The following is a 72,089-nucleotide window of genomic DNA, read 5'->3' on the forward strand; positions in this document are numbered from 1 at the left end:
CTGCACTTGCACCTAACACGCACTTTCAGCTCACCCCTTGAAATGGGTACTTGATAAACTAATCCAAACTGAAAACTGAGAGTTGCAGAACACTTCATAGGCCAAATGAAAGGTGTAAGAAACATTTCCCAAGCCTTACCCTTTGAAAATCAACAGGCTCCATTTTGCCCTCTCTCTAACTAGGCCACCTAAATGAGATTAGGTGCCTTTCTGAAAATGCGAATGTAACATTTTGAAATGCGCCTCAAAACTTGACCAAATTTAATGAGTCCCAACAGTCGGTCCCCCCAGACTTTTAGGAAATAGTTTCATTAAGTAAGTATCTTTTGTTGCAACCTCTATACATGTCGTAAAAAACTCTCTGATATAGTCTCTAGGATCACCCTTCCCTCGATATCTATCAAATTTAGGTGTTTCAAAATGTTGTGGGAAAGGCAGCATGTATAATGTGTGATCGAATGGATAAGGACATAAGTCCTGCATTGTGTAGTTGTTTTTATTGTTACCGGTCTGCATGGTCATCATTTGTTGTTGCAAATTCTGTAATTGCTGAGACTAAATATCTATTTGGGTCAAAGGTACACATTGTGTTTGTGTATGTCCCATAAAAGGATTCATGGTTGCATAACTAGGAGGTTGTTGGAAGGTACCATGATTATAATTTTGTGTTGTGCATTCCACTAGGTATCGTGAAATAAGTGATATGTGAACCCATGTTTGGTGGAGTTGTACTTGTTGTATTGGTAAGACCTAGATTTTCATTTTGGTGACTATATGTCGATCCTATAGAATAGGAAACCAGAGGTTGGGTTGCACTTGTTGCTTGTGTTTGAATAGGTGCTAAGTGTTAGGGGTCCCACAGATACTGAGAGGGGGGGGGGGGGGTGAATCAGTATCTAACCGGTAATTAGAATTTCTTAACTTAAAACATGCAGAACATAATATAACAGTGTACCGCTATGCAAGAAATAATGTAATAAATAGAATCAAGAAATCCACATGAAAAGCACACCATAACACAAGATTTTTATGAGGAAACCTAGTGTGGGAAAAACCTCGGTGGGATTTGTGACCCACAATATTCACTCACTGGCCAATAAGAGAATATTACTTACAATAGGGGCCTGCACATGCAGGAAGGCCAACTGCCTAGAGCTCACTGCTCAATGAAAAGTCTCACTGACTTACAATAAGGATTATACAAATCCAATATCTTGTACTGCTTTACAATAGTATCTTCAATGCCTGATTCAGTACCGGTTCCTGCTCTGTTCTTTACATATACCCCTTGACCTATATTTTGCACTTTAGGTCTGCCTAATATTTTCCTTAATGCTTCTACATTATTCATTACAAATGTCTACAATGATCTCTTTTATATATAAGAGTCATTTTACAATTTGCCAAGTCAGATTACAATAATAAACAAATATAATATAATAAAAATCCTATCGGCCTTTGTGCCGGTATACTTCCTTTCTTCTGTGCCGGTGCCGGTGTCCTGAGTGCCGGTGTAGAGTGTGATCTGCTAATGCCGGTATAATGCCTTTGCCAGTGTTATAAGATTGCAAGGTTGCCATCAATGACAAAATCTTCAATCACATACAATGTCTCATTGGAGTGTGCATATGCCAACAATCTCCCCCTTTGGCATTGATGGCAACACTCATGAGAAATTTCAAAAAGTATCCAAAAATGTGTAGTCCAAAAATGTTACCAAAAATGTGTGTGCTCCCCTTGAGCATATGATTCCTGTCTGTGATTTGAATTTTCTCATCCCACTACTCCCCCTTTGGCATCAATGACAAAGGTTGTCAAAATGTCAGTAGAGTTTGTGGTTTCAACCTTGTAGCTGGGTAGTTATAATTTGAAAAAGATCTCCCAAAATCAAGTTTATACTATCCATAAACTTCTTGCTATCCTTTATTGCTGTCTCTATTCTCTTCACTGTACCGGTGAGATGTTGCAAATGCTCTACCAGTGTTTTGCTTCCCTGTATTAATGCCTTAGAAATTTCCTTCCACAGAGATGCTAGATAGTCCAATCTTGGACTTAGTTTAGATCTCAAATGTTTTGCCTTATTTATTATTCTTTCTTTCTCTCTTTCCAATTTGAGTAGTTCTTCCTCAAAATTTGTTATCTTCTCTTCAAAAACTGATAGTGTATCAGGTGAGTTGACAAAACTATCTGCAAGTTTATTGATCTCATCCTGTACCTTTCTCATTTTCTTGTCAATATCTACAGTCAAAAAGTTTGTTTTACAGGTATCTTTGTACTCTTTCAACAAATTACATAATTCCGGTAGAAGTGTGTCAAAATCTCTGTTACACTTCTTTATTTGCTCATCAAAGAATTTATGTTTTTCAACTTCTACTTTATCCTTCACTGACTCTTCTTTTATTTTCTCAATGTTTTCTGAGATATATTTACACAATGTATCCAATTGTCCTAAAGAATCTTTATTGTCTATATCACAATTGGGAGCAATTACCTTCAAAATTGGTATGGAATCATCAATTGCCTTGTAAGCTTGTGAGCTGCAGTCGGTTATTTTCTTGATTGAATCTAATAATACCTTAATCACATTGGTTGACTTGTATCCTAATGATGATCCAACAATCTAAGTACCGGTGGAAGTAACCAAGATTGTATTGACCTCTGGTAGGTCAGTTTGTGTCTGCATTTCTTTAAGCACTGGTTTTCCTACTTCACTAGTTGCCGGTGGCACTGTTTCCTTATGTACCTATTCGGGTTGTTGTTGTTTTGGAGCCTTTATCTCTATTTGTTTCTCAGTATGTTTCATTGCCTCAGTCTTTGTCTCAGTCTCTACCTTTTTCTCTTCATCCTCTGTCGGTTTATCAGTTTCCCCTGCTTCCGGAGGCTCACTAGCCATATCTGACTTATCAGTTGTATCTTTGTCTACTACTATGTTGATCTTTTGAGTATCAACATCCATAGTATATAGGACTTCAGAATTAGGATTATTATCCTTTACATCCATACTCTCGGCTGCCGATGGATCTTCAATAGTTGTTGTTTTTACCGGTGGAGTATTTAAAGAAGGTGGGGGTAAGTTGTCTCTAACCTTGATACTTGGTGGTCCACCAACTTTTCCTTTGCCCTTGTCTCTATCTTTCTGATATACCTTTATAGGTTTGGGGTTCCTGTATTCTTGTTGTTTATCTTTCTCAACTAGGAATATATCCCATCCATCTTTTGTTTCCTCTATCACCTCATTAACTCTTCCTGCCATTAGTGAAATATACCGGTGTGCAGTAGAGAATACTGATCGGTTGGCCTTTGCAATCAGATCATCAATTTCTTGTGGAGAGTTTACCGGATATACAACAATTAGCTTCTCAATTTTTATTTTCTTATCCAATTCTATCACTTCTTGTCTTCTTGCCTCAAGTCTGTTGAATAATTCATCAGGAATTTCATTGACTACTTCCATCAAAAATTTCTTGTAGATATCCATATGTACTATAACACTATGTTCAACTTGTTCTTTCTCATCAGTTGTTAGAGTGTCATATATTTTCTCTATGTTCTTCAGTTTACCTTCCTCTATGGTTTCATTCAGTAGTATATCAAGAGGGGCCAAGTCTTTGTTTGTCCTTTTCTTCTTCTTGGATGTCAGTTTCTTCTTTGGTGTGGCCTTTCTTACTGGAGATCTCACTGCTTGTTACTTTTTCCTTGTCCTCCTAGGTGAAGGTGTGGTTGCCGATGAGGGATCTCTTTTTCTTACAACTCTTTTGAAATTTGTAGGCATGTCACTTCTTGAAGAAGTACCTACCAGTGATAGGTGAGTTTTAGGCTGTGGAGCTACTAACTCATCCTTTGTTATGCCGGTTTTCTTCAATACATCTTCTTTGATGGCTTTTGCTTGTCTGGACCCTTTCCTTACAACTGCCTCAACCTTTTTCACCCTTTTCTTTGATTGAATTTGACTTTCTATGGTTTTAGCACTACCAAATACTTCTTCCTTGGGTTCTCTGGGGGCTTCTAGAAGTGCTTTAGCATATGTTTCAACTATGTGATCATCTATTTCATAGCCCATCTCGGTTACCCAAACTATCCTTGGGATGATCGCTTCCATCCAGATTTCATCTTTCTTGATGACAAAGCATATATCATCTTGGTATTTTTCTACAATCTTCTGTGATAACCTTGTTTTCCTTGTTTTCACCCATGTTATTGAATAGTTCAGTCAATTGTTTGCCTACTGGTATGTCATATCCAAGTTCTTTGTAACCTATACCAGGAACCTATTTTGTTATGTGTAGCATTAGGCATACTAACAGATTTCCAAATCTGAAAGTTCCTTTCTTGTCCTTCTTGATCTTTCCAAGATTGTCAATTAATTTATACTTTAACCACTCACATATGTCAATTTTTTCATTATCTTTGACCATATCATAAGCACTCTGAATGCATAAGCTTGAAACTGAATTGAGTCTATTAGCATGAGTAGCTTTATACCCTGATATCATATTGATGAATCTCAAATTGATATCTTTTACATCATTAACTCTTAGAGACCTCTTGTCGAATGTTGCACCAGTTAGGTTTATAACTAGGTCATTGGAAACCTTCTTGGTTTTATCTGGTCTTTTAATGGTGGTTGGTAACCCTGTGACAGCTTTCACAGCTTCCTTAGTGATCTTATGGATTGCATCTAACAAGAAAAATTCTCCATGTACCCTGCTTAAAACTATCCTAATCACATCCTTGGGAAATTAAGGAATGCTAAGGATTTCTGTAAATCCTAGGGTCTCAATGACCTTGTGTTCATCCTTTATATTGCTGGTTTTATACATGGTTTTAATTTCCTCATCTCCTAACTCTTCAATGTTGTAGTGGATGTACATTCTAGGGTCTTCAGCATAAACAACTCCCTTAGGAATTTGAGAAAAAGCACCTAAGGTATCATACTTCTTTGCTATCTCAGGAACTAACTGAAATACGGGCCTAGGTCTTTTTATTAATTCAACAACAGTAGGGTTTTCTATATATTCAATTGCAGAGGTGGATGCCATGATTAAATACCTTTTACTGCCTTGGATGGATGATTGCTTGGAGTGTTCTTTCTTCTTGCTTGAAATGCCTTCGCTCGGAGTCTTCGTGCTCTTCAAAAATTTGAAATCTCAGTGAAATAAAATGGAGCCAAAACTTTAACTTTATAATGTCTTTTCGCCATCTACCACATTAATTGCATGCCGGTTAAGTATTCACTTAACATTGTTTGCCGGTAATAAGTAATTTCCAACTTCTTATCTCTAACCGAGGGAATAATAGCACATGTCATTAGATTGCCAAACCCTCAAGGAAACTTTCTTCAATTAGATGAAGAACTTTCTGCTAGTGGAGCACTGCTTTGTAATTTCGGTGAAGCATCACTCTATCCTGCCAGTGAAGCATTGGTTGGTTCTACTAGTGGAGGAGTATTCCCAATGTTTAAATCAGCTTTTCTAATCCATTGTTTTGAGAATTCTTGCTTAACTTCTTCAACTTTTTCTTTACCTTTCAAGCTAGAACTTTTGTTGTCTACCGATGTTCCTTTACTTCTACAAAATTTAGCAATATGCCCAATCTTATTACATGCATAACAAGTTACATTATTCTTCTGAATAGCTTTCCCATAACCTATGTCAGTTTGTGTTCTGCATTGATTAGATAAATATCCAAATCTTCCACAAACATAACATCTGACATTCATTTTGTAGTTTTCAGAGTTGTAACCAACTTTGTTGCATTTAGAACATTGACCGGTGGTTGTGTTGATATTCTGATAATTTCTAGATCTACATTCATTTGCTCTATGACCATACTTATTACAGTTAAAGGATTTTCCATTGAATTTATAAGCATTAGGTTGTCTTACCGGTTTGCTGTGATCCTGAGTATTTGCAGTACCAGAGCTTTCACAAACTTCAAAGCCAATTCCAGAAGTGTCAGCTTTAGGTTTTTGATTCTTCAGCAAGGTGCCAAGTTCCTCTGAGCTTTTCTTGAATTTTTCTTTGTGTTGATTTGCAATTTCCAATTCTCTTTCTAAGATTTCTTTTTGTCTCATTAGTTCATTTGAGTCATTCTGAGTATGCATCAGATCTGTCTTCAACATGTCATTTTCATAGCTAAGTCTTGTGTTCTCATTTTCTGCATCACTTAGTCTTTTGGTCAATTCTTCTTCATTCTTCTTCCTATCCTCAATCTCTTTGCAAAATCTCATAGTCATATCTTTCATCTCATTTTTTGTTGTCATGTTCTCTTGTTTCAATTTGCTTATCATATCATTAAGTGATTCCTTTTCATCATTCTCATTTTGCAATTTTTCACAAAGTTCTCTTCTCTTATTTCTTGCAACAGTAAAATTTTCTTGAAGTGCCTGAATGATATCCTGAGCTGCCCTTAAATCATCTTCTAGTTTGATATTTTTCAATTTCTCTGCATCATAGTCTATAAGAGCTCCTTCTAGTTGCTTCATCAGATTTTCCATCTTTACTAGTGTCAAAATCTTCCTCAAGCTATTAGGCTTTTGAAAATAGAGGACCAAGCTTTGATACCAATTGTTAGGGGTCCCACAGATACTGAGAGGGGGGGGGGTGAATCAGTATCTAACCAGTAATTAGAATTTCTTAACTTAAAACATGCAGAACATAATATAACAGTGTACCAGTATGCAAGAAATAATGCAATAAACAGAATCAAGAACATCCACATGAAAAGCACACCATAACACAAGATTTTAATGAGGAAACCCGATGTGGGAAAAACCTCGGTGGGATTTGTGACCCACAATATTCACTCACTGGCTAATAAGAGAATATTACTTACAATAGGGGCCTGCACATGCAGGAAGGCCAACTGCCTAGAGCTCACTTCTCAATGAGAAGTCTCACTGACTTACAACAAGGATTATAAAAATCCAATATCTTGTACTGCTTTACAATAGCATCTTCAATGCCTAATTCAGTACTGGTTCCTGCTCTGTTCTTTACATATACCCCTTGACCTATATTTCACACATTAGGTCTGCCTAATATTTTCCTTAATGCTTCTACATTATTCATTACAAATGTCTACAATGATCTCTTTTATATATAAGAGTCATTTTACAATTTGCCAAGTCGACTTACAATAATAAACAAAATATAATATAACAAAAATCCTATCGACCTTTGTGTCGGTATACTTCCTTTCTTCTGTGCCGGTGCTGGTGTCCTGAGTGCTGGTGTAGAGTGTGATCTGATGATGCCGGTATAATGCCTTTGCTGGTGTTATAAGATTGCAAGGTTGCCATCAATGAAAAAACCTTCAATCACATACAATGTCTCATTGGAGTGTGCATATGTCAACACTAAGACACTTGATATTATCGGTATGGTTTGTGTTGGTATACTAACATTGATCACCGAAGATGATGCACTTGTTTGAAAGTTTACATTTGTATTGACATTTGTTTGGATAGGTACGTTTTGAGGAAAACTGGAGGTCATTGCTTGCATTTGTGTTATGGGCGGTGTTTGACTGTTATCTTGACCTAAAGTTTTTCCTAGTGGTAAGATCTTTGTGACATCAAAATCTTTAGGTAGTTTTGCCCCATTTTGTAATAAAGGTGGGAGATATTTATCCCTATCACTATGTATAAGTGCATCTAAGATCATAAGGACATGTGGATCTTGTTGAGCTGATTCAATTTATTCATTTGTTAAATGCTCTTGTAATTCATTTAGGATAGACATTGCTTGAGAACTTGATTGTTGACTAGTTGATATGTCCATATTCTAAGTTGGATTTACAGACTGGTCGTTGTTTGGGTCCATTATACCTTTTGCCTTTTGTGACCTTGTCACAGACATTTAAGACTACTATATGAGGGTGCTTTAATGCAAGACGATGACTAATGCTAGACTATAGACATAGATATGAGGTATGGAAAACTAGACTAGACTCTCTATTGGGGATTTTGACGCGAGACCTGTTGAGCATTTCTGGATTTCTGTAATGCAATTTTTCCATTTCTTGTCTTAGATGTTCTGTCTCAATCTCTCTATCAATTCTATGGGCAATCCTAGACTTGATATTTATCTCATACTCGATTCCTATATACCGAGGTCCGTTTCTCCTTGAATCCCAGGCTAAGTTAGCTAGACCGTCAATGATTTCTCGTTGACCACCGTTTGGTACTAGAATAGGTTTCTCAAAGGGGAGAAAACCATCACCTATTAGACCCATTATGGCACATGCTATGACTCTATAAATGATATTGGACTAAGAAAGACATATATGAGATCTAGATGAAGACGTATATGGGGATGATAATGTGGACATAAAATGAGGACTATGCAATGGCTGTGGATGATAATGAGGACATAAATGAGGACTATGCAAGGACTTATGATGATAGTAAGGACGTAAGAAAGGACTTATGATGATAGTAAGGACATAAATGAGGCCATGCAAGGACTTCCTAGGGTCACAAGTGTATAAACCTTTGAGTTTTGACATTTCAAAAAAAAATGGACTTTGTTTTCAGTAATTCTATGTATAAGACCAGTTTCATGGTTTCTTCAAGTCTAAGAACAATTGTTTGGAGGTAAATATAGCTGACTGAACTGGTTTTTCAAAGAATCTCAAAAAATTCAGAGATACGTAGGATAGGGCTTGAAATAGCTGAAAGGAATGACTCAATATCGATCTGATACAATGATACATATAAAAGGACATAATACAATCTTAGGCTGGAAAGTGGGATCCATTCACTAAGGCCCCCACAACAAAATACCGAAACAAGATGGACAGATAGAGAGTCTAGCAGCACTGGCTCCACTCCACGATACACACTTGTCGGGCATGCTAGTCTCTCTTACCCCGAAGATCCGAAGATCTTATCACTGAGGGATTTATGTCTCATAATGTAAGGTACATGAGGGGTATCTATGGGGTATGATCTGCACTCCTAGAATTATTGGATGTGGGATTTAGGGCTACTAAATTGGTTCGTGGTATAAGGTTTCGAGGGGTCCCAATCCAACAACGGATTCTCAGAGAAAGCCACTTAAGACTTTAGTTGAGCTTATCAGTGTAGGGAAGGCCCCCATATACGTCAAATTCACTCAAACTCTAGCCGCTTGACCAACATATTTATATAGCGGCTCAAAAAACCCGCTCGAGAGTACGTTGGGAGAGATGATATCCCCAACGCATCCCAATTTGAAGTACCTCTATGGGGTGATGAAATCCCCAGTCAAACATAACCCTCACTACGTGGAATAAAATAAAATGGGATGTCGTTGTCACCTCCTTCCTTTCTCCCAAAACCCCGAAGGTAGGTGGAAAGTTAGTTAATGCAACAGTAGGTCCACCCCAAACACGATAAAAATTCTTTACCTTAAAAAAATCAAATGTGATTTAATCTAATGCAACCTGATTCACGTCCCTTTTTATAGCCCAAATTTAGGTGTTGAATATGCATGTGCATGTCCATTTTAAACACCAAATTGAAATATGAAGGCATGCATGTCAATTTTAACCATTGTTGATTTTAAGCCCAAATTGAAGTGTTATACATGCATGTCAATTTTAGCCAATGTTAATTTTAAGCACCAAAAGACAAAGCGTGAGATTATGCATGCATGTCCATTTTAACTATTGTTGATTTTAAGCACCAAAAGATGAAGTTTGAGATTATGAGTGCAATTGATCTAATACTAATTCTATCCTTTCTATAAATTCTCCACAAGCTGCAAACAAATGATTAGTAGTAAAATCAAATCGATAGAAGACAAAAATTAAAAAATTGACATAAACGAATGCGTGACAATACCTGCGCGAGTTGCGTCACACTTACAGACCCAATGCGTGAACATAACATAGCGAATGCGTAATTCTGATAGCTCGAATGCGTGACAATAATAGATCAATTGCATAATCCAAACATGATGATTGCATGACAGACAGGCAGATAACACAAAAAAAAAAATTAAGCTAAACCCAATTAGAAACCTACAAAACCAATTGTGAGGCCCTACCTAAATCTCTCACCATCCATTCAATATTAATCAAATCATATTTAACTTAATATGAGAGAACTTGTTGGCATTTTTGATGTTTATGATGTGATTGTCATTGATGGACACACACTTGCATTGAGATCTCCTTTATATGTATGAGCCTAAGCTCAACCGGAATATGTTACAACCGGTATGTTGTATTATAGTCGTTAGACTATTGGTGTTTTGCAGAATGTGTAAACTGGTCTGAAGCGGTATGTTGACCCCAAGCGGTATGAGGTATTAAAGCGGCATAACACATTTTTACCAGTCTTCATTTTGTCAAACCAACAATCGGCATTTTGGTTGAACCGACATTTTGTATGAACCGGTAATACTTTGCGATGAGTTACCAACCAACATTTTGTGATGAGTTACCATCCACCGATTATTTGATGGTACTGACACTTTAACGGTGCTTTTTGTGTCATGTTACCAAGTATGTCCAGGTTCATTGAACCTAGGAAATTGTAATGTAATCCTATTGGACTGACATGAAATCAGATTCCTTTATAAGGACATCATGTCTAGGGTTTTAGGTTGTTGATGTGGTTGTTGCGAAAGTTTATGTTGTTGCTAGTGTTTAAGGTGGTTGAGGATTTAGAGAGAGTATGAATGTGTAGAAGACTAAAGTAATGCTGGAATGCATTAGGAACGAGCTATCAAGGATCTAACCAAGCAATTTGTGCTATTAGCTAGATCGATCACTTGTTGATTACTCACATCTTTGACAAGTTTGTAGCCCTTAACCGGGTAGGCCCAAAAGCCTTTTGGAAATCCTCTAACAAGGTGGTTCACATCTATGGATCTAAAATCCTGTAGCAAGGTAATCTTTAATCGGACTTATCTCCTAACAGAGATTGAGATTCCTAACAGGATCTGTTCTAGTAAAGAACATTGTAAGACCTTAACCAGTCTGGTTCCTGTTCTGCAGATAGTTACTTGTGAGTTCCATCTCACCATGGTTTTTCCCATTTGGGTTTCCACATCAAAATCTCATGTGTTATGGTGTTTGTGCTTTTGTGGGTGAATGCATTATTTTCTATTTGGTTTGCATGTGTGCTAACTGGTCTATCTGCTAAATTGTTTTACTGGTTTACTGTTAGCCTTGTAAAGTGTTTAAGTGCAAAGATTTTTGGCATACTAATTCACCCCCCCTCTTAGTATTCATCAGAACTAAGTTGTTATATCTATCAAAGGTTGGTTGATCTTCCTAGTCTTGTATCTACTTTTCTACTTGGAGAACCCTTTGATAGCATTTGGCCTGTCTTCTTTGTTCCTTTGTCCTTCTAGCACTTGAAATCTTGAATTGTACCTTTCGTGCCATAAACTGTTATAATAAAATCATGAAAAATAATCTGTTTCCAGATTTACTCAATTTTAGACAAAATTAAATAGATCAAAGAATAGAAAGGATATGAGAATAGAAACAGTCAAATACCAATTTTCCCTATGAATGCGTGATCTAGAAAGGGTGATTGCATGACCCTGTCAGGTCGAATGTGTGACCCCGAAGGGTGGAATGCGTAACACTGTCTATGCGATTGTGTGATGACAAATTTTTTCTCGAAATCCATGCAAAACCTATAAAAACAAAAAAATCCATACTATCTACAAAAATTACATAGAAATAGAGGAGGTAAATAAGTTGTTGTTCACGTCGGGTTCACCAAAATGTGTGCATGTAAAATTCATCTTATAAAATATCAATTAGAATCAAAGGGAAATCACGAATCCCTATCTAATCAAAGAATTCTAACAAACGAACAATGAAATAACACAATCAAGCAAAATAGGAACTATAAATGAAATCAATTAAAGACTCCCTAATCCATGACTGTGTATAACTTCCATTGCTCTTCTCTTCTCTGTGGTATGATGGCTCTCAGATATTGTGCTGGTAACCTGCAAGTGACACAAAGATTCAAAGTTCGTGATTGTTGAAAATGGAGATTGGGTGTTCAATTTAAAGATTTTTGGAGAAGATTGATTGAAAGGTGGAACAAAATGATCAAGAGGTGGAACTCAAGTGAGCTCATATGCTGATTGATAGTTGAATTGCTGACCTGGTGGTGAAACAAAATAGATTGAATAGATTAATTGAGTCAACTGATTGAGAAAAAGATAACTGAAAGAAGAAAAAGAATGATTGGAGGAAATAAAGAATATGACAAAGAGAACTAGAAGATAAAAATAGAGACTAGAGAGATAAATGATTTAATTAATTAATTTAGCATGTGCTTGCATTTAGACTTAGATTTTGAATTTAATCTTTGTATGAGATTTTAATTCAAATATTGAATTTATTTAATTCAATTTAGTAATTGAATATATTTAGAACTTGACTTTGATTTTCAATTTGGCTTTTGAAATCATGCACATGTAACTAGAATTTGGAAGAAATTAGAAGAAATAAGAAATTAAATGAAATTAGAATTTGGGGATTTGGATTTGAAGAATTAATTAATTAATTAAATAATTTCAAGAAACTATTTAATTATGTAGAAATGGAATTTTAATTAAATAATAAAGATTATTTAAATTAAAGGATTAAAATCATAATTAATTAAATAATAAATATTTAATTAATATTTAGAAAAGGGTTAAATGATTAGATGATTAGAGATAGAAATTGAAAATAGAATTTATTCAAATAATAAAGATTATTTAAATTGGGGAATTAATTAGAATTAATTAAATAATAAATATTTAATTAACATTAGAAAATGGTTAAAATGATTAAATGATGATAGAATCGAAAATAGAATAATTAGTAAGATGATAAGGAAATAAGAAATTAGAAGAATGAGATTAATTAACTTAATTAAAGAATTAAAGAATTATTTAATCAATTAGAGGAATAATTAGATCAATGAGACATTTTTAGGTGTCTACAGATCCTCCTGCAAACACTGAAGTACAAGTTTCATTAGTTGAACAACTGGGTATTCAACTAATAGTGGATAATGAACTGGAAACAGAACAACTGGAGAAACCCCAATCTCCACCGATCATTGAAAATACTCAAAAGGAATCTACTGAGAAAGTTGTCACTCAGTTACCTAGAGAAATAATAGAGATGAACACAGAAAGAGCTATCATTAAGAGTGTACCCCCTAAACCGATGAAGCAGAAGCTACTTGAAGATGATGGTGATGATTCTTTAAGTATTTCAGGACCCATTGACATGAACACTTTGAGTGCATCAGAAATGATGAAGATTTCTAATGTTATGCAATCTCGAGCACACAAGAAGAGACTAAAAAAAAAAAGGATTGAAGAAGAGACAATCCAGAATGTAGTAGAAATTTTATATGATTTACTACCGAAAACAGCTATTGCACATCTTCCTACATACATCAACAAACTTGGTTAGTTAGTTGCAAGTGCATCTGATCAAATCAAGTCACTTGAAGATGTTGCTCAAATGTCTGCTCAGAAGAGCCACAAGAAGAAATATGGAGATAAACTGGAAAAGAACATTGAAAGTGGCAAAATGGCTCTATCTAATAATGGAAGTCTAATGAAGAAAGCTATTGAATCTGGAGGAAAGTATCTTTCCTCTACCTCCAATGTTACTTTCTTTTACTCTGACATTTTTAAGAGTCAAGTTGAAATCGAGCAAGAAATGGAAAGGTTATGCAAGGCATATGTCCCAGTCCAGGACTCCATTCATGCCTTTAACCGGTTTGTAGATGATTTGCATGACAGACTGAACATGAATGATAATGAGAAGGCTAAGATATTCTGATCTCTAAGAGAGCTCAAGAGTCAACTCACCTCACAGGTCGACATTCTTCAGAGAGCCTACTCCAATGCAGAAGCTATTCTTGCTACTCCTGAAACCTGCATGCTAGACTCAATGGAAGAATTTCATTCCCAGTTGGTATCTAAATCTGAGTATACTGCTAACATACTAGAATCATGGGAAAATGCTTTATCCCAGATGAATCAGAACTTCAATGATATTTTTATTAGATTAGCCAGTGCATGAACTTTAAAAAAAAAAAAGTTGTAATATATGTTGAACACTTTGATACAGATTTTTTATATATATGTATATATTTTACTTTATCATTTTGGCATTTTTGTCAAAGGGGGAGTAATAATATGTATGCGTGTTTTTGAATATTTTGTTTTTATACATGCATTAAGGGGGAGTATTGCATTAAAGGGGAATATGAACACATGTGTAAATATGTTGTGTATGCACACTTAGCGGTATTGTATTACTCTAAAATTTTCTAAGTGTTACCATCAATGCCAAAGGGGGAGATTGTTGGCATGATGATGATTATAATGTATTCATTACTTGTTGTCATTGATGAAACATTCTCACACACACATATGATTCCATTGACTACTAGTGTAACTTCATTGGTTTCACTGATAACCGGTATGTTTAAGATTCATCTCTAACTGATACTCTGTGTCAACCGGTATGTGCATAAGAGATAACCCATGGTTACATTAAGTCGGCATCAAAATGAAGATGAAGATGAAGATGAAGATGGAGATCAAGCAGAAGATTCCAGGACAACGGTTCACATGTTTTGTTCCAACCGGTATTGACTGTTCTAACTGGTATCTATTTTTGTGATGAGTTACCAGCACCGTTTTCTTGGCGGTCATTTTTGTGATGAGTTATGTTTACTTGTCTAGATACACTGCACCTAGGAAATTGTGTTTTGATTTCCTATGACCGACATAAGATTTGTATGTCTATTTAAAGACATCTTAGTGAATCATTTGAAACTGATAACTGATATAGAAGAGGAGATTATATGAATACTGATATGCATAAAGAGTGAAAGATTTTGTTGACGAGTGATAAGTGTTAAGATGAAGAGCAGTGTTGAATGTACTTAGAATGATCTGATCAAGTAAACATTGTGCTACTCAAAACAAATCAAACCATTCTTGTTGTTTTCTAATCATTACAACAGAATCAAATTCCCTAATTGGGTAAGATCTAACAAGCTTGATTGTGCAAATCCTCTAACAAGGTGATCCATTAGTTTGGATTCTCAAATCCTCTAGTGAGGTTACTCCTAACAGGGAAGTACTCTTAACAGGGTATAAGTTTCTAATCAAGCTTGGGATCTCTAACAATTTTTTCTCCTAGCAGAGCACTTTGTAAGACCTTAACCGGATAGTTATCTATTACTATAGATAGTTAACTTGTGAGTTCCATGTCACTGTGGTTTTTACCTATTTGGTTTTTCCACGTATAAACACTTGTGTTATGGTGGATATTCTACTTTATGTGGATGTTGTTATTTCATTTTGGATAGCATGTATTTTGTTTAAATGCTTGGTTAAGTTCATCTACTAGTTAGTGTTTGAAATTGTGTTTGTTTTGGTGTCACTGATTCACCCCCCCTCTCAGTGCTTTTCAAGTCCATCATTTAATGCATTCTATGAAGTGAATGGAATCAAAAGACAACTTTCAACACCCCAGACACCCCAACAGAATGGAGTTTTAGAAAGGAAGAACAAAACTATTCTGGATGCAGCAAGAACAATGTTAATGGAAGCAAATCTACTTGATGTGTACTGGAGAGAAGCAGTGAATACAACAGTTTATACTTTCAATAGAGTTCACATCAAAAGTGAAACCGGTAAGACCCCTTATGAACTATGGTTTGGTCATATTCCTACTCTTAAATACTTCAAAATATTTGGACACAAATGTTATATTAGAAGAGATGAGTATATTGGCAAGTTTGATCCTAGAAGTGATGAAAGAATATTTCTTGGTTATTCATCTAAAACCAAGACATATAGATGTTATAATAAAAGGTTACAAAAAATAATTGAGAGTACTAATGTGAAGATAGATGAACACTTTAGAGGAGATTCAAGGTCCGTTGAACCAATAGTTGAAATGATCATAGATCAACCGGTAAAGATTGTACCGATACAAAATGAAGACCTAGTCACACTAACATCATCTAAAAACTGAACAGTGACTGAAGAACAACAGCCTGTGAGTGTTAATTAGAACAAACCCAAGTATGTAAAATTGAATCATTCAGAGAATCAGATAATTGGAGATAAGAATCAAGGTGTTATGACTAGAGGAAGACTGGCAAATGAAGAGTTATGTTTAATTTATCTAGTGTAACCAACATCTATTATTGAAGCCTGTAAGGATGAACATTGGATAAAAGCAATGGAAGATGAATTAGAACAAATTGAAAAGAATAATACTTGGACATTGGTTCCTTGACCTAAAGACAAAAATGTAATTGGAACTAAATGGGTATTTAGGAATAAACTTAATGAATATGGAGAAGTTATTAGAAACAAAGAAAGATTAGTTTGTAAAGGTTATTCATAGAAAGAAGGAATTGATTATAATGAAACCTTTGCACCGGTAGCCAGAATTGAGGTAGTTAGACTATTTCTTGCATTTGTAGCTTATAAGAACTATAAAGTTATCAAATGGATGCTAAATGTGTATTTTTGAATGGAGATCTTGAGGAGGAAGTTTTTATTGAACAACCTGATGGATTTTCTTTGACAGATAATAAGGATATGGTTTTTAGGTCAAGGAAAGCTTTATATGGATTAAAGCAAGATCCCAAAGCTTGGTATGCTAGATTGGATAAATATCTTTTGAAGCTTGGTTACACAAAAGGAAATGCTGACAACAATTTATATTACAAAGTTAACAATGATGATATTTTGGTTATTGAAGTCTTTGTAGATGATATCATTTTTGGAGGTGAAGATGGATTATGTAAGGACTTTGCTAATCAGATGCAAAAAGAATTTGAAATGTCTATGATTGGAGAGATAAAATTCTTTCTAGGTTTGCAAATTTCACAAATAGATAAAGGTATATTCATATGTCAAACAAAGTACTTGAAGGAACTTTTGAAGAAATTTGGTATAGAAAATTCCAAACCAGTAAGTATTCCTATGACTACAACTGACAAATTGACATTGAAGGATGATTCAACTCCTATTAATCTGACAAGGTACAAATCTATGATTGGAGGTTTACTATATTTGACACAAACAAGACCTAATATAATGAATGCAGTATGTATTGTATCTAGATTTCAAAGAAATCCTAAAGAAAATCATGAATCAACAGTTAAAAGGATTTTTCGGTACCTACAAGGCACAACAAATCTTGGTTTATGGTATCCTAAAGATCAAAATTTTGATTTATGTGCACACACTAATACAAATTAGGTAGGTGACATAGATGACAGAAAGAGTACCACTGGCGGTGCATTCTTTCTTGGTAGCAGATTGATTTCATGGATAAGTAAGAAGCAGACTTGTACATCATTATCAACAGCAGAATCAAAATATGTTGCAGCAGCAACTAATTATACTCAGGTTATTATGGATTAAGAAAATATTGAAGGATATAAAGGTAAAATGCAAAGAATCAACAATCATTTATTGTGATAATTTAGCAGCAATTGATGTATCAAAGAATCTGGTATTTCACTCTAAGACAAAGCATGTTTCTATTAAGTATAATTTTTAGAAAGAGAATGTTGAAGCAAATGAAGTGAAATTGGCTTATGTGAATACTAAAGAGCAAATTGCAGATATCTTTACAAGGCCTTTGCCTAAGGAAACATTTGAATATCTCAAAGAGAAGCTTGGGGTAATTTCCCCATCGGCAAAGACTTAGATGTTGAAGATTGGCATCAAACCAACATAAACTAACAAAAAAATCTTTTTCCAACTTTGATGGATGAGAGCTACTTCTCAGGGGGGGTAGTTGGCTGAATGTTAAGTTTTGAATTCTTAACTTCTTTGGCATTTGATGTCAAAGGGGGAGAGATATCTATGGAAAAACATTATTCCTTTGGGGAGAGATTACTCATTGAGGGGGAGATTTTATATACTCTTCGGATATATGTATTTTGGTTTTGGTTTATGTTTCCATCACAAAACTTTGTATTGATCTATCTTTGGGAGATTGATTGGTTTACTGGTTTTGGCATTCTATTTTTGGTACTTAGATGTTTTTCCATCTAGTGTTGCCATCAATGCGAAAGGGGGAGATTGATGGTATTATGGATGAATTTGTCATGTGTTATATTGGTTTTGTCATTAATGTCAACACTTGTCTTCTTGAATGTCTACATTGTTGATTTATCTCTATGGTTATATTGGTATGTTGTTGAACCGGTAATATGGTTCACCGGTATGGTTAGTGGCTCATGCACAGTCACTGGTATGTGCTCACCAACAGGTTATATTATTCATTGACAGTGATGATAACTTGGAGATCATTTGGTCATGTCGAAGACATGGATTGGGAGTTTGGATTTGGTGTTTTGCTTATTGGTCTAACCGAGTTGACAGATTTTCCTCTACCGATAGATAAGTCTAGGTTATGGACCCGTACTCTAGATCAACATGACACGTTATGGAGATTTCTTATTGATTGGATATTGTGGTAAATGTATTGAGCCAACATGTTGTATCACATCAAGACTTATTTGTAATTGATTTAAATGCAATATCTTTAGTGAGCCGACCTATTCATTTGGTCCTAGGTTTTGTATAAATGATTGTAAGATCTTATTGAATATCATAGATATGGTTATGGTATGAGTGTATTCGAATATTGAAGAGCGAAAATAAGTAGACCCTTGGGTGAATCACGTAGACATTATTCGAAGGTTGAAGGAAGGTTATGAAGGTGTTTTGACACTCATGTTCAAAGCTTAACCGGTACTGAATCCAACATTAGAGATGCTATTTTGAGTAGTACATTATCATTGGATTTAACCATCCAATTGTGTAGTCACTGTGACTCCTATTTTGTGATTCAGTGGTGAGCTCTAGGCAGTTGGCCTTTCTGCATGTGCAAACCCCATTTGTATACACATACTATCTGTAGAAGTATCATCTGATTGTGGGTAAGGTTTCCAACTGTGGTTTTTCCCTTACCGGGTTTCCACTTCAAAATCTCTGTGTTATGTGTTGTGGATATTGTTTCTATTTTTGTTTCATGCTTTAAGTTATACCAGGATTGTTATATCTGTTAATTTGTTTTACTGATACTTAGGTTTGGTTTACCGACATTAAGTTTAATTTGGAATAACTTGCATTTGGATTACAATTTATTGACAACTGGTTCACAACTGATTCACCCCCCCCTCTCAGTTGTCCTTCCCAGGACCTAACAACATGAATGCCAACTCCAATGCTTGAATCTTGACCTTTGTTTCTCCTATGCTTGAAGGAAGACTAATTTCTTTCTCACTTGACTTGGATGCTTTATTGATTTATGTTAAACTAAATTTCATGTGTGTGTGTGTGTGTGTGTGGATTACTCAAATGAGAGGGGAAAGCCTCCTTTTATACTTGCCAGTCGAAAAGCACATTAATTTTCTAACATGGGCTGACATAGGGCTAGGTTTCCTTCTTATTTTTTGAAATAGCCAAGGAGACCAAAGCAAGGCCCTATTTAGGAGGACCAATGCATGGCACCCTATTCCTACTAGGGACCAAGGCATCATGCCTTGGTCCTACCCAAATTTGGGTCCATGATAAAGGATTTAAGGGGTGCTTAAAGTTAATATGAAGTCAAATTTGCATGATATGAGCCGAATTAAGTCCTCATAAGGCCTAGGGGTGCAAATTCTAAAGTGAGGACCGAAATATGGTCAAAATTATAAGGGACTACATTTTAGGACAGTACATTTAGCCCCCAATTTAGCGAGACTATGAGACTAAGCATACTCTCAGTAAAGTACAAAGGTACACTTTGAAAGGCTCTCATCAAAATGCTAAGGAGGAAAGACACACTAAGTCCCCAATGGACTTTAGGTATGTTACAACTTCTAGATCAAAATAAAAAGGGACATCATAAGAAAGAGAAACAAAACCATGACTGTAAATCCAATAAGGTTCACTTACCAAGAGTCATGAAAAGAAAAATACGATAATTACAAAGCAAAAGGCTAAGTTAGCTAAGGAAGTTGAGTATTAAGAAGTACAAAGAGAGAAACATTGAGTGGAGTGTATTCCCCCACATTAAAGCGATTTTGCATGCCTTATCAGTAGCAATTGCTTTAAGGTATTATACATTAATATAAAAGCGAAGCACATTATTGCAACAATATGGCCCCCAAGAAGGAAAAATCAAAGGATAATGATCACAAAACACATAAGGGTTCTACTTAACTCTTGGGTTAGTATGCTCTTATGATAAATAATGTATATCATGTATATATATGCATTGGATTTTCCTCATCCCCCAAAGAAAGTAGAACCATTGTGGAAGAAGGGTGCATGTGTCTTTTGAGTCAACATGGGAGATACCAAAAGAGATCTCAATGCTTTTCATTTTCCTCAAGTAGAAAACACTAGGGACAACAAATAGAAGAATTGAGAAATAAATAGAAGAAGGTTATGAGAGAGAGAGAGAGAGAGAGAGAGAGAGAGAGAGAGAGAGAGAGAGAGAGAGAGAGAGAGAGAGAGAGAGAGAGAGAGAGAGAGAATCTCCAACATGAATTAATCTAATCAAGAAAGTCATCTGCATCCCCATATCGTTGAATTTTGGGAAAGTGGACAATATAAGAGGAGCAACATTGAGCACAGTAGATGGAGCTATCACAAGTTCCAAACAAGGACCATGCTCTAATGATGGATCACTTTGTTTGTTACTAGGAGCTAGGATTAATGTTTGTGAAAATTGTTTAGATAAATTATTATCAACATCAATATACTCATATTCATCACTTGAATCAACATTCTTAGCATGAACAACATTTTCATCCATATCTTCATCAAGTTTATTAAAAATAGGATATTTAATTGGAATAGAACATGAACCATCATTTTTTTAAAGTATTTTATGTCTTGGAGATTTAGGTTGAACTTCCTCACTAAGGTCAAGTGAAGGTTGGATAAATGGGATCATGTCAAAATTTGGAGTCTTTGGAGATGATAGAGGTTGAGAAGCAAGTTCAGGAGCTCTAGCACAATATCTCCATCGATGTTCTCTCACACAATGGTTTCTTTTAGTTTTAGCTGAAGTTTGTGAAGGTTTGGGATCAACGGGCATAGGATACTTCTCTTCTTCTAAATAAGGATGCAAAGGAGAAGGTATTTTGGATTGAAAGATAGGGAATGTAAGGTGCTTTCCTTTGTAAGATGAAGGACACAGACCTATGGCATTTAAAGGAGAAGTAGAAGGAGTAGGAAGAAGACTGGGTCCATTGTGATGAGGAGGAATAGATCTATTATGAAGAAGAGGAATGGGATTAGGATCTCTAGGCTTTCTCAAGGATAGGATCATCTCATTCTTCCATCTTTGATAAGATTGAAAAAGAGTATCATTTTGAGGCTTAAGAGGTTAAACTTGCTTATACCAAAAGTAATCAAGATTAATATCCCCTTTTCTAATCTAGGTTACTACATGATATGGTTAATTCTTACAATTTGGTCATTAAGATAGTATTTCAAGCACTTATGAACAGTAGAAGGGGTTGCTTTCATGGAAGAGAGCCAAGGATGTCCCAAATTTACATGAAATTGTTCTGATGTAGAAATAATAAAAATATTAACATCAAAAGATTTAGTACCAACCTTAATGGGAAGGGAAATAGAGCCAGTAGAAGGACAAGAGAAACCATCAAAGATTTTAATTGTCACATCAGATTTATTATATGTCACTTGATGCAATTGTAAGGTATAAAGATATTCTTTAGTTATCACATTTACCATGCATGTGGGATCAATGAGCACACCTCATGAAAGCATGTTTTTTATCCTTGTAGTGGTGTGTAGTGGGCTATCAGGTGCTTCAATAGTCTCACTAGGATCAAATGTATTACATAGGTCCTTAGGAGGTTTATCGATAAGATTTAACACATTATTAGACTCAAGGCCAAGATCATTAGGAGAAAAGGCAAGATGCTCAGACTCAGTCACATTAGTGGAGTGAAAAGACAAAGGATTGGTAAATATTTGGAGATTTTGATTCAAAGGAGCTAAGGATTTGTTTCTTTTGTCATTCACACTAGCTACATATATAGTATTGTTATCAATAAGGTCTTGGATCTTTCTTTTCAGAGAATAACACTTTTCAGTGTCATGATCATGTTGACGATGATATTGGCAAAAGGATTTGGCATCATATTGAGGTGGCAAAGGTTTGGTTGTGGAAATTGATTTGATGGGAGGAAGTTTCAACACATTCTTGTTTAATAGTTTTGTCATAATTCTATGAAAAGATTCAGAAAGAGGAAGTAATTCTTTTCTAAAATACTTGGATAAAGGAGGCACACCCATTGTTGTGGCTGCTAGTTGTGTATTGTTGTTGTCATTGAACTTGATGTATCCTTTGTTTGGTTTAAACTTTACAAAAAAAAATTGAGCACTTTCATTCTTATTAATCGAAGCCATTGAAGGAGATGATTCAAATTGACTCACTTGAAGTTGATAATTATCAAGCACTTTGTACAACTGCATAAAGGAAGTAAACTCAAAAAAGAGAAGCTTATCCCTAATGTCTTTTTGTAAATTAGAAATGAAAATTATTTGAACATATTGATCAAGCATAGGATAAGAAATTTGAGAATACAAATGTTTATATCTACCAATAAAATCAGTTACTTTTTCTTTAACATCTTACTTACAATGCATTATATCAATCAAAGTAATTTTGGGACCAATATTATTGTGAAATTGTTGAATGAAAGTGTTAGCTAATTGTTGAAATCACATGGTAGAATAAGGAGGTAAAGAACAATACCATTGCAAAGATTTATCTCTAAATGTTCTAGTAAACAATTTACCCAGAAGTCTTTGATCATAGGAAAAATCACTACACAAAGTTTGAAATGTTTTCACATGAGTCATATGATCACCTTTTCTATTATAAAGCTCCAATTGAGGAGCTTCCGTATTTTTAGGGGGGAGAACATGAACAATGTCATTAGATAATAGGCTCACTACATCAAATGTGGACACATTATACTTTCATTGGTTTATGGAAGCTATTCTTCATTGTAAGGATGGCACAGTTTGAGTTAGGCTATTAATGGTTGCTTCGGTGGATGAGTTGAAATTGGATATGTTGGATTGAGTTTGAGGAGTAACATTGTTAAAAGTAGGAGTTTGAAAATAAGGAGATAGGATACTATGATAGGTAGGTATGGGAGATGATTGGGTAACAAATGGAAGACTCATGGAAGGAGGGATGAAGTAATTTTGATTATTAATGTTGCCCCCTTTACTAACATGTGTAGGAATAACATTTTATGTGGAAGTAGCCATGATGTTGGATGTGAAAGTAGGTACACTAGGCATAGACGTAGGCATGGGAATAGAATGATTAAATTCAATGGGAGGTTGAGTGTAACCAAGGGCTTCAACAAAACTTTTCAAAGGCATGATATTAGTGTCAACAATATGAGTAAGGCCACACAACAAATCAACACCAATTTTATCACTTTGAACCATTCATTTAATCCTTCAATCAATGGGATAGTCTCACTTTCCGAGTATTGTTGACTCTTCCATTGTTGAAGATATTCAAGTTCATTGTCAATCTTCTCTAATTGGTCAACAAAAACCCTAGTTAGTGATTCACCCTCATCATGAGAATTATATAAAGAATGGGGATAAATGACATCATTTGTTGCAATAGAAGAACCACCCACATTCTCATGAAACAAGTTATCCAAATTAGGCTCCATATCCTCAGTAACTAAACATTGGGAAGCCTTAATTCTACAACTTCTCATGAGAATATTATAGGTAGGACTAATAGTAGTAAAATTCATGCACAAAGGAGGGAAATTTGAATTTGAATTTGAAAATTATGATTAAGCAATACAAAATTTTGTGAAGATGATAACCAATTAATTAAACAATTTGATTTGTGAATTTGAAAGAGAAATGTATTCATAAAAAATAAATCTAAAAAATTAAATTAAAATTTATGCAACCCTAACGGTAAATTTTAGAATTATAAATTAGGGTTTCTGTAAATTCAACCACTAAATTTATGTAGTTCAATTTGAAAATGAGATCTAGGAGAGAAAAATTGAATTTCAAATTAAATGAATAATCAAATCTGAAATGATAAACCCAAGTTAGATAACCCACAAGCTCAATTTTAGAATTAAAAATTAGGGTTTTTGTGAACTCAATCATTAAATTTTTAAAATTCCATGAAAATTTAAACTTGCAAATGTAAATTTGAATTGTATAAACACTTAGATCTGAAAACAAAAATCAAAATTACAGTTGTAATGAGTCAGGTTCACCAAAATGTAATAGTGAAAAATTAGGGTTTCCACCATAGAAGGAAGAAACCACTAATTTATGACTTAGAGTATTACATTCAAAAGAGGGTTCCAATCCAATAGATCTAGTCACAAACAAGCAAAGATTAGGACTAAGAATTCTAATTGGATTGGAGGGGTGGTTGATGGATAAACCTTTTTTGTAAGTTGAATTGTTGAAATTAGGGTAAAGTGATGAAAATGAAGGTAAAATGTGATAACAGTAAGCTACAATCATCAGATTGAGCCACAAAACTAGATTTCAGCAATGTAAGTAGATTCAGACTTATTCCCAAACAGAGCTCCTAAAAATAAGGGACCATTATTCCCATGCCCAGGTCCTCTGAACTTTTTGTACTCTAATGGGAAATCGATTTTCTACTATAAATAATACTTATCCTGAAGATCACAGCTCCGTACCTATTCTGTGCACACATAAAGTGGGAGAAATAGGTTGGGAATAGGGATTTTGGAATTAACAATGAAATAGAAATGAAAGATAAGTGAATTGCAGTAATGGAAATGTTCTCCTTTTGAGGGAGATGCTAAATGATGACTAAAAACACAAATGATATACCTCCTTGTGAAGTTTTATTTGTCTCCACATGAAATTAGGGTTTTATGAAGTCTTCAACAATATGGAACATGAATGTCAACCCCAACACTTGAATCTTGACCTTTGCTGCTCTTATGCTTGAAACTAAATTTATTCCTTCCTCACTTGACTTGAATGATTGATTGATTTATGTTGAACTAAATTTTATGTGTGTGTGGATTACTCAAATGAGAGGGAAAAGCCTCCTTTTATACTTTCCAATCGAAAGGAAAATTAATTTTTAAACCTGGTCCAATACGGGGCTAGGTTTACCACTCATTTATTGAAATGATCAAGGGGCCCAAAACAAGGCCCTATTTGGGAGAACCAAGGTGTGGCGCCCTTGTCCTACTAGGGACCAAGGTACCATGCCCTGGTCCTACCCAAATTTGGGGCTAGGACAAAGGGTTTAAGTGGTGTATAAAGTTAATATAAAGTCAAATTTGCATGATATGAGCAGAATCTGGTCCTCATCAGGCCTAAGGGCATAAATGCTAAAGTGAGGACCCAAATGTTGTAAAAATAATAAGGGAGTACATTTTAGGACACTACACTTACGATCAATTGTTTTCCTTCCAATGAATCGATCCAAAAAAGGGCACTCATGCCATTCTGACTTCCCAAGTGACATGTTGTGATACAATGTGCCTGCATTATACTATGTAGTTTCAAATTGTCGATCCTCTTGGTAGGTTCATAGTTTTCAAAATTCTAGCTGGTTCATCAGAGTCTAGATGTTCCCTTATGAGGATTTGAACCCACTTCTGATTCCCTTTTGCATATATATTCCATGCTAGTTTATCTCCTATATCCATATTCATTATGGATAGTTGCCTTATGCCAACACCCCCTACCTTCTTCAAGGTACAAACCCCATCCCATGGTATGAGTGAGAACTTATTTTGGTATCATGTGCCACTCCAAAATAATATCCTCAAGATTTTATTAAGATATTCTTACATTATCTTCGTAATTTTTAGACAAGACATTGAATATACTAGTATTCTCAAAGAACAACCTTGACCATAATAACCTTCTCACAAATGTAAGCCACTTTCCCTTCCATGTTTCCATTTTTCTTGTGCAATTATTTATCAAACTATCCTGGTAGCATTCTTTATTTACCCCAACAAACAAAGATATCCCAAGGAATCTTCTTGGAAGGGAGGCAATACAGAAATGAAGGATTCTTGTGATTTCTCTCTTCAGTCTGAGGATTGTGTTTAGAAAAAAAGATTTATGTTTTTCTCCAGTTGATACTTTGTCCCAAATACTTGAAGTATTTATCTAGGAATGTGTTAGAATTGTCTAAGGAAAAATCATGCTCAAATATGAATGATCAAAAGTTAAACTAAGAAATCAATGCCAACACACACTAGTACATTTAGGCCTAATTTCCAACGGCTAATTGTCAGATTTGCAACGACACAACGTTGGACTTCCGACCAACTTTACCATTGAAAACTTGTCATTGGGCTTCTCAACGATGCCATTTGTGTCGATAGACTGATGATGTTATGAATTCGTCTGACGACGGCTATATTTGCACCCCTGGCCACAAATTTTGGTGGATTTTCATCGGATTTCTGATGGATGTTATGTTTTCTTCTCGATGACTGTCCAACATGGAAGTGACATCAGATATACAACATCCTTGTCGGATGTTTCATTAGTTGTTGTCAGAATTCTGATGGCGAGAGATGATGTGGGTCAAACGGCTTTACCATTAGTGAATGAAAGCATTGGATGAGTTCTACTTTTAAAAATTGCATAAACCATTTATTATTTATTTGATTTAGTGTTATTTGCAAAAAATGATTATCAATGATGTTTCCTTTCTCCAAGAATTTTCTAGGATCTTTCTATCAGATAATATGTAACATCGAATGACTAAATATTTTCTTTACAAATGCTTATTTAATTTAATTATTATCTGTGCGTGAATTAAAATTTATATCTGTACGGAAGCAGAACATACAAGCTGAAGAGTCATGTGCAAGCAAATTTCATAAAAGAAAGCAAGCAGGCATTATCTTGAATGACATGGAAACAAGCTCATCAACTGCCTAGAAGAGAGCAATTGGAGAAAAGCAGAGGAAACTGTTAAAGGGTGATAAATAGATAGAGAGTATGCAATACAAACAAACAATGTCTGGAGTGTGTGATGTGACGTCTCTAATTTATGTCCGGAGGGACTAACTAGTTTTGGAGTTCCTGCGAAACCTATTGGGCCACGCTTGGAGGAAATCAATGTGTTCATGCAAGGAGCACCTTTTTTCTATTATGAGAATGATCCTTCTACATCGAAGGATATTTGGAAGTCAATATCCAAAAATTTCTATAGTGTGGAACCAGAGTTGGTAGACTCGAAGTAATTTTTAGCTTTTAGAAGACCAAGACGTTATGTACACAATCTCCCAATAGAAGGGCTATTTGCGATTTCAAGCATTAACTCTCCCCCCATGACTTTTTAGGAAGCACTTCCTTAGAAAAATGACTATTGGCCTCCATGGGATCAAAGGAAAAAAATGAAGCATAGACTCTAGATGATGCGGTGGTGTTCTTCGTGAAGAACTATGTACTATAATTGAAAATTCATGAGGGAAACTGCAAGATAGTGAAGAGAAATACAATCTTGAAAAGTGGGAAGAATGGATCTTGGTTTGGGTGGGGCCAAGTCAGGTAGCTCCTCTAGAGGTTGACGAGATAGAAATCATATTAGGATTTGAAAAAGATCACACTCCCGGAACTTCAAGTGCGACTGATTGATTGCGGTGTTTGGGTAATGCATTCCAAATAGATACAGTTGCATACCACTTATCTATCTTGATTAAAGAGTTTTATCCTGATGACATTAAATTAAAGTTCTTTCTCTTCTATCTGGTATTGGTGGAGAAGAGGTTGCTTTGCATCGACCTGACTTGCCAATAGGTGGCAGGTCAAGTCGATAGGTGGTAGGTCAGGTCGATGCAAAACAACCTCTTCTCCACCAATACCAAATAGAAGATAAAGTACTTTAGTTTAATGCCATTAGGATAAAAGGCTTTAATCAAGACAGATAAATGGTATGCAACTGTATACATTTGGAATGCATTACCCAAACACTGCAATCGATCAGTCGCACACAAAGTTCCACGAGTGTTATCTTTTTCAAATCCTAATATGATTTCTATCTCGTCAACCTCTAGAGGAGCCACCTGACTTGGCCCCACCCAAACCAAGATCCATTCTTCCCACTTTTCAAGATTGTATTTCTCTTCACTATCTTGCAGTTTCCCTCATGAATTTTCAATTATAGTGCAGAGTTATTCATGAAGGACACCACCACATCGTCTAGAGTCTACGCTTCAATTTTTTTCTTTGATCCCATGGAGGCCAATAGTCCTTTGTCTGAGGAAGTGCTTCCTGAATAGTCATGGGGGGGAGAGGTAATGCTTTAAATTGCCCTTCTATTGGGAGATTGTGTACATAACCTCTTGGTCTTCTGAAAGCTGAAAATTACTTCGAGTCCGCCAACTCTGGTTCCACACTATAGAAATTTTTGGATATTGACTTCCAAATATCCTTTGGTGCAAAAGCATCATTCTCATAATACAAAAAAGGTGCTCCTTGCACGAACACATTGATTTCCTCCAAGCATGGCCCAATAGGTTTTGCAAGAACTCCAAAACCAATTAGTCCCTTCGGACATAAATTAGAGACATCACATCACACACTCCAGACATTGTTTGTTTGTATTGCATACTCTCTATCTATTTATCACCCTTTAACACTTTCCTCTTCTTTTCTCCAATTGCTCACTTCTAGGAAGCTGATGAGCTTGTTTCCATGTCATTCAAGATAATGCTTGCTTGCTTTCTTTTATGAAAGTTTCTTGCACATGACTCTTTAGTTTGTAGGTTCTGCTTCCATGCAGATATAAATTTTAATTCACGCTCAGATAATAATTAAATAAAATAAGCATTTGTAAAGAAAATATTTAGTCATTCGATGTTACATATTATTTGACGGAAAGATCCTAGACAATTCTTGGAGAAAGGAAACATCATTGATAATCATTTTTTGCAAATAATACTAAATCAAATAAATTAAAAATGTTTCATGTAATTTTAAAAAGTAGAACTCATTCAATGCTTTCATGCCCCGATGAGAAAGCCGTCTGACCCACACCATTATCCATAATAGAACAAATCAATATAATAGGCTATTATAAAGAATATATACAAAAATATGAAAGAACATTAAATTACCATTACAAACCCATAAACCATTAAATAGTGAAAATAGATATAAATTTGTAAATTTCTCCCTACAAACACCAAAACCATAACCAAAACAAAAAAAATTCTTACTCACAAAAACTAAGTAGCCGGTGAGTTGCAAGTCTACAACATCTCTTAGATGATCAAACCGTTTCTTAATTTTGTTCTTCTGATTAGTCAATGGATTTAGTTGCATGTACACATTTTTTATTTTAAGCCTTCTGTTTCCCTATATTTGAGACTTAATAAAATTCTTGTGAGTAGGAAATTGATTCAGGAGTTACGTGTGAAGAATTTGGCAAATTAAATGATGACAATCAAAATCAAATTTTATTTGTCTTGAAAGCCTTTTATCATGATGGCATTAAATTAAAGTTCTTTCTCTATTTTCTGGTGATCTTTGGAGCAGAGGTTGCTTTGCATCAACCTGGGATACATTTAACTTGTGTTGTATCTGTGGAAATATGTATCATAGGTCGATGTAATGCAACCTATGCTCCACCAATACCAGATAGAAGAAACAGTACTTTAATTTAATGCCGTTAGGATAAAATTATTTCAAGACATATATTAGGTATAAAAGGAAGCCTACCCTGTCATTTGAAGGGGTCTACTTACAATTCAAGTGATCTCTTAATTATAAAATCAATTCAATTCCAAGTGAACAAGCAATCAAGCATTGAAGGAGAATTCAAGTTGGTGCAGGTGCATTTGGAAGACCAAAGGACTCAATGAAGCCATTAAAGACTTTTGAACATCTTAGGAGTGAAGAGCCAATCAATTATGATGTCGTAAGGTCCATTATGGTGAATGTAAGGGTAGAGGAATTGCTTGCTAAGGAGCAGTAGTAGAAAATCCGCCTTAAGGAGGGACACATTTTATGATTGACAGTGTTTAGACATTTCAAATGAAAGGTGAATCCATCATCATTTGGATGGTATAGTGTTTGGAAGAGGGGTATATGAGAAACCCTACTTTTAAGGGTTTGTGAGAGGCTAAATAAGGGATTTTGCATCTAAGAAGGTTAAAACTTGTAAATAATTGCATTTCCTTAGTTTTGAATCATATACTTTCCAAAGCAATTTTGATAGTAGATTCTGTGTACCATCCTAATCCAAAAAGCATTCATTTTATCTACATCCGATAGTCATTGCTAAAATTAGTTTAAAGTGTATTCATTTAGGGACCTTTCATAAAATATTCTCAACTTACACATCATAAAAGGATATTAAAATATTCATTGTTTATAATGATAAGAATTTGGTTGTTCCATACACCTTCCTTTACTATTTTAAAACTATCATCAACCAAAATATTGTGCAACAGTCATATGGAGTGCATTTCATCTCTTTTATGCCTAAATATTTCATCATACCACTTTCTTTTCAAAGGCGACTGATCGATTGCCATGTTTGGGTAATGCATTCCAAATAGATACAGTTGCATACCATTTATCTGTCTTGATTAAAGACTTTTATCCTGATGGCATTAAATTAAAGTTCTTTCTCTGGAGCAGAGGTTGCTTTGCATCGACCTAGGATACATTTAACTTGTGTTGTATCTGCGGAAATATGTATCCTAGGACGATGCAATGCAACCTCTACTCCACCAATACTAGATAGAAGAGAAAGTACTTTAATTTAAAGCCATCGGGACAAAATGCTTTCAAGACATATATTAGGTATAAAAGGAAGCCTACCTTGTCATTTGAAGGGGTTTACCTACAATTCAAGTGATCTCTTAATTATAAAATCAATTCAATTCCAGGTGAACAAGCAATCAAGCATTCATCAAGAATTGAAGGAGAAATCAAGTTAATAAAGATATTTAATAGAGGAGATATTTAATAAAGATATCATCTTTTAAATTAAGAAATGGGCAGGAGATTTATAGGGTCCGTCCTATTCGAGCTAGCTACTATTTCAACACATTCTAACACATGTATCTATTTCTATGCAATAATTAGTAGTAGCTACATAGACTAGCATGGTACATAACTTCTTTTCTAATAGTGCTCTTCATATGCAATTCTTTCAAGATTATTTAGTTGTATCTACCTTCTTAGGTTATGCAAATGGAGATTAGATTAGGTTATGTATCTCTACTTTCTTGCTCTGTAATTCTTTTTGTGTTTAATAAATTTTTATCCCCTTGGTGAAAAAAATGAGGTTGATGATAAATATCTATGTTGTCTATTAGTTGATTCCCATGACAATAAGTGGTTAACGCTGATACAAAGTAACACTAACAAGAAACTTTGATGACAATCTAATACACATCACTATTGAACTTATCCCTATCTCATATAACCCCATGTTGGCTAGGCCTTATAATAATTAGAAGATCCTAAAAATTAAGTAGCCGGTGAGTTTCAAGTCTACAACTTCTCTCAGATGATCAAACTGTTTCTTAATTTTGTTGTTCTGATTAGTGAATGGATTTAGTTGCATGTACAAGTTTTCTATTTGAAGCCTTCTATTTCCCTATATTTGAGACTTAATAAAATTCATGTGAGTAAGAAATTGATTCAGGAGTTACACATGAAGAATTTGGCAAAGTAAATGATGACAATCAAAATCAAATTTTATTTGTCTTGAAAGCCTTTTATCACGATGGCATTAAATTAAAGTTCTTTCTCTATTTTCTGGTGATCTTTGGAGCAGAGGTTGCTTTGCATCGACCTAGGATACATTTAACTTGTGTTGTATCTATGGAAATATGTATCATAGGTCGATGCAATGCAACCTATGCTCCACCAATACCAGATAGAAGAAAAAGTACTTTAATTTAATGCCATCAGGATAAAATTATTTCAAAACATATATTAGTTATAAAAGGAAGCCTACCCTATCATTTGAAGGGGTCTACCTAAAATTCAAGTGATCTCTTAATTATAAAATCAATTCAATTACAAGTGAACAAGCAATCAAGCATTGAAGGAGAATTCAAGTTGGTGCAGGTGCATTTGGAAGACCAAAGGACTCAATGAAGCCATTAAAGACTTTTGAAGGTCTTAGGAGTGAAGAGCCAATCAATTATGATGTCTTAAGGTCCATTATGGCAAATGTATGAGTAGAGGAATTGCTTGCTAAGGAGCAGCAGTAGAAAATCCGCCTTAAGGACAGGCACATTTTATGGTTGACAGTGTTTAGACATTTCAAATGAAAGGTGAATCCATCATCATTTGGGTGGTATATTGTTTGAAAGAGGGGTATATGAGAAACCCTACTTTTAAGGGTTTGTGAGAGGCTAAATAAGCGATTTTGCATCTAAGAATGTTAAAACTTGAAAATAATTGCATTTCCTTAGTTTTGAATCATATACTTTCCAAAGCAATTTTGATAGTAGATACTGTGTACCATCCTAATCCAAAAAGCATTCATTTTATCTACATCTGACAATCATTGCTAAAATTAGTTTAAAGTGTATTCATTTAGGGACCTTTCATAAAATATTCTCAACTTACACATCATAAAATGATATTAAAATATTCATTGTTTATAATGATAAGAATTTGGTTGTTCCATACACCTTCCTTTACTATTCTAAAACTATCATCAACCAAAATATTGTGCAGCAGTCGTATGGAGTGCATTTCATCTGTTTTATGCCTAAATATTTCATCATACCAGTTTCTTTTCAAAGGCAACTGATTGATTGCCATGTTTGGGTAATGCATTCCAAATAGATACAGTTGCATACCATTTATCTATCTTGATTAATGACTTTTATCCTGATGGCATTAAATTAAACTTCTTTCTCTGGAGCAGAGGTTGCTTTGCATCGACCTGGGATACCTTTAACTTGTGTCGTATCTATTGAAATATGTATCCTAGGATGATGCAATGCAACCTCTGCTCCACTAATACTAGATAGAAGAGAAAGTACTTTAATTTAAAGCCATCAGGACAAAATGCTTTCAAGACATATATTAGGTATAAAAGGAAGCCTACCTTGTCATTTGAAGGGGTTTACCTACAATTCAATTGATCACTTAATTATAAAATCAATTCAATTCCAAGTGAACAAGCAATCAAGCATTCATCAAGAATTGAAGGAGAAATCAAGTTAATAAAGATATCATTTTTTAAATTAAGAAATGGGCAGGAGATTTATAGGGTCCGTCCTATTCGAGCTAGCTACTATTTCAACACATTCTAACACATGTATCTATTTCTATGCAATAATTAGTAGTAGCTACATAGACTAGCATGGTACATAAGTTCTTTTCTAATAGTGCCCTTCATATGAACCTCTTTCAAGATTATTTAGTTGTATCTACCTTCTTAGGCTATGCAAATGGAGATTAGATTAGGTTATGTATCTACTTTCTTGCTCTGTAATTCTTTTTGTGTTTAATAAATTTTTATCCCTTTGGTGAAAAAAAATGAGGTTGATGATAAATATCTATGTTGTCTATTAGTTGATTCCCATGACAATAAGTGGTTAATGCTGATACAAAGTAACACTAACAGGAAACTTTGATGACAATCTAATACACATCACTATTGAACTTATCCCTATCTCATATAACCCTATGTTGGCTAGGCCTTATAATAATAAGAAGATCCTAAAAACTAAGTAGCTGGTGAGTTGCAAGTCTACAACTTCTCTCAGATGATCAAACCGTTTCTTAATTTTGTTCTTCTGATTAGTCAATGGATTTAGTTGCATGTACAAGTTTTCTATTTGAAGCCTTCCGTTTCCCTAGATTTGAGACTTAATAAAATTCTTGTGAGTAGGAAATTGATTCAGGAGTTACGTGTGAAGAATTTGGCAAAGTAAATGATGACAATCAAAATCAAATTTTATTTGTCTTGAAAACCTTTTATCATGATGGCATTAAATTAAAGTTCTTTCTCTATTTTCTAGTGATCTTTGGAGCAGAGGTTGCTTTGCATCAACCTGGGATACATTTAACTTGTGTTGTATCTGTGGAAATATGTATCATAGGTCGATGCAATGCAACCTATGCTCCACCAATACCAGATAGAAGAAAAAGTACTTTAATTTAATGCCATCAGGATAAAATTATTTCAAGACACATATTAGGTATAAAAGGAAGCCTACCCTGTCATTTGAAGGGGTCTACCTACAATTCAAGTGATCTCTTAATTATAAAATCAATTCAATTCCAAGTGAACAAGCAATCAAGCATTGAAGGAGAATTCAAGTTGGTGCAGGTGCATTTGGAAGACCAAAGGACTCAATGAAGCCATTAAAGACTTTTGAAGGCCTTAGGAGTGAAAGCCAATCAATTATGATGTCGTAAGGTCCATTATGGAAAATGTAAGAGTAGAGGAATTGCTTGCTAAGGAGCAGCAGTAGAAAATCTACCTTAAGGAGGGGCACATTTTATGATTGACAGTGTTTAGACATTTCAAATGAAAGGTGAATCCATCATCATTTGGATGGTATAGTATTTGGAAGAGGGGTATATGAGTAACCCTACTTTTAAGGGTTTGTGAGAGGCTAAATAAGGGATTTTGCATCTAAGAAGGTTAAAACTTGTAAATAATTGCATTTCCTTAGTTTTGAATCATATACTTTCCAAAGCAATTTAGATAGTAGATTCTATGTACCATCCTAATCCAAAAAGAATTCATTTTATCTACATCCAACAGTCATTGCTAAAATTAGTTTAAAGTGTATTCATTTAGGGACCTTTCATAAAATATTCTCAACTTACACATCATAAAAGGATATTAAAATATTCATTGTTTATAATGATAAGAATTTGGTTGTTCCATACACCTTCCTTTACTATTTTAAAACTATCATCGACCAAAATATTGTGCAGCAGTCATATGGAGTGTGTTTCATCTATTTTATCCCTAATTATTTCATCATACCACTTTCTTTTCAAAGGTGACTGATCGATTGCCATGTTTGGGTAATGCATTCCGAATAGATACAGTTTCATACCATTTATCTGTCTTGATTAAAGACTTTTTATCCTGATGGCATTAAATTAAAGTTCTTTCTCTGGAGGAGAGGTTGCTTTGCATCGACCTGGGATACATTTAACTTGTGTTGTATCTGCGGAAATATGTATCCTAGGATGATGCAATGCAACCTCTGCTCCACCAATACTAGATAGAAGAGAAAGTAATTTAATTTAAAGCCATCAGGACAAAATGCTTTCAAGACATATATTATGTATAAAAGGGAGCCTACCTTGTCATTTGAAGGGGTTTACCTACAATTCAAGTGATCTCTTAATTATAAAATCAATTCAATTCCAAGTGAACAAGCAATCAAGCATTCATCAAGAATTGAAGGAGAAATCAAGTTAATAAAGATATTGAATAGAGGAGATATTTAATAAAGATATCATCTTTTAAACTAAGAAATGGGTAGGAGATTTATAGGGTCCATCCTATTCGAGCTAGCTACTATTTCAACACATTCTAACACATGTATCTATTTCTATGCAATAATTAGTAGTAGCTACATAGACTAGCATGGTACATAAGTTCTTTTCTATTAGTGCCCTTCATATGCAATTCTTTCAAGATTATTTAGTTGTATCTACCTTCTTAGGTTATGCAAATGGAGATTAGATTAGGTTATGTATCTACTTTCTTGCTCTATAATTCTTTTTGTGTTTAATAAATTTTTATCCCTTTGGTGAAAAAAAATGAGGTTGATGATAAATATCTATGTTGTCTATTAGTTGATTCCCATGACAATAAGTGGTTAATGCTTATACAAAGTAACACTAATAGGAAACTTTGATGACAATCTAATACACATCACTATTGAACTTATCCCTGTCTCATATAACCCTATGTTGGCTAGGCCTTATAATAATTAGAAGATCCTAATTACTATTGTCCTAAACCTTGCATTGACCATCACAATTTCATAGTGAGTTGAGTTAATTAGTCCATTAGTGAGATTGGGAAAGAGTTTGGTATTGAGTTAGGTGTTTGTTGAAGGTTTAAGGAGGTACACTATCATCATAATTAATGTTAGAGAGTGTTGTGTGAAGAAGAATGGCCACGAAAGGAGTGACTATCCTAAGTGTTTGAGACTATCACAAAAAGTGAGTGTTGCAGCAGTGAATCTTCCTTTGACCTTTGTTTGTTTGGGAGGGTAAAGACCCATGGTGGTATATCTTTAGTGTTTGGGAGGGTAAAGACCCACATATCAAATATCTACTTTGACATCCTAGGATGGTGTCCACCTACTCTAAAACCTTGTGGGCACTCTCTATCTGATACTAACATATACAAAACATGTGCCTCTCATATAACCCTATGTTGGCTAGGGCTCACCATAATTAGAAGATCCTAATTAGTAAAAACACTAGATTCTCCCCTAAAAGGTTGTTGAGTCATAGAAGGCCTAGCTTGATAGCCCTATATTCTCTCATACCTAAAATATCCTTGTGTCAATGATGGTCAAATGTGACTACCCTATGGCCCCTACTATGCTCTAGACCTTTGTCCCTAATATTGATACCATTGGGTTTTTCTTTTTAAATAATATATATAGTAAGTCTAAATTATCCTTTGAAGGATGGGGAGGCCTATGGACACTTTAGTCCCTTCATCAAGGTTACAAACTTCTCCCATGCCTCTTGTGTCCTCCCATGTACCTCCTTTTCCATAAGAGACTTTGCCATAGTAACCCTAAAGTCATTTGGATTGGCCACATGTAGGAAAATTGAAATTTTGGGCTTTCCACCCCTAATGAAATAATTGACAAGTAACTTGCCTTGAATGTGATCTACAAACTACAAGAACTCCAAAAACTAACTCTCATGTTGAGCCACTATGAAACCTTATTATGTAAATTGTGAAACTTATCTATGCATCTCTGTCAAAAATATTTTGAAATAGAACACACTTTGAAGCACTCCAAAATGGTATCTGGAGAGGGTTTCCAATGTGAGTTGGTGCATTTTATCCTCCTAGTACAACAAGGTGGAATCAAGTCCTCTCAAAAATTGCATTGAAAATTATGCCTTTAGGTTGCTCACATATAGATGCAACCCAAAGCATAAGTCCAAGCTAAGTAACCAAGACAACCCCATTTGTGGATCTTAAAAATGTAGAGGATTGGAGATGAAGCAACTCTCGAATATGATCCTTTGGTTCATGATATGTGCTTGCTATAGTCTATACCTCTTGTATTTATGCATGATGAGGCTAGGTAATGTGTATTGATCAATATTCTATCTCCTCTATGTGTATTTCCTAAATTCAATGCAAACTCCTAATAAGCTCCCAAGATGCAAGTATATGCTCCTCTACTACAAGTGGATCCTCATGGATTGTAAGATTTGAGGGCCATACTCAGGCTACTCATCTTGGTGAAAAATCTCAAAGTGATATGACCCTTCCTTCCATTTTCTACACCCTATTTTCTAACCCACACCTCATAACCTTTACCTCACTTCCTATCATTATTACCTTCCATCTACCTTTCATATCCCCTATCTTAACCTCCTCCACTTTCCTACATCCTATCCTAAACCTTAACCTCATACACACTTACTTTTACTTCACCTACCTAACCCCATTCCATCCTTCACATCCTTTTATCTCCCCCATTCACTTTCCTACCTTCGAAACCCCTAACATATCCTAACTTACTCTTTCACCATTACATCCTTCATCACTTACCTCCGTATCTTATCCTAACCCACACCTCATAACCCTATACCTCTTAGATTCCATTTTATACCACCTTCCTAATGGTACACTTATGCTCCCTTCCAAAACACTGACAAAAAATAGCACTCGATCACTACACAGTGCTCTCATGGTTTTGCAGCAAGGATTTTCTGTCACAACCATATCTACCAGCATCCATAATTAGGATATATTTTACATAATGGCACTCGATCACATAGATTTAGGTCATCCCTCTCCTTAATTAGGATATATTTTAAATATGGAAAGTAGTGTTAATATATTTCAGGCTAACTATATTGTTCATTATTTAAAATGTAGTGTTTAATTAATACATGATTGTAGGATTGTTCAATGGTTTAGGTCTTGTAAGAAATTCTTCTTTTAAATCAATCATATCATATTATAGAAACCTCTCACCATATCTACTATTGATAATTAATATGATAAATCTATAATAAACTTTGAATCTAAATATTTGAATATGTATAACAATGAATTTGTTGATTATACCCTACCTTTTTCCTGCAGCGATTAAACCCACATGGAACCTATGTCCGCCTCCCTCCTTCATGTTCAATGGGGGATGGCCCCTACTTGCATGTTCCCTATTGTGATCCCCATTGTGATCCCCTAATATACCCCGAGACAACAAACAAAGATACCTTGGGAGGGCCTTTAGGTAAGCACTCGTTCGCTCGACTGAGAAGGAACGCTTACGCGAATAGTTGTGGTTGAAGCCAACAAAGATGGATGGAGATTCGATAGTGAGTGTCCAAGAATTCAGTTTGTTTCTAGTGTGGCTCTACTTGCTTCTTTAGGTCAATAATTCCCATTCGTTGGAAAAGCACAAAACCAAATCGTACTCCCTCCACTTCCTGCCTGAGCTGCAGAACCGGTTGGTTTCACACCAATGATCTTCCCCGCCATGATTAAACCCATAGGTTCACTACAAAGGTGGGATTTTGTAATGGCAGAGGCGAGATGAAGAGGTGGGATTTTGTAATGGCAGAGGTCGACGGGACGAAGAGGCGGGATTTATGAAATGACTTGGTCTTTCTTTTTTTTTTAAAAGTAATGCACGCGGTCATCAAAATTTTGACGAATGCGGGCACTTTTTCTAAAAAAACCCAAATGTCATTGCCAATTCCTTCTCCGTCGAAACCAAATGTTGCATTATCATTAGAATTTTGATGAAATCGGGCATTTTAAAAAAAAAAAATCAAATTTGATCACAATATACCTTCTCCGTTGGAAACCTCCGTTAGAATTTTAGGCCAAATGTATTAGTGACAATTAGCTTAAACACCTCAAGATTGAGATGTTAGAAAGATGAAAGAAGCATAATTGACAAAAACATAATAAAATGAAAACTTCATTTGACTCCTTGATGTGATTATTTCATTGTTGGATGTATGCTCATGACATAGCTTGTGCTTGATATTGCTCCATGATGTGCGATTTGAGGATGAGATTCAAGATGTGTGGATGAGATGATGAGATTGTGGATGGAATTTTGCATGATAATGGTACGGTAGTGAGAAAGTAGATGAAGAGAGGTGAAATTCTGTGCATTATAATGATGTGATTGTATGAAGGTGGATGATTTTCTTGAAAAATATGGGAGGTTAAATAGGAAAGGGAGGAAGAGGGGATTGGGAAAATGTAACTCTTGTCCTCAAGGAGGACAAGTGGTAATCCTAAGAATGCCATGTGGAATAAGATTCAACACTTGTCCTCAAAGTGCTCAACAAGGGAAGACATGTGTCCCTTAGAGGGACAAATGTCAAGAAGGGTTCTAACATGTGTCGTAAAGGACAAATGTCCATTTTGGGAAGATAGGCTCAAATTTCCTAATATTAAGGAAATTAGGGAATTATGTGTGCACACACATGTGAGGGGAGGTTAGGATTGGATAGGATAAGGTTGGTTGAGGGGATAGGGTTGGTTAGAAACCAAAGGTTAGATTAGAGGTTAGGTTAGAAGGGTAGCTTAGGTTAGGATACATGTGACCAATATGGAATATTTGAATTAGTTAAATTCAAATAAGGGGATGGAGAAGGGGAATTAATTAATTTTATTAATAAATTCAAGGATTAGAAGAAAAGAGGTGGGTTAATTAATTAATCAATTTGGCTATGGGGCATGGATTCATTTATTTAATTTAGCCAAAAGGAATGCTTGATTTTAATTAAATAATAGGATTTATTCAATTAATACATACGGCTTAGGAGATTTGATGTGATCCGACAACATGAGTTTGGTATACTCTGATATGAATCCAACAAGCTCTAGCACAATATTTTGAGAACATGTTTTGTATTTTGTATGTCTATATCTGAGATTTCAAATGATAATGTTTTTTTGTGGCATAGTTATGGGTTTGGTAATAGGATACCCTGCTTAGCAGCGTAGTGTTGTGTGAAGGTCTTGATCTGATCTTCTTTGAAATCATCGGTTGCATGATAGTTTTAGTGTTTTAATCTACTCTGTGGATCGAGGAGAAGTTCTTTTCTATTTTGGATGACTTCTCTGGTATGGTAAGAACAATTGAGCAGTAGCGTGTAAAGGGCTTTTGGTCTAATCCTTCCTCTAGTTGAGATGAATCGAAAAAGACTCAATTTTGGTATAAAGTTATAATGTATAGTAAACGTGAAAGTGATAATGTATAGTGAATGTGAAACTGATTATGTATAGTGAATGTGAAAGTGATAATGTATAGTGAATGTGAAACTGATTATGTATAGTGAATGTGAAAGTGCTTATGCACCTTAGTGGAGCTATATCTCATGCATATGATAGATGAAATCTTAACAATTCAATTTTTTGTAATATTGGCTATAAGCCACCCTCTAGCAGTGATTCGTTATATTTATGGGTAGTGAGCCCCCTCAATAGTGAGCCACCCTATATTTTGTAACCAGCTACATAATATTGAGAGGTAAATTTCTTCACGGTTTTTCTCATATTGGGTTTTCTATGCATAAATCTCAGTGTTATGTGTTGTATTGTGTTTTTCTTATTTTCAATTTCAATTTTGCAATTAAGTTATGTCATGTGGATGGTTGATTAAAAATTTAAAATATTCAAGGGAATATTGATTCACCCCTCCCATCTCAGTATTTTGGATGTTCAACATTTGGTATCAGAGCAAGGTCCTTTAGAAGAGTCTAATAACTCGAAGGAGATCCAAAAAGTTGAACATATCAAGCCTAGATATACCATTGATCGAGAAAGATACTTCGATGCAAATGGAGAACTTATAACTTCTCTTGAAGACCTTGAGAATGTAGAAAGTGATAATAGAGATCTAAAAGAAAATGTTCAGTTGGCAAATGAATGCATCAAAAAATTAAGAGAAAGACATCAGGAAGTCAGTGAAGAGTTGAAGCAAGAAAATAGACCTATTGCAGATCTAAAGACCAAGAGTGAAGAAGATGAAAGAACCAAGGAGCTTTTAAACAGCATGGTTAAATGCAAATCAAAAGAATGCAAGAAGCTTGAACAAAAAGTCACATCTGTAAATTAAATCTAGAAAAATCAAAGAAACAAGAGGACAAACTTAAGATGAGTTCAAACAAACTTGATAAGATGTTAGTTGTGCAAAGGTCTCCGAAAAACAAAAATACCTTAGGATTTTAAACTAGTGAAAGCTCACAATGGAAGATAGAAATTAAAGAAGGACCACCTTGCTCCAACAAAATAAGCAGAACCCGGTAAGTCTACTAAGGATGACAAAGGTAAGTCACCAGTCAAGCAACAGGTAAGTAAAAGAAACTCTTCTTTTAATGGTTATTGTTTTAATTGTACTAAACTAGGCAATAAAGCATTTGAATGTAGAAATATAATGAATCACAATGTTAAATCATTCTCTAGTAGATGTTATACTTGTAACAATTATGGTCATAAAGCTAGTCAATCAAAAAATCATACTATAATAGATCGAAATAGAAATAGTAACTGTTGGTTCCTTATAATGCGCTAGTAATAAAGACTCATTTCCTTGACCAAAGGGGTTAAATTATCTATTATCATTGGACTATTAACTCATTAATAATGAATTCATTGAATTGTCTACCTAGGAACGTATACTTGAAATAGGTTTACACTATATATGCACCAAGAGACTCATGAGGAATACTAAATCAAACTTAAAGTAGCTAAATAAGGAATTAGTGGAAAGCATTAGATTCTAACATTGATTCTACTAACATCAATTTAGCCTACTTAACATGAAGCTTGTAACCTCATGCAGGAAATAAACTAACCAGCTGGTAACTATAATTGTTTTTCCTTTCGCTGCAGGAATAGTCACAAAATGGAGTTTCTCTAGTTGCAGGACAATCAACAAAAAAGATTATAAACAATAAATATAAGCTCGATAGTAAACTTACTTAACAAAACATGGAAGTGAATGAACATGGATGCTCCCCAAGTGGGTCCCCTTGGTTGGGCCTCCAAAACCTTAACTAGATATAAATATTATGTCAACATCACATACACATTAAAATTTTGAATAACAAAGATGGAAAAACTGAAATCTCTTGTTATTTATAACTATGAAACAAGGTACACTTGTTGCTCAAGTAAAAACTAAACTACGTTAGATACTCCATCCTTAACTGATGGATTTATAGAAAATCTAACAACTAATTAACTACACAATCGATCCACTCCCAATAAACTAGGAGGACAACTTTTATTAGAAATAAAAGCATAGAAGGGTGAATCTGATGGTATGATGAAAGAATAAGGATCTGGTCAACTACTAAGAGGGGGGTGTGAATCATTAGATAGAAAACTGATAATAAGTTTCACCAGTATCAAAATCAACCTCTCAAAGTAAAATCTAAACTGACAAGTTCAACCACTGAACTACAAATGCAATATCTTTGTCAAGTTTAACCGGTTGACTGTTATAGCAGATTAATAGTAAACAACTTGAAACTCACAAACATCCAAATACTTTAACAACATAATTAAAACCTCATTTCATATTGTTGCCAGTTATCATAACATATCAAAGTGGATTTAAGAAGCTAAGCAATTCAACCATAGTAAACATAACCACAAAAAAATTCACCACTTGAGACAATATTTTTGATGTGGAAACCCAAATGGGAAAAAACATGGTGGGGATGAATACACACAAGTATTCTCAACTCTTTTGAAGTTTTCCCTATTAGGAGCCAAGTCTATTAGAGCTTTACAAAAAGTCTTGTTAAGAACAGATCCTGTTATGGACCACCCGGTTAAGGGATCGACTATAATGCCCTATTACAAGCAATACCCTATGAGGAGTAACCTCGGTAGAGGATTTGAAATCCAAACTAACGGACCACCTGGTTAGAGGAATTGAATAACACTAAGCTTGTTAGAGCTTACCCGGTTAGGGTATTTTAACTGTTGTAATTGTTAGAAAACAACGAGGGTTTGTTGATCTATTTGAATAGCACTACACTTGCTTGTTCAGATCCTTTTCATGCTCCTATCTTCCTTTACACAAACTGCAGATAAATCATCTGGTTCGAAAACCACACTCAACTAGAAATTTTTCAACTTTGAAACAAAACAACTCATTGACCTTATAAACAAATCACTAGGTCGGTAACACAAAAAAAACCTAATTCTCTCATAGAGATTACAAACAAGTTAGTTCAAGAATGACCGTTGGATTAAATAAAAATCTTTGCAGATCATTCAAGATAGCCTTGACTGCTCCTTGATCACCGCTTCATTGAACTGAGTAACTCATCACGTGGTTTGAATTACATGCAATATACTTACTCATTCCCAAAACAAAAACCATTATCTCAACCCGCCAAAAACTATTTAAAACTCTTCTCATATAACATGCATACATGTCTAATCATCATCGCTCATCATCAGATCATAAACCAATATAAAAAACTTCATCAGTTAGGGTTTATCAACTCAACAGGTAGGGTTTACCGGTTCAACTCTCTTCTTCTTAGCAATACCAGTTCACTCCACAAACTCACCGACCGGTTACAGCCCCCTTCACTAGCTCTTCCTACCAATTAAAAAACAACATCATAACAATATCATTACCGGTTAATTGAAATCAATGACAACATAACATTTCATTAATGCAATCTTCATGCAAATTCCAACAGTCTCCCCCTTTGGCATTGATGGAAATACAAATATCAATACCATTGATTTCTATGCTATGACTGTGAATAGGAATCCTAGTTTACATTTTACCATGTACTCTCCTTATCTTCAGCTGGTAGCTGGCTATAGACCTTCTCTCTGTCAATCATACAATTCTTCTCACCATAATCATATAGTTCTTCTCCCCCTTTGACAATAATGCCAAAGTGAAAGTAAAACATGCAATGTCAAACTTTACTGTTTAGCATCAACAACCTGTAACTTGATGCTTCCCCTGTGGAATAACTCCACTCTACACCAATCCTACTATAAAATTCTTCAAGTAGCTCCAGGACTGATGTATTCTACACCATGCTTAATTGACCTCATGGATGGGTACAACCCCTAGCTGACTTCTAAGATACTCAAAATTATTCTTAGGCAGAGGTTTACTAAAGATATCTGCAAGATACTCCTTGGTAGAAACATGCTCCAATATCACATCTTTACTCTGCACTTTTTCCCTTAAGAAATGATACTTCAATTCAATATGCTTGGTTCATGCATGCAAAATAGGGTACTTGGAAATATTTATGGCATTGTTATTGTCATATAAGATCTTTACAGGTTCCTGCAAACTTCATCTTGAAACCTTCCACAATGTGCCTCATCCAGATACCCTGGGTACAATTCATATAAGCTACAACATACTTAGCTTCAGCAATAGACAGTGATATACAACTCTACTTCTTGCTACTCCATGAAACAAGTCTTCCTCCAAGAAAGAATGCTCCATCGGTTGTGCTTTTCCTATCATCAAAATTATCTTCATATGGATACCATAATTCATAGTCTATAATGCCTTTCAAAAATTTGAATATCCTCTTGGTTTCTATCAAATGTGTTTCCTTAGGATTCTTCTTAAAAATAGCAACTAGACCAACTGCATGAGTTGTATCTAGTCTGTTGTGAACAACATAGTGCAATATCCCAATCATTGACCTATACTCCTTTTCATCAACAAATGTGGCTTCATCTTCCTTAGACAATTTACATCCTATAACTATTGGTGTCCCAACTGGTTTACAGTCACTCATACCAAATGTCTTTAATACCTCTTTCACATATTATGAAAATACCACTCTTCATTTTCTGAATTTGCAAGCCTATGAAATTTTTTATCTCTCCCACTAGAGACATTTCAAAATCACTTTTTATTTCATTTGCAAAGTCATTGCTCATGTCATCGTTACCTCCAAATATAATATCATCCACAAACACTTCACTAACCAGTATCTTATCTCCTTCATATTTGAGATATATGTTGATATCTTCATCAGGTGTGAATGAAGACTTTCATACCATGCTCTTGGTGCTTGCTTTAATCCATATAGTGCCTTGTGCAATATGCATACCATGTCTTTTTCATAAGTCAAAGCATAAGCATTTGTTTGCTCAATGTATACTTCTTCTTCCAGTATTCCATTAAAAAATGATGACTTCACATCCATCTGATATACTTTGAATCCCTTATGTGCTGCAAATGCAAGTAAAGTCCCAACACCTTCCATTCTAGCAAATGGTGCAAAAGTCTCACCATAATCTTCTCCTTCTTCCTATGCATAACCTTTCCAAACCAATCTAGCTTTGTTTCAGACTACTATACCATCTTCATTCAGTTTGTTCCTGAATACCCACTTAGTACCTATCACATTTTTATTCACTGGTCTGGGTACTAGGGTCCATGTATTGTTCTTCTCAATTTTATCAAGCTCCTCCTCCATAGCTTTAATCCAACGATAATCTCCAAATTCTTCCTTAGCAGTTCTAGGATCAATAGTGGAGATCATGCAAGAATTCTCTCTAATTCTTCTTTTGGTTAACACTTCAGGATCCTCATCTACAATAATATGGTCAGGATTGTGATTGAGTCTCACATACCTCAGAATAAAATGGTCATTATCTTCTCGTTCTTCTTCTACATTATCATCATCTTCTCTGTCTCTACCTATTTTGGTTGAACTGGTACAACAACATTCTCTTTACCAATTTCAAGCCTCACCAGTTCTGGTTCCAAAATCAAAATGGAAGGATCTTCATCCTTTTTCTCCTCACTAGTTTCCCCTGAGACTTTAGGATACTCATCCACTTGAACATCAGCACTCTCAATGATTCTAAATGTCTAGTTGTTATAACATTTGTAGGCCTTACTCTTGGTAAAGTAACCAAGAAATATACCTTCATCACTTTTAGCCTCAAATTTACTAACATAGTCACCTCCCTTAATAAAACATTTGCTGCCAAATATCTTCAAATAGCTGACATTAGGTGAACTACTATACCAATATTCATAAGGAGTCTTATCCTTACCTCTTTTTACCAAAATTCGGTTCATAGTGTAGACAATTGTGCTGACAGATTCTCTCCATAAAGTTTTTACTACACCTCCTTGTATCAACATCATTCTAGCAGCTTCAACAACTGATCGGTTGTTCCTCTTTACAATACCATTCTGTTGTGGTGTCCTCAATGCAAAAAGTTGTCATTTGATACCATTTTCTTCACAATATCTAGTGAATTCCTCAGAATTAAATTCGTCGCCTTGATCAGTCCTCAATCACTTTATCTTCTTACCACTCTCCTTTTCAGCTTAGGCCCTGAATTCCTTGAATTTACTAAATGCTTTTGTTTTATCCTTCAATAATGTGACGCACATCATTCTTGAGCAATCATTAATGAAGATCATAAAATATTTATCACCTTGAATACTTTTAGTCCTTATTGGTCCACAGAGGTTTGTATGAACCAAATCTAATAGATGTTAACATGAAAAATATTTTCTTTTAAAAGTTGAGAATGCCATCTTTCCCAACTAATATTCCTTACATGGAGCATTAACTAGTTTGTCCAACTGAGGAAAACCTCTCACTGTCTTGGACTTACTCACTTTAACAATGTTATCAAAATTTATATGACAAAATCTCCTATGCCAACGCCAACTATCATCTACTTTAGCAATTAAACAGTTGTTGACTTTAGGATTCAGGTGAAATAGGTTACCTTTAGTCTTCTTGCTGATTGCAATCAGTTCACCTTTTCTCCCATAGATTTTGCACATACCAATCTTATACTCCAATGGATATCCTCTGCCATTGAGTTGAGCATCACTCAAAATATTGTTCTTTAGTCCTTCAACCCAGTAAGCATCATTTGTACCGCTCTCTCCATTAAGAGAAATAATTCCCTTACCTTTTACCATGCAGGGTGAGTCATTACCAGATCTCACTACTCTTCCATCAAATTCCTTCAAGGAAAGAAATTTGCTTTGGTCACCGATCTTGTTATGTGAACAACCACTATCAATGACCCAATCATCAGAATTATCCATGTGAGAAACTAATGCCTTAAGATCAGATGTCTCCTCCTTAATGGCTACAAAGACAATGTCTTCATTAGCATCACCCTCAAATTCCTCATCAGTGATACCATCGTCAACTGCAATAAGACAATCTCTTTTGCATTTTCCTTTGTACTTCTTGAACTTCTCTCGTTTGTGCTCATTATCACCATTAGGACAGTTAGCTACAATGTGTCCAATCTTGTTGCATGCAAAACATTTCAAAGGTAGTATACCTCTGTATTTATCGATACCTCTAGGCAACCACTTGGCCAAGAATGCTTCAAGCTCAACCAAACTATCTTCATCATCAACTTCTCTGCTTGATCTATATTCATAACCATGACTAAAATATCTACTTTTACTCATAGATGGGTTAGAAACTAAAGCTCTAAATGCAGATTCAGATTTTTGAACACTGCAATCATAACCATTTAATTCAAAAACAGTAAGCTTACTAATGAAGGAGTCAAGGGTTACCTTAGTTTTGTCAATTGACTTCAGCTCTTGAATGGTTGCAACTCGGATAGCATAGACCGATAGAAGGGTTCTCAACACCTTAATAACCACGGTGGCATCTTCCACTTTACCACCAACACTCTTGATCTGACCAACTATCTCTTTTATCCTTTGACCATACTATTGGATATTATCACCTTCAACCATCTGCATGTCATCAAACTTTCCTCTTAGACTGTCTTCTTTGGCAATCTTCACATGTTCATCACCGTTATAAATCTCTTCAATTTTCTTCCATACCTCATATGCAGTCTCCAGACCATGAACATCTACATACTCTGCATCAAAGAAAGAATTGATAATAGCCACCAGTTCTTGATTGTTTTCTTGTTGCTCTTTCTTCTTGTTATCACTATTTAGAATTTTGGGTGATTTTTCTTTTCGATCCTTTTATTTTTCGGCTTTCATGGTTTCTTTCTGCTCCTGAGGGTTATTTGTCCATGGGTTTAGGGTTTTTCTTTTCAAAATTTTGTGTTATGAGGTTTCTCCTTCTATTTCCTTGTTGCTTTTTCCACTTAAGTGGAAGGGTTAGTCTGTCATGCGAAGAGGGGCCCTTTTTAGGTTTTATCCTAGGCGGGTTATCATTTTTCTTAATTTTCTACCTTTTCCTAAGTCTTTTATGTTCCTTGTCAGGTCTCTTAATTACCGTGCATGTTCCTATTGATCTTGTGGACACAACTATACCACAAAGAGAAGTTGCGTGAAGATTACCCTTCATGAAACAATGACTAAGTGAGTGGGACCCTAATTTCCTTAAATTCTTTCTACAGATGCTAAAGTGCGGGTAAGTTTGAAAGAGATCTATGGCGGTCATTGAGTCACAAGGTTAATATGTGTGAAGATTACTCTTGGCGGAGTAGCAACTAATGGTGGAACCTACTTTTTGAGAATATTTCAACGGGTGTTAAAGCGACGACAAGTTTGATGATCACCAAGGGTTGTCACTACCCTGCAATATGAAGGTGTTTGAAGTTTACCCTTCACGGAGTAGCGACCAATGAGATGGCGATCCATGTGGCAATGAGCTGGAAGGTCTCAATGAGGTGGTAAAACATATGGCATAACATGTGGAAGTGCTTGCGAGACAGTTCTGCCAAAAAGAAAAATGATCCAATCACCCAAAACACATGTGGCTGTCAGAAGGTGGAAACAGGTATACTTATGAGAAAATGAATGGATGATAGGTGGATACACCTGGCAGGAACTCACGGGCTAAGTAATCGAAGGTAAAGGGCCCACTTTTATAGTTAAAGGAGATAAAAGTCGGATGAGTTTCATGGAGATCTACGGCCATCGCTTACCCACCAGTTGAAGTTGTGTAAAATTTAAGGTCCGCGACCCAGCGACAAACCATTTGCAGTCACTGTGAGATAAAGGTTAAGGGCAAGTGGTTACGGCGAATGATAAAGATCGAGCGGCTAAGAGAAGATCCAATGATTGTCACTGCACCATGAGACAGAGATGTGCAATGTTTAAAGTCAGCACTTTAGCGACAAACCACCAGTGGCCAGCCCGGAAAATAGTTAGCAGATGATGGTTAGTGCTCGGCGGTTAAGGTAAATTTTTCTGAGGAAGGTAGAAGTCAGGCAATTTTGAAAGAGATCTATGGCGGTCGCTGAGTCACAAGGTGAAGTTGTGCGATGTTTAAGGTCCATGACCTAGCGACAAGCTGTTACTGGCAGGCCCAGGTGACAGTTAAGACCGAGTGTCAAGGGGTAAATAGTTATGATGAGATAAAGGTCAATCTAGTTCCACAGGATCTAAGGGTTGTCACTATCTCGTGACATGAAGGTGCATGAAGTTTAAGGTTTGTGGGTCAGTGACAAAGGAAAAGCAATTTTTAAAGGGATTGGTTATCTGTTAGTGCCAAAATTTGAATTTATGAAAATTGATTGCTGAAGCGTGCCTCTTAATTAGCCCTAGTCAAGTCCTTAGTTACTACAATAAATCTCTCATAAGGCCAATTTTTTCTATCTACATTCAAAATTCTCGATAAAGAACCAGAGCGCAAGGCGAATTTTCTAAAATCACGGGTAAGTTTCTTGAAATCTTGTTCTGTAATTGTTGACTGCGTGGTGTGCTAGGTTTCTAATTTTCTGAAGGGGCTAAAGGGTTAATTAACTAAAGAAAGTAAAATTTATTAAAATGGCTCTAGGGAGAGAATTCAGAGGGAAGGTCGATTATCAGGAAAGAGCCATCTACGATGACTTCCTAGAGAAATTGACTCTATCAACCAATAGTGCAGCAAATATTAAAGAGCTTGTGACCAAATCTCCCTGCATAAGGGTTAGTGATGGTTTGTTCGACAAGGGAAACTTGTTAAGGGATGCGCAGATAGGGTTGATAGGATTAGGACTCTTCAGGGTTTCTTTTGGTCAAAGTCATTCTCCTACACCGAACAACAGTTTGTGGGAGCTAGATGTAGGAAAACTAATAGTGCCTGGGGTTTTTATGGATGTGGACCTCTTGACCTAGATTGCAGCCAATTATGACCTTATGGCCAAAGTTATTAGAAATGTGAATGGAGGAGTTTTGATTGAAATAAATGATGATGAGTTTAGAAAGGTTTTCAAGCTCAGTGAAATCTCCAATTATTTAGAGCCTATCAATTTTGAGACATTAGCTAAGGTTTATGAGACACAGAGGGATCATCTCAGAAGTGGTCTATTGAAGGAGTTCTTTACAAAGATAGGAGGTTTAATAGTGGTAGGCCCAAGCACCATGGATCCTTTCTCCCTAATTTTTTTTACTTTGAGGGCTAAGGGAATTACTGGTCTCTATACCAGATTTTTGGAGAAGATGCAGAAACAACCATGCCCACACATTACATGCTTATGATGGCACAAATCCTTAACCCATCCTTTGCCATAACATTTGACTTTTCTCCCTACCTTATTGATGCTATTCATGAAGGTTTGATAGGAATAAAAAATGCTAAAGTAGTGAGGCCTTTTGGATGGTATTCTCTCCTTATGCACATGCTCTTGTTCAAGGGTGCAGACTACTTTGCCAATGAGATGGACTTATTAAAAGAGAAGGATGGAGAAGAAATTTCAATATAATTATGGAGAACTATCCTATCTTGGGATAGAGAGGATACTAGCTACCTAAAATTTGATAGATGTTTTGCATCCAGGATTAGGATCCTGATGTAATCTGAAAACCCTAGAATTCCCAAAGCTCTTCTTGAGTTCCTCAAGACATCAAAATTGTGCATAACTGGGGTGATATTTACTTATACCCTGTTTCTACTATTTTTTAGACTTTATGGGTTTAGAGGAGCTCCATACCTGCTCCCTTAATAGGTCCCCTTGAAGATTGGAATTGCAGAGGTGTTAAGACAGATAGGAGGTCTGCAGGAAGCGGAATTGATAAACAAAGCTAGGGGAACTATTTTCCCAACTGTAACCCTGGCTCACCAATTTGTAATTACCAAGGGAGGATGGGTACATTTTGACAAGTTCCTTCAACCATATAGGCTGTTTACTGTGGTAGTAAGATTTGCTGACCCAGAAGGGTTTTTCAATGACATGTTCAGAAAAAGAGTCAGATGTGCAGGGAGGTGTCACCAATTCCACTTTCCTAAAGATTTGATCAGAAATTGATTTAACTTAAATGAATAGGAACTAAGGAAAGAAAAGTGGATTGCATACAAGAAGGCCATTGACTTCATCCACCAGTTTGATAGTAGTTATGATCCTTTGGCCAATTTTACCCCTTTTGAGGAGAAGTTCAAATTTTTGATACTCCATTTTGAGGATCTAATGCAGGTTTTGAAGGAGAAGAGGGAAATTATTTTCAAAAGTGACCCTGAGAAGGTTAAACTTGTTTTATCTAGGCCTACATTTTCAAAGGTAGTGCCCTCGGGAGATTATGTAATGCACAAGAGATCAACATATAATGTGTTAATGCTAGCAAGAGATGAGCCCTCCTCATCAAAAGGAAAAAGGCCTTTAATAGCTGTGGTAGAAATCCAAGATTTTCCCAAGAGGCAAAGAGTAGGAAAAGAGATACAAATAGGTGAAACTTTATACTCTCCATCCCAATCCCCAATTCATGTGGGAGATGAACATGTAGCAGCAAAGCAATTGTTGCAATTAGGAAGTCTTAGGGAAATTGCTCTCACTTATGAGGAGTTGCAAGAAGGAATGCCTGAAGAACCGACAAGTACCTAAATGGACTGAACTGTAGGGGAATTTATAGGTAAAGAACTGGACCCTATCATCAAATAGGCCAGTGAGGTGTTTTTGGCTGATAGCAATTTTTTCAAAACATGATCTTTCATATAGTTTGTTTGGAGAACAAACATGGAACACTTCAATAAAAGATGTGAGAAGATAAATATGGAGTATCCAGATAAGAACACATCTACGGTTGAAAAAGAGATCAACAAAGAAATGATAACTGAATTTGAAGCCATTACCCCTAAGCAGGGGAGAGAAATGATAGCAAAGGCTGGAGGGTTAATTCTCCCCGAGTGGGATATAGCTGACGCATTAATCCTTGATGTTGTTAGAAAGGAGACAAAGCCCTTAGAAGGGGTCACCTTCAACAAAGATCATGCTACATTGGTCATGTGGTCACTAAGAAGGGAAGAAAGTAGGAAAAGAAAAGGCCTCTTAGAGTCCAGCTACTCAGGGGGAATGATTGTAAAAAGAGTGAAGGACACAGGGCTAGTGGAAGTAGCCAGTACAACTTTGGAGTCAGCAAAGTTCAACATGGCAATAGCTGAGAGAGAAGAAAAAGAGAAGGCTGACATCCATGTGAAGATGGAAATGATTTTAAAGGCATACAATGAGGCTAAAGTGGAATTAGCCCACAAGGATAACATAATTGCAAAGTTAAAAGGCCAGATTGAAGGGCAGCAGCAGAAAGGTGAGTCATCCACTTTGATGATTGCCTCTACTCCAGCAACATCTCCACCCACTATCCCAATCATTGAATTTCCCCCTTCCCCTGGGATATCTGGTTCTCAGTCATCTGAGACTCTTCAGGATGAGATAGAAAAGTTGAAACAAGCTCAGGCTATTTTTGCAAGCAAGTATGAAGAGAAGGTTAGAGGCACCATTTTGAAATTTGTTGACACAGTGGGAGCTTCCATAGTATATATATACATGTAGAGAATTTTGAGCATGTTGAATGCTGTAAATGAGGATAAGGATGCCTTAGAGACAATTTTGAATAAATGGAAGGCTAAGGAGTCAGACTTAGAGCTCATGTGCATGTCCCAGGAGGGAACTGATGCAGATGCCATAGTTAAGTCTGTGTATGAGTTAGTAAAAAGAATATTTGGGTTAGTAGAAGCAAGAGCCAATTTGGAGAGGAAAGCAAATTTATATAGGAAGGAGTACACAGACCAAAAGTTTGAACTTTTCCCAAGAGGTTTTGTTAGTGTAAATAAATTAAAAGATAAAGAGGTCTGGCTTGGCGAATTGGGCCATAAGTTATCCCAAAGAATAAATGATGTTATCAATTCAGATGACACCTCTTTGTTTATTCAGACAATTGAAGAAATTGAGAAAATGAAGTCTCTTTATGGTTTTTTGGAAACAGAGATTAAGCAGCTGAGGAACACATGGAAAAGGGCTAAAAAAATGAGAAAGAAAATTATTAACTTTCCATGGCCTAATGACAACACCATTAAAGAATGGAAAGACAACTATATGGTACAAGAAGCGGGGGCTCAAGAATAATTAATTGATGCTGCAGTGTTGTAACAACCCTTAGGAAGTTAGGAATGAAAATGATTGTAACCTCTTTTAAGAGGGAATCACCTTGAGTTATGTACTATTTTGAAAATGAATATTAATATACAGATCAAAGCATTTTGAGCCTAGATTATTGTTGTCTTCTTATGTGCATTCATTGATTTACTGGTTTCTTTTAAATAATCTAGGGTTATTTGATTGAATAGGGATTGCAAGGCAAATCTTACAGATATGTTTTAGGTTTACCTCTCAAGGAGGGGAATTAAATATACGTGAAATCTTTATGTTAGTAAATCAATAGTTTTTGCTTGAATTTGATAACTGGGTCTAGCATAAAGGAAAACTTATATATATGTCAGCCATATACTAGGTTGATGAAGCCCAACTGATGAGATGTATGTGAATGTCCTGATTTCGAATTCTTGTCTAGTTTGGGTGACTCTGTAGCACAGATAAGGCACTGATATTATTTGTGGAGTTTTTCTACCTTTATTGGGGTCAAGATTGAAAATGAACACAGGTTTTCTTTTATGTTTCAGTATTATTGAGGTGATAAGGTTTACAAATTTCTAACACTGGTTTACTGTGGACATTATATTATAATTGTGAAAGTATTCACAAGAGGTATACCCACCTAAGCTTAAGATAAGCTTAAAGTGTAGAAGGTTTTGTATAAACCTTGCTATATGTTATTTTGGATTTCTATTTTCTTATTGTTCTCTCCATATGCAATAGAGGCTATAATTTTCTTACATAGGAGACATGGAAATCAGAATTTGAGAACAACACTTATGATGATTAGTCATAATCCCACTAGGTGCAACATATTGAGTACCAATATGTTCTGAATATTGACTTCCTAGACTCTTGATATAAATTTTCATTCTATCACTCCATATTCTGTAGTTCTCTCTATTAAAATTCAGACCTTCCTTCTTCATCATGTTATAGAAGATCTTTACCTCAAGTTGTTAGGCTTAGACCTTAGAGGACCTGAGAAGCTCTAATACCAATTGATGGTATGATGAAAGAATAAGGATCTGGTCAACTAATAAGAGGGGGGGTGAATCAGTACATAGAAAAATGATAATAAGTTTCACCAATATCAAAATCAGCCTCTCAAAGTAAAATCTAAACTGACGAGTTAAACCACTGAACTACAAATGCAATATCACTGTCAAGTTTAACCGGTTGACTGTTATAGCAGATAAATAGTAAACAAATTGAAACTCACAAACATCCAAATACTTTACCAACATAAGTAAAACCTCATTTCATATTGTTGTCAGTTATCATAACATATCAAAGTAGATTTAAGCAATTAAGCACTTCAACCATAGTAAACATAACCACAAAAACATTCACCACCTGAGACAATATTTTTGATGTGGAAACCCAAATGGGTAAAAACACGGTGGGGATGAATAAACACAAGTATTCTCAACTCTTCTGAAGTTTGCCCTGTTAGGAGCCAAGCCTGTTAAAGCTTTACCAAAAGTCTTGTTAAGAACATATCTTGTTTGGGACCACCTGGTTAAGGGATTGACTATAATGCCCTATTAGAAGCAATACCCTGTGAGGAGTAACCTCGGTAGAGGATTTGAAATACAAACTAATGGACCACCCAGTTAGAGGATTTTAATAACACTAAGCTTGTTAGAGCTTACCCAGTTAGGGGATTTTAACTGTTGTAATTGTTAGAAGACAACAGGGGTTTGCTAATCTGTTTGAATATCACTACACTTGCTTGTTCAAATCCTTTTCATGATCCTATCTACCTTTACACAAACTACAGATACATCATCTGGTCCAGCAACCACACTCAACTAGAAATTTGCCAACTTTGAAACAAAACAACTCATTAACCTTATAAACAAATCACTAGGTCGGTAACACAACAAAAACCTAATTCTCACATAGAGATTACAAACAAGTCAGTTCAAGTATGACTATTGGATTACATAACAATCTCTGCACATCATGCAAGATAGTCTTGACCACTCCTTAATCATCGCTTCATCGAACTCGCCAAAAAACTATTTGAAACTCTTCTCATACAACATTCATATGTGTCATAATCATTACCGCTCATCATGAGATCATAAACCAATATAACAAACTTCATCAGTTAGGGTTTATCAACTCAATAGGTAGGGTTTACCGGTTCAACTCTTTATTCTTAGCAATATCGGTTCACTCCACAAATGCACCAACTGGTTACAGTCCCCTTCACTAGCTCTTCCTACCGGTTACAAAACAACATTATAAGAATATCATTACCAGTTGATTGACATCAATGACAACATAACATTTCATTAATGCAATCTTCATGCAATGCCAACAAAATCATTCTAAGACTTAGTATAATGTACAAATATAGGCCATGGCATCCTCTAGATCTCCTCAATAGACCAGATAATGTTATGAAACAATAACTGCATCAACTGCAACTGGGAGCTATATCATAGTCATCAATTTCTAGCTTGACTAGTCTACCAGTCCTATTTGAGTAGGATTGTAACTCTCTGAAACAGTAATCGATGTCTCTGTGTTGACTTTGTCTCTCCTCCAGTTGCATACATAGAATTTAATATGTACAACCCATATTTGAATATAATTACTTCGAACCAACATTTTAATCAAGCATTTCCATATCATTAAAAGAGATCTGTCATATCATTTATAAGGTTGTTTAATAGATGGAAAAGTTCATAGTTTTAAACACAAAAGGGCTTATATCCATCATAACCAGAATGTGTAGGTCACAAAATGATAAATCTAACATAACATAAGTCCATATAAAGTAACCAAAAAGGCTAGTCATCATTTCCCCCCAACCTAACTAATGCTTGTCCTCAAGCATTTGCATGTTCATCAAATACTTCATTTCTAAAATCAGTCACTTTTGTCTCCCCTGTAGCCAGAACATGTGGATCCTAATAGAAACCCTAACTTCCTTCTATTTATTTCCAACATGCATCCTCAAATTCTTTTTCATATGCTTGGAGGATCTTCCAATTGAGAACAAGACATAGTAAAAGTGGAGGGTGAAATGTGAGACGAATCCACCTTTCCTACAATGATCTTCCCAACTGGATGTACTCGATTGCCCTTTTTAACATTGCATGGTAGTTTTGTAGAGAGTATAGTTCTCACTGCTTTAACTCATTTGGCAACCCATTCCATCACTGTGAAACGTATCTAAACACCAGGCATGCTAATTTCTTAGCCACTGCTTCATACTCTTTGTACACATGTTCCCTTTTTTTCAAAACAAGGTCTCAGTTCTTGTTGTCACTTAAGATTTGATTCTATTGGTACAATACATTGTCTTAGAAGGATGTCTCGGCTCTTAATTCCAATGGAAAAGTTAATTCCCAATCCTTTTATTGCCTAAATTGTTTCCCCCAACTATTCTAATTATGGATGTAAGACATGAATGATTTAAGCTGAACATCACCGATGTATAAAAGAGGGTTCCAATGAGTGTGAATTGGAACTGCATAATTATGCAGATATAACTCACAAAGTAAGTTTTTTGAAATCAAAATGTGATGTCTCATATGCACATAGAAACTCTCTTGGGATTAGAAGAGAAGAACATAAACTAGAAAACTATCTTGATAACTAATAAGAAATATATAATTCTTGTAAGTATAGAGAATATACTCTAGAAGGAGGTCGACATTGCACAATTTGGGGAGCTAAATCCATGACCTCACCCATACTGGTTTTCAATTTCAGAATTTCCTTACCTCTCTTATTAGTTTCCTTATGTAACCTTTCCTTTTCTTGTTTCCATGTTTCTTGATCCTCTTGAATAGTTCAATACATTCGATACAACAATTATGGCCACATGAATGTTGGAGGAATTGGTAAGTGTATCTTTATTTTTTCTTGACTTGCAAAAGCCATCTACTATGTAGTGTCTGTAAGCTTATTCAAACCAATCATTCCTTCAGTTCCTACTTGACTACCATCTTGCAATGGTACATTCAGATTAATAGTTAGGATTATCCTCCCTTCTCCTTCCATGCCTACATTCTCTGTTGAAAAATCATGAGGTGGGGATGAAGGAGTTTGAACTCTAAAAGGTGATTTGTTGTACATAATCCTTACTAGTTTTTCTATAGAGTCATTATCCAACTCGGTGTCACTTTCTATAATCAACTATTGAGGAACTACCTTGCCTTTTCCTTTGGATTTGCCCTAATTTCAGTTACTATGCCTCAAAGGAAAATCAGAGGGTTCAGAGAACATTATTTTTGATTTGGTTCCAGGAGGAACTATAGATGAGGGTTTTTCTTTCTTCCCTTTAGGTGTCGGGGGATTATCTTCTTCAACACCAAACACCATTTGCATAGGAATTTCTTTCAGTTCCTTGGGTTCATCCTTCAATGGTATTTATTCTTCACATGCTTCTTCTTCTTTTTAGAAGTAGGGGTTAAGAATACTAGGGTTTCTGCATCCATTCTATTATCAGGGTTTGAAGAGCAGGATTCTGCAATAGGCTTCCTTGAATTTTTCTTTCTAGATGAAGAAGGTTGAGACACAGACCCTACATTTTGAACTTGTTCTCCTTTAAGAAAATTATCCCAAGATAGCGTAGGGTTTATTTCCTCAACACTTCTTTCTAATAATAACTTGATCAAACAATGGTGAGACATAGAATTCTCCCTACCTTTTTGTGTCTCTAAAGACATCTTCTTTAGCATGTGGTACAGAACACTCGAGACGTTCATGTGCCTTCCATGGCAAAAATGAGAAAGAAGTTTGAAATGCATAGCATGTAGAATGTTGGCATTCTACACTCTTATAAGAATAGTTGGTGTTGTCATTGATGGAAACCATCTGACAACCTTCTGGCATTCATCTAGTCAGCCATTGGTAGTTACCAACACCGGCATGGACATCTACATACACTGACAGACACTTCACCGATAGCAGCTACAATGCATATTGGCACCCCAGCCAACAGGGAATAAACTTTTGTTTATTGTATTTAAATGTAATTATCTTTTGTAAAGCCGATATGGCATATTGTAAAAGACTCATATATATGTATGAGATCTTATAGATCATTAAGTATGTATGTATGTATGTATGTATGTATGGAAGTATGAAAATTGTGTATAAGATGATATAATTGACAGTGAAGGTTTTGGTAATAGAATGAACTTAAACGGTACTAAACCTGGCATAGTTGATGCTATTTTGAAGCAGTACATTGTATTGGATTTCATAATCCATTTTTGTAGTCAGTGTGACTCGTATTGAGCAGTGTGCTCTAGGAAATTGGTCTTCCTGCATGTGCAGGCCCCTCATTGTAAGTAATATTTACTCATTGGCCAGTTAGTGAATATTGCGGGTAAAAAATCCCATCGAGATTTTTCCCACATCGAGTTTTCTTGTTAAACATCTTGTGTTATGGCGTGTTTTCTATGTTGTCTTTATTGTTCCTATTTACTGCATTAATTCTTATTTACCGGTACACTGTTTTGGGATGCAAAGTTCTTAATAAGTTTAAACATTCTGCTAACCGGTTAGATATTGATTCACCCCCCCTCTTAGTATCTTTGGGACTATCATTAATCCTAACAATTGATATCAGAGCCTGGTCCTCTATTTTCAAAGGCCTAACAGCTTGAGGAAGATTATAACACTGATACAGATGGAGAACTTAAGAAAACAATTGGAAGGAGCTCTTGTAGATTATGATGCAGAGAAGTTGAAGAATGTCAAACTTGAAGATGATCTGAGGACTGCACAAGAATTCATTCAAGGAATTCAGTAGAATCTTACTATAGCTCAAAATAAAATAAAAGAACTTCATGAGAAGATGCAGAATGATAATGATGAAAAGGAAACTCTTAATGAACTTGTGAACAAGTTGAGAGAAGAAAACAATACTATGAAGAATTAAATGCAAGATATGACTATGAGGTTTTGTAAAGACATTGAAGACAGAAAGAAGAATGAAGACGACTTGACTAGGAGACTCAATGATGTTGGAAATGAAAATATAAGACTCAATCACAAAAATGATATGTTGAAGACATATCTGATTCACATGCAACATGATAAAATTGAACTCATGAGACAAAAGGGAATTCTGGAAAATGAGTTGGCTACTACAAATCAACACAAAGAGAAATTCAAGAAAAGTTCAGAGGAACTTGATGATATGCTAAAAAGTCAGAAACCAAATGGAGATACTAATGGACTTGGATTTGAAGTTGGAGAAAGTTTTGGTACTGCAAACAATCATGATCACAGTAAACACATAAGACAACCTAATGCTTACTAGTTTAATGGAAAATGTTTCAAATACAACAAATATGGTCATAAAGCAAATCAATGTATATTTAGAAACAATCAAAATATTAATGCACCCACCAGTCAAAGTTCCAAATGCAACAAAGTTGGTCAAAATTCAAAAAACTGCAGAATAAATGTGAAATGTTATGTTTGTGGAAGATATGGACACTTATCTAATCAATGTAGAACACAAACCGACATAGGATATGGAAAAGCTATTTAGAGGAATAATGTGACTTATTATGCTTGTAACAAAATTGGACATATTGCAAAATTATGTAGAAGTAAGACTTCATCGACAAATAATAAAGGATCCAGTTTGAAAGGCAAAGAAAAGGTAGATGAGGTAAATCAAGAATTTTCAAAACAATGGATTAGGAAGATAGATCAAAATGTTGATGAGACTATTTCTTCACCGGTAGAACAAAGTAACCCTCCACCGATAGGAGATTCTTCATCCAATTGAAAAGTAACCCTTTGGGGGTATTGTAGCAAATTCAATATCATGCAGATTACCCTCGGTTGATGGTGAGAAGATAGATCTCTTCTTTACCAAAAGATGTGTTAAGTTTTCACTTAACCGACGAGCATTTAATGCGATTTTTGAGAGAAATTTCATTATAAATAATCGTGTTTCCCTCAGTTTTTATTCATTGAGCATTCAAAATCAGTAGAGAGCACGAAAAAGAGCTAATACATTCAAGGCAAAGGTGTGAAGCGATTTCTTTCAAGCATTCAGATATTATCAGGCAGCTAAAGGTATTTTTCAAATGGCTTCATCTTCTGCTCCTGAATTTATTGCAAACCCTACTATCGTGGAAAACATAAAATGCCCTAGGCCTGTGTTTAAGATAATTCCAAAAGTAGCTAAGCAAGATGATTCTATAGGTGCTTTTTCAAAAATTCCTAAAGGTGTAGCTTATGTTGAAGACCCTAGGATTTATATTCATTGAAACATTGAAGAATTAGGTTTTGAGGAATTGCTGAAAAATGTTTAAATCCGTAATTTGTGATGAAAATGGCATTGTTAAACCTAAGCACAAGATTGTGGAAACTTTAGGTTTTGTTGAGATACTGAATATCCCTGAATTTTTGGAAGTAGTTAGAATTGTCCTAAGTAGAGCACATGGAGAATTTTTATGGTTGGATTATGTCTACAAAATTACTAGGCAAGCTATTAGGGCAGTAACTAGTTTACCCTCAACTGGCAGCAAACCAGACAAAACAAAGAAAGTTCCTAACAACAAAGTAATGACCCTAACTGGAGCAACATTAGATAGTAGATCACTAAGAGTGAATGACATCAAAGACATCAATGTGAGATTCATAAGTATGATACTTGGTTACAAGACTAAACATGCAAACCAACTTAATTCAGTTTCTAGTTTTTGCATTAATAGTGCTTATGAAATGGTCAACAACAATACAATGATTGATGTGTGTGAATGGTTGAAAGATGAACTCATTGATGATTTGAAAAAAGATTAAAGGAGATAAGAAAGGGATATATCACTTTGGTAATCTTTTAGTATGCTTAATGTTGTATTTCACTAAGGAAATCCTCGATATAGGACAAAAAGACTTTGGATATGACATACCGGTAGGAAAAAAATTACAGGAAGCTTTTACCGACATGGGAACTACAAAGGACATCAATATAACTGAATACTTTAAAGCTTTTTAAGCCAAAATGAAAACTAGAGAAAGACTACCTCAGAGTGTAGTAGACAAATATGACAAAGAAATTCATTTTGTAATAAAAAAGAATGAGACATGGATGGAAGTTTTACTTCCTAGGACTGTATGGGTTATGAGATAGATCTCAACATTATTGAGGCTTATGCAAAAGCCTTGTTAAATGCACCAAGAGAACCAACAAAAGAAGTTTTTGGTAGTGCAGAAACTATTGAGAGTGGTGTGAAAACAATGAAGCAAAGGAAGAATAGAGAAAAATATATTAGAGATGCATCAAATAAGGTAAAGGAAATCAAAGAAAATATTATGAACATTACTGGTATAATGGCTAGTGAGCTGGAAGGACTGCAACCGGAGGCACACATTTCACCAGTTGGCACATCTTCTGATAGTGAGATACTAGTTGAATTCAAAAGAGTTGAAAGGAAGAGAAAACCTTCACTGGTACCCTCTCCTTCACCCAAAAGAACAAAGACTTTACTTCATTGGATAATTTGTTAAATGAAATAACTGATGATGGAAAATTGGCTAATGTAAGTAAATTGTATAACACATTCAAAGATTCAGACAAGGAAAGCATTGAAAATAGTATAATTTTACATCTGGATATATACAAGAAAGTTTTAATTGAAGTAGTGGACGATTTTCCCAATGAACAATATATAAGGTTAGATGCTAAGAGGATTGTAGTGATGGAATTGGACAAAAAACTAAAAGTTGAAAATTTTCTAACTGTACATCCGGTTAACTCAAAAGAGGAAATTGATGACCTAATTTGTGAGGCTAATAGATCCATTTTTGCTAGTGGTTACCAGTAAGTAAGTTTGATGACAGGTAGAGTAAATGAGATTGTAGAGGAGACTGCTGATAAATGGGATATATTTTTTGTGGAAAAGGAAAAACAAGAGGAAATGAATAGGCCAAAGAAAACATTCAAGATATATCAGAAGGATAAGGACAAAGGGAAAGGTAAATTTGGTGGAATACCAAACATCAAGATAATTGATAATTTGCCACCACCTTTGGATACTACACTGGTACATATTGTTGATCCACCAGTTACTAACAGTGAAGGTATCACACATGATAACACTAATCCCGAATCTAAAATACTATTCACCATGAATGTGGATACTCAGGAAGTGAATATTGTTGTGGATAAGGACACTACAAAGGTTAAGGATGATAATGTTGACAATGGCAACATTGCTAAGAAACTGGTGGAGACTGTTGAGGTTGAGATCTCAATAGAGCAATCATTACAAATAGAGCAACCATTGGATACTAGGAAGAATACTGATGGTATAGATGCTAGCACAGAGAAACCTACTGAGACTGAGGTACCGACAGTTGAGCACATAGAGAAACTGATAGAGGTAGAGGTACATATTGAAGCAAAGAAACCGACAATCACTAAGACACCTAAACAATCAGACAAACCTTTACTAGTTGAAATGCAAACTCAGACTAATCCACTGAAGGATAACACAAGAAAAGTGGTTACAAATGTTTGAAGAAAAGAGGTAATTAAGGTAATAGATCAGACATCTGGCACTTCATCAAGTGAATTCAGACCTACTAATGTAACAGAGGTACTCCTGGATTCAAGAAGATAACAGACTGTAATACATTGCCCTACAAGGCAATTGATGACACCATACCAATTCTTAAATTGATTGCACCAAAATGTAACATAGATCATGTAAAGGATTCTTTAGGTAAATTGGACACATTGTCCAAATTCATTACTGACAATGTAATAATGGTTGATAAGGTGATTGGGGACACCTTCAAAGAGAAAGTTAAAAAGGAGAAGGATAAATTCTTTGAGGACACAATAAAGAAGTGTATAGAGCACTTGAATACACTATTACCAGCACTGAACACTACAATTTTGGAACACAAAGAGTTGTACAGAGAAATATGCAAACCATATCTTTTGACAAAGGACATAGAAAAGGAAATCAATAGAGTACAGAAAGAAAGAGATGACATCGCTGATAACATAATTGGTTCATCTGAACCTATATCAGTTATTGAGCATGAAATAGAAGGTTTTGAGGAGAAATTGGAGAAATTTGAGAAAGAGAAGGAAAGGATTAAGGCTAATGCTAGAGAACTTAAGTACAAACTTGGTCCTAAGTTGGACAATCTAATCTCTCTGAGAAATGAAATCTCTAAGGCATTACTTCAAGGAGAAAGATCACCGGAAGAGCACATGCATCATCTCACCAACACGATCCAACAAATTGAGGCAACCTTGAATGATAGTAACAGATTCATGTAGATTCTTAATTTGGTTTTGGAAAATATATTTCAGATTGTAACCAACTAGTTACAAACTTTGAGGTGACATTTTTGCACTCGTTTGACAATTTTTGACAACCTTTGTCATTGATGTCAAAGGGGGACTAGTGGATAGAGAAAAATGATTATTCAGAAGAGATCACTTGCTCAGGGAGAGCACATTTTTTTGGTAATTTTTTGGACCTCGGTTTTTGGAACATTTTTTGGAATTTTCTCATGAGTGCTACCATCAATGCCAAAGGGGGAGATTGTTGGCATTCTACACTCTTATGAGAATAGTTGGTGTTGTCATTGATGGCAACCATCTGGGAACCTTCTGGCATTCATCTGGTAAGCCACCGGTAGTTACCAATACTGGCATAGACATCTACATACACCAAAAAACACTTCATCGGCAATGGCTACAATGCATACCGACACCCCATCTGACAGGAAATAAACTTTTGTTTATTGTATTTAAATGTAATTATCTTTTGTACAGCCGACATGCCATATTGTAAAAGACTCATATATATGTATAAGATCTTATAGGTCATTAAGTATGTATGTATGTATGTATGTATGTATGGAAGTATGAAAATTGTGTATAAGGTGATATAATTGACAATGAAGGTTTTGGTAATGGAATGAGGTTAAACCGGTACTGAACCTAGCATAGTTGATGCTTTTTTGAAGCAGTACATTGTATTGGATTTCATAATCCATTTTTGTAGTCAATGTGACTCTTATTGAGCAGTGTGGTCTAGGAAGTTGGCCTTCCTGCATGTTTAAGCCCCTCATTATAAGTAATATTTATTCATTAGCCAGTGAGTGAATATTGCGGGTCACAAATCCCACCGAGGTTTTTCCCACACCGGGTTTCCTCGTTAAACATCTTGTGTTATGGTATGTTTTCTATGTTGTCTTTATTGTTCCTATTTGCTGCATTACTTCTTATTTACCGGTACATTGTTTTGGGATGCAAAGTTCTCAATAAATTTAAATTTTCTGCTAACCGATTCAATACTGATTCACCCCCCCCCCCCTCTCAGTATATTTGGGACTATCATTAATCCTAACATAGAAGAGATTGGCAGCCTTCACAGGTAATGTATTTAATAATATACACCGCTACAGGAGCGTAGTCTGGATGCAAAGATCTCCTACGTGTCCCCTACCTAGAAATCACTAATGGAGGATCCCTAGAATGTGTAAATTCATCTCTAGCTAATCTTGCATCAAAAGTCTCCAAACATTTTTCCCCAACTGTAGGAAGACCAGTTACCTTGGCAATTCATTCTTCTATGGTTATTATCTTAACCTCTCTTACCATGCCTTCCCCTTCTTGAAATGTGGATGCAAAATCATGACCTACAACATAATCAAGACTATTGAGCTTTAGAAAATATTCCAACCATCTAGAGGCTTGAAATATTGGTGCACAGCCTACATCTGAAAGAATAAGCTCATGGTCTACTGGTTCATACCTAGTTGGTGGTCCTCCCATTTTGTGTAGACTCTATCACTCTTATTACTTAGAGAAATTCCCTTTCTTTTGATGTTCTAGCAATTTTGTATCTTGTTAACCACAACCTTCACATATTTTCGAGCTGATTATAGCACCTTTATTTTCACATGTTGAAACTGACGAAGACAGGGTGACAAGAAAGATAGTTAGAATGGAAAAATCATGACTCAAGGCTTAGGATAATTTAAAATCAAGCTTTGTAGAAGGTGACCAATATGCTAATTCCATAATTCAACTCATATTTGTAAAAAACAAACATTAACCCCTCCCCCCAACAAAAATGTCACATGGGTCCACACATGGGAAGGGATAGAAATATAAATAGGTTGGGAAAGAAATGATATATTGTAATGATAAGGGAATAACTTGAATAAAATGAAATCAAGAGAAATAAGTACAAAATATGTTAATGCATACCTGAAGGTTGATGCATAATAAACAATAATTACTAGTGTTGATGTAGTGGTCGAGATACATGTAATGTAACAACAAAGTTTAAAGAATGAAAGAAAGTGAGTACAGATAGAGATACATCAGATAGAGAGATGAGGTGGTATGACAGTGGATGATAAGAAGAAATTGTTTCCATGTGGATATGGAAACTCTATTAAGGTGGAAAAGTAAACCTTAGTCAATACGTGGCGAACTAGAAAGCCCACCAAATTTTCCTGTAGCAAATTTGAAATTTGGACTACCCGCAAATTGCTACAAGAACTCTTGTTTAGAACTATGTCTCTAATAAAGGCAAAGTCGATGGCCATTTACCAACAGTTTGAAATAGACTGGATCAATTGTTGTGAGTTGAACAACCCCGTTGTCAAAGACTTCGGCCGCCTCATATGGTCCCATCCAATGTGTTTGTATCTTGCCCTGGTTTTCTTGATATCTAGAGTCGTATAGCAATGCCTAATCTCCAGGGGAAAATTTCTTATTTTTGATATGCTTATCATGCCATCAAATATGTTGTTGTTGTATGAGCTCTGTATGATGGAGGGATTGCTTCCTATATTCATCTAGGGTATTAAGTTTCATGATGCAGTCTTGTTGTGCTTTTAAAATATCCATGTCTGGGTCTAGTGTTGTTTGCAGTGTTTTGTATTCAAATTCTATGGGAAGGAAAACTATTTTTCCATAGAGTAACTCAAATGTGGTGAAGTTAGTGGTTGTTTTCTATGAGATCCTATAAGCCCATACTACCTCAGGTAATCTTGAGGCCCAATCTTTCTTGTGGAGGCTCACTATTTTTGTGAGAATGGCTTCAATTTTCCTATTTGTGACCTCTGCCTGGCCATTGGCCTAGGGATGATAGGGACTAGACTTTTTATGTCAAATACTATATTCATTCATGAGAGCTATTACTAAGGTGGAGGAAAATTGTGGCCCTTGATTAGTTACCAATTCCCCAAGGACTCCATATCTAGTAAAGATTTCCTCATAAAGAAACTCTACAACTTTGTTGTCCCTAGCATGTGTCATAGCTTTAACTTCCACCCATTTAGTAGCACAATCAGTGCAAACAAGTATATAAGACTTACCATTAGAAGGAGGATCAATATGACCAGTAAAGTCCATTCCCTACTTATCAAATGGAGTAACAACTACCTATGTTTGTAGAGGAATCTCATCAAATTTAGTCGGCCTTCCCATCCTTTGGCAACGATCACACTTCCTAGTATATTTAATGAAATCCCTATGAAGGGTTGGTCGCTATTACCTAGTGTTGAGAAAATTCATTGAGTTTTTTTTGCCAGCAAAATGGTCTCCACATATTTCATCATGGCAAGCATGTATAATATCATAGGTTTCATCTTCTCTAACACATCTACGCATCACATGATCTGTCCCAGTATAGTATAAACAACCTACAACCCAAGAATAGGGAAAACTCTTCTCAACTAGCAACCTCTTCTCTTTTGGGGAGAAATAAGGAGTTTTCTTGAAGCCAGATAGTTTACTATGTTAGCTTACCATGGTGTATAAGTATGGATATCAAATAGGTGCTCATTCAGAAATGAATCATCAATGACAATGTCCGAGCCAGGTGTGGTAAGCTTTGATAGAAAATATGCTACTACATTGGCTTTCCCTAGTTTATCTGGTATTGTAATATCAAAATCTTGCAATAATAACAACCACCTGGCTAACATGCCTGCTACCAAAGTTTTGTTCATTAGGTACTTGGTGGTTGCATGATTAGTATGGACAAACACTGGATACCCAATTATATAATTCCCAAATTTGTTTGTCATAAACCATTGCTATCATTTCCTTTTTTGTTATTGTGTAGTTCAATTCAATGCCCTATAGGTTCTTACTGATGAAATAAATGCCATGCTCATTGGCTCCTTCCTTTTGAACTAGGACAACGCCAACTGCATAGTCAGTAGCATCTGTATGAACATGAAATGGAAGTTCCCAATTAGGTCCTCAAAGAACTGGTGTTCTAGTCAGAGCATCTTTGAGTGTAGAGAATGCATGATCACAAGAATCTATCCAACTAAATTCAACATCCTTTAATAAGAGCTCATACAGTGGTCCTGCTATTTTCCTAAAGTTTTGAATAAATCTCTTGTAATATCCTTCATGACCCAGGAAGTTCCTTACATATTTTTGCTTTGAGGGTACTGCTAGATTTTTTATCACTTCAATCATAGCAGATGTAGACACTTAAAAATAATTATTTTAATTATTTTTAATTTCTCACATAATTAATTAATTAATTATGTTAATTCAAATTCTCCTCAATATTAATTAAATATAATTAATATTGTCACTATAGTATGTGACTGATTTATTTAATAAATCAATCCCTTTCTTTATTCTTCTAAAAAATTAAATCCTCACAAATCTTCCTCTTAGCTAATTAATTTCAATTAATTAGTTAACCTACATGATTCCTACAAATCATCTTCTTAATTCATCATTAACCTAATAAAGTCTTCTAGAAACTCCCTAAACTCACTTAACCTTATTCTTTTAATTTTTTATTCCCTCCACTCATTCTCTATCCTAGTCAAATCCTCCTATAAATCCTATCTCACCTCACCTTTCCTCTAATCCCCCTCCTAATGAGTTGCTAGTGACTAATCATCATGATTAGTCACAAAGTCAACCCTTTGTCCCTTCCATCCAACCACTAGCTTTAAATGCTCTTTTCCTAGGTGAATGTGAGATTTTCAAAATCTCACATTCCTCTAGGCATCTCCTCTCCCAAGGAATTTTTAATTCCTTCTTATTCCTCCAATCCCCATGATCATCCCTTTTTGGAGAATTTTAAATTCCTCCTCCCCATTCTTCAAGGAATTTCCCATCCCTTGCTCTTCTCAAGGCACATTGGGAAGTCTTCCCAATGTACCTTGAGGAGTGTGGAGACAAGAAATGCCTTTAAGGCATATCTCTTGGTCTCCACACCCTCTCTTGGGCCTTGTGTGAGCTCATAAGAAATCCGAGCCCTTCATCTTGAATCCATTTTTCCTCTCCTCTTCTTATAAATTGAGGACTTCATCCCTTCATTCTTCATCTCCAAGTTCAGTAATCTTATGCTACCCTTTTGAGCCTAGGAAATAATGTTAGCAACCTTATCATGTCCAAATCATATCTCATCCACACTTAACCATTTTATACATATCATCCTCCTAAAATCCATTTCATATTATGCACAACATTGGAGAGCCATCCACACTAAGCAAGCAAGAGGAGCACATCAAGTGGAGCATCATCAAAGGGTGCCTTCACTTCATCAAGCTCAATCTGAAGGAGAAGGTATAAGGTTTATGAGGTATATGCATTTCATCTTTGTTTTGAGCATTTCAAATTATGTCTTTGGAATTCATATGATTATATGTTTGATTTGCATATTTGTTATCTAATCCAGACCTCACTAATCTTTTTCCCTCTTCATTTTGGCACGTCTGGTGGGACCCACATCCCTAAAAACTAACATTTTTTGTGAGTTTTGTGAGTTGTGAGATGCAAGCTCCGTAATAACGCGAGAGACTGCAAACCAGCGCGAGCGTCTCGGGTTCAGCGCGATAGAAAACCTACTTTGGCGCAAGCGCAGGCGCATCAACGCAACTGCCTGACATATTTTAAATTTTTCCTGCTCGTTGTCTAAAACTTAAAATTTTATTATCTCTTTGTTTGTTTACCGCGTGTGCATGCGTTTTGGTGCAAGCACAGGCATTTCAGTGAGTCCGATTTAAATTAGCGCAAGTGCTTTTATGACATTCCCGCCCATTTTATTTGAATTTGAATTTTGAAAATCATGCCTGCTAACTTCCACAGGTCTCTGTTTTAAGGTTCAACGCGAGTGCAGGCATTTTAGCATGAGCGAAGGTGTTTCAGCACGAGCGTTTCTGACCAGTGTGATAGACAGGTATAAAGTCCTTTCCAATCCTATGCGTTCTGTCATTTTTTGCTTACTGGTTTATTTACTTAAGCGCGTATGCAGGCATTTTGGCATGGCTGGCTACACTTCAGCGTGTGCGCTGCCTATGCAATGTAGTTAGGACTAATTTCCAGCCTTTTAGTTTTGCAGTTTAATCCGACCGTCCAAGACTCAGAAAATAAAAAAAACTACTAATCCCGCTGTTTTGCATGTTGCCTAGCTGATTCAACCAAATATTGTGCTTTTATTTAAGTTAGGCACCTAGATATTAATTAAAAGGGAATGAACCATTATCTTAAGTGTTTTTAAGAAAAGCCTAAAGGTAGGAGAGTATGCTCTCATCTAACTAGATGATCAGAAATCCAGACCCTCCAACCTTTTCTTGTTTGATTGCATGCTTACCCTTAGTGGGCCTGCCCTCCCAACTTTCTCTTTGAGAAGGTAAGAGGGGAGCGACCCAAGTGAGTACACCCAGAACTAGGGTTCCCAACTCACTATAATAAATAGGTCATTGACTACGAAAGGGTCAATGGTTGGGGCTATATGAGAGTTCACTCTCACATTGGGTGCTTAGTAAGATCCTAGAGATCTCAATCATGCTTGCATGACTACTAAGTTCTTGGTGCTTCATTGGGCTATAGGCCTCAATTGTGCTTGCACAACTTCAAAGGGTAGCTCCTAACAGGAAGACTTACTAAACACCTTGTCCATAGTGGCCAAAAACCTTCTAGTCATTGGTGTAGGAGGTTGGACCTCCAAAGCCACCCATATTTTTATAGCCCTTAGTAGAGACACAAAGTTCACCAGGAGGAGTTTTCATGGGAATTGATGCTTGGATGCCCCAAGAAGTGAGTGTCATGGAGGGGAGCCAGTGGGGTCAAGCATCTAAGTGATCGCTCTGGGTAAGCATAGCTAGGAAACCAATTGGGATCCAATGACTATTGTCCTTGCTAGCCTTAAGAGTGTTATATATGAGCATGAGTGTCTTTGAATCAAAATGCATTTAATCATTGTGTTTTCTTTGTTTGATACATACTTGCCAAGAGAAGACTAAAAACACGTCATTATCCTCAAACACCTTGCAAAAAATTTGTCCAAACATGAACAACTATCCAAGTCACTACCCACACAAAGTCCAAAGTTGCGTCAAAACTCCGTCCATCCCATAAGCCCAATTGAGAAACTAAGAGTCCATGCTCTCCATCAAGGTTTAGATTCATCCTTCAAGACACCAACCATTGCCAAAATTAGGGTGGTCATATCCCTTCATACAACTTACCATTTGAATCGACCCTTCATTGAGTCATGTTCATGCCAAGAACAACCTAGTCATCAAGTTTCACCTAAGCCATCACTATCATACCTCCTCCATCAATCATCCTCAAATTTATTAAGGACTAAGCACATCAAATCAATCTCCCACTGTTATCAAATCAATTATCAAAATCCAAATCCAATCATCGTCTAATCCAATTTAACCTCACGTTAAGGTTACATGCCTTGTGAAGTTTCATTTAGACCTCAACATTAATCAATTGGCTCTTGTGCTTGAAGAAGAATCCTCTCCAAGCATCTTTTGCCTAATCCTTTTTGAGTTGATCAAGACTCTTAACTCACATCTTTACTTTGCTCAGGGTCATTAGTCAACCCTTGGTATAAGAGAGGCTTTTTAATCATCAATCCAACACAATCCTACTGCACTTCTAAAGACTCTCCTTGAAAATGAAGCTCAACTTCCACCCGAATTTGATAAATCCACCCTCAGCCAACAACCACAAAGAGACCTTGCTCCCTCACAAAGTTCTGCACCTATTATACAAACTCAATCAATTGCAGCCCCACCAATCATCCAAGCTCAATCAATGCCACTCGCGGCGCCTCCCACCATGGTCTCCATCCCACCTCCTTCCTCTTTACCATCTATACCACTATCAAACCTAATCTCATCTACTCTCCAACATGCTTCTATACCACCTCCTTCCATTCAACCACATATTTCTATTCCACAAACTTCCCTTTGTGCCAATAATGTCACAAATTTTATCCGAGTTGTACTCAATCCTGTCACAATAGTTTGTGGACCGCAACCAACTATCACACAAATCCCTGCGACATCGGTCCTCACATCTCACATTCCTGCCTCCTCATCATATCAATACATTGGTGGTGGTGCACCTTCCTTGACTCATCCGATTCTTGGGGCAAATACAATTCATCATTATCAAAGTCCACAACAAGACCTCATCAAGGACATGAAAGAAGGGACTAACAAGAGAAAACCTTACTTATTTGAGGAATTTT

This window comes from Cryptomeria japonica, chromosome 8 (genome assembly GCF_030272615.1).
Source record: "Cryptomeria japonica chromosome 8, Sugi_1.0, whole genome shotgun sequence".
Lineage (NCBI taxonomy): Eukaryota > Viridiplantae > Streptophyta > Pinopsida > Cupressales > Cupressaceae > Cryptomeria > Cryptomeria japonica.